At 40.8% G+C, this 72,089-nt stretch overlaps 1 protein-coding gene across 1 annotated transcript; it reads left to right on the top strand.

Annotated features, from left to right (window-relative positions):
• The first annotated feature begins 22,750 nt into the window (after positions 1-22,750).
• Positions 22,751-26,138, top strand: LOC142470829 (uncharacterized). The gene is made up of 3 exons (XM_075577601.1): positions 22,751-23,068; positions 24,460-24,537; positions 24,901-26,138. Exons 1-3 carry the CDS (start codon positions 22,792-22,794, stop codon positions 25,938-25,940), a joined length of 1,395 nt encoding a protein of 464 aa, XP_075433716.1. The 5' UTR covers positions 22,751-22,791; the 3' UTR covers positions 25,941-26,138.
• The last annotated feature ends 45,951 nt before the right edge of the window (positions 26,139-72,089 follow it).

Genomic DNA, 72,089 nt, shown 5'->3' with positions numbered 1-72,089 from the left:
AAGCTGAAGTCCATACTTCGGTGACAGGGACCTGAGAGACTACAAAAACAGCAGCGAGTAAAGGAATTGACTCCGGAGCTGGAGGCTCGAAATCCATAACAGAAACATCCAGCAATGCAGGGGTACCGATAGGAGAACCAGCGTCAGGAGCTGGTGCTTGAGAGCCAATGACCGATAATGGGGGAGTAATGATGGGAGTTAGAGAGACAACAAGCGGCAAGTTGGAACCATGGAAACTCTCAATAGCAGAAACCTTAGAAGAAAAAGGAGTCTTATCCACAGCTGCAAGGGACCTAACAACAGGGGTGCTTGTCATGACAAAAACATAAATAGGCGTGTTTACTAGTGAAAAAATTCTGATAACGGGACTCCTAGCCAGTGGTGAGGATGTCAGGGTTTGACTAGTGAGAAAATCAGATATAGTGATAAGTGACTTAGAATCAATCACTGAGGTTCTAGGTTTGCTGGACATGTGTGAGAAAGTACCCTTTAAGACAGGAGTTTTAATTTTTACCCCGAGTAACCCAACGGTTGCTGGGGCATATTTAGATGCAGTGCTGAGGGACTGAGGTTTAGCAAGGGCAGAGAAATCAGGGGAACCAACAGCAAGGGCGGCCTCTATAGGAAGAGATTCTGAATCTGAAGGGAGGTCTTTACCTCTTAGAGTATCAGGACCGACAAGGCAAATTTCACAGAGAGGGGAAACTGTGTGCAGGCTTCTAGCTAGCACATATGAAAAAGCGTCACTTCTGAGTGAAAACAGTGTGTCAGCGAACCTTCCTGGGAACCCCACATAAACCCCAGGAGGGGCATAATGACCACTGTACGCTTTTAACCCCAAGCTTTGAGAAAAGGAGAACACGGGCAACCACAACTGTGCTGGTCTCTGAAGTGGGTATTTGGGAAAGTGTGTCTGGGACATCAGAAACGACTACAGATTCCATGAAAAGGGGTCTATGCTCAGAAGCAGGGGTCTCAGCTCTCTGAGTGACAGACGGGGTCAGCGACATACCTAGGAGTGGGGATTCTGCGAACAGGCTTAGGGAAACAAACGGTTCCAGAATTCTTTTAACTGGAGCCAGTATTATTGCTGAAAGGTCAGGAGGCGTAGCCCCGAGAATTTTAGCTGAGTCAGGGGACATAAGGGGTTCATCCTCTGAAGCTAAGGAGGTGTCATTGACTGGCAGACTACAGGGATTTACCAAGGGAGGTTCATAGGGCTGACCTGCATAGGTTAACATAGAAAAAACCTCAAGGGTTAAGTTAGGCTGTACCTGAGAATTAGGAAAAGATACGCTAGTCTCCGAGAGCGGGGTCATAGGGGGTTCAGCTTCTTGCCCTAGAGACCTAACATTAGTCTGCGGAATACAAGGGTTAACAATGAGGACCACACAGAGCAGACTAGCAGGAGTTAAAACAGAAAAAACCTCGAGAACAGAGCTTAGAATTTTTGGGTTAGAAAAAGAGGGCAACCAGGATTCATTCTCTGGTGCTAGGGAGGACACACTGACCTGGGGGATGCAGGGATTTACAGTGGGGGACTCATAGGCCTGACTAGCAGGGGTTAAGACCGGAATAACCTCAGGGACAGAACTTAGGGAGGTTAACTCAGGATTAAGGAGCGTGGCAGCTTCTTCCTTAGCGGGCAGCGACAGAGAGATGGTTTGGCCATTCTTAGGAGAGGGAGGTACCCCCACAGGTTTAGCAACAGGACAGGCAGCATAGGGGATCTGCCGAGCAGCAGCGTAACTGGCAAGGAGGGGGTCCTGTTCTTTTATGCGAATGTCTAGTGTTACGGAAAGTACATGGAGTATATCTTGAGACTGAGCCAACATGAGGAGGGCGCCCTGTTGTACTAGATGAATGTCCAGTGATGAGGCCAGGGCATAGAGTGCCACTTGGGCGTCGGCCAGTTCCATAGGGTACACGTTATCCCAGGTTAAAGGGGAATCAGGGGAGCGTATACAATCGGCTAGAGACTGTTTTAAGTTCTGGATGCTGCAAGCCTTAATAAAGAGATCACAACGGCATTGTCTTTGCAAAGGGGTTAAACCTTCATACATAAACAGGTCTTCAGTCAGGGCTATTATTTCACACAGATACTGGCCTTCATAGTGGGACTGGTACGCAGCCTGGGACATAGGTTCAGTTACACATATACCAACCTCCGCCAAAGCACGGTCCGGTTTTGTGGGGCCGAGCATACTGTCACGCTTGTGCTCGCCACAAACCGGGACCGGACCGCGTGGCTGAGGTAGGGTTGTATAAGCACCAACCTTAGGCCGCGCAGGCAGATCCGGATTGCGCAGTTCGTAGTCGTACGTAGCAGGGTCGGGACTGGAGAAGGTAGCATCATCAGTGGACAAGCCAGGGTCAGGACAGGAGAGATCAGGGTGACCATTATTCAAGCAGGAGTTCGGCAACAGGTGATCAGAAGTTCCCCGCTTCAGCTTAGGAGCGTGAGCGCGGGCGTGGGTTCTGCGCGTGCGGCGACCATGGCCCATGGTACTGCTTCCAGGAAGGGATAGGCAGACCGGAGTGGGCACACCGCCAGGCAGCACTGGTAAACCAGTGCTTCAGCACAAGAGTCCAGAGCGGGCCTGTGCAAGGAGAGCTACAGACCTCAGGACTCGTAGACCGGCCTCTACAGGGAAGGAGAGCCGACCTCAGAAAACTGGAAGCTGAAGTACGCACTGGAGAATCCTCCGCTTCAGCACAGGAAACCCGGACACGGCCTCTGCAATGGAGAATGTGCAGCAGGCCCCAGGAACCAGTAGATAGGCTCTGCAGTAGAAGGATAGCAGGCCTCAGGAAACAGGGGGCTGAAGTCAACACTGGAGAGACCTCCGCTTCAGCACAGAAGACAGGAACAGGCCGCTGCGTGCGACTAGCAGCCGGCCTCAGGAAACAGGGATGAGTGAATCCAGGCTGCAGTAAATATCAGGGGAAGTGCTCCAGGATTGCACAGTCTGCAAGGTAAGGCAACCAGCAAACCGAGGAGCGGATTCCTTACAGACACTTCCTAGTGCTTCTGGCATACTAACAGGAAACCATCAAGCCCAGGAGCATGTTTTCTGGGAAAGGAGTGGCTATTCGGGAGGACCTCCTGACTGAGCCCCTGCTGCACACTCCGGCAGTGTATGATCAGATGTTGGAGTTCCACAGTATCTGTTGCCACCTGTTCCAAGCACGGACGGCCCAATTATGGGGTCTGCTGCACTAGGAAAGGTTGAACAGGGTGGAGGCATAGGTGTGCCCCAAAAGGGCCTCCCTATCACTAGTTTCATGCTATTTGCTCCAGGAGATCAAAGATGCCATTGCCCCTGACTTGTTAACCTTCTTTGAGGAGGTCTTGCATGCTGGAGAGCCATGTCCACTTTCAGACCCTCCAGGTGTATGCCTTGGTCCCATACTGCACCAAACCCCTCATGCTCCTCCTTCTCCAGCATCAACAGGTAGGGGGAAATATGCTGCATGCCATCATCACATGCCCTGATAACTTCTGAAGGTGGGTACTCCAAACTAACGAGGGCAAGAGGCGTGGGTCCATGGAACTATATTTAGTGTAAGTTTCTCACCCATGGTGTACTGAGCACAGGAGCCAGGAACCTTCTCATCAACCTGCTCCTGGCATTAGCCAAGCTGCCTACTGTATCTATAAGTCGAGAAAGCAGTGTTTGTCTCTGAAGGCTCTCCTTGCTGTCAAGCTCTGGTTCGCTCCCATATCTGGGAGGAGTTCACCCATGCTGTAGCCACTGGACAGGTAGCAGACTTCACCTCCCATTGGATCTTAAGCAGGGGGCTCTTCTTTACCAGCCAATCAGATAAATTATTTAAAAGAAGGCTTCTCCAACTGACAAAAAAAGCAACTGATACTGCTGTTTTTGCCACTCTACCTGCACTGCTACCCGAGCCTCTTGAAAAATCACTCCTCAGTCTCACAGGAGGGGCACCAGCATATTCTCTCCTGCCTCTGTCATTACTCTTCATAACAAAAATAAAAATGAAACAAAACACAATCTCTCTCTCTCTGTATGACTATTGTCCCGCTCCATGCCTGTCGCCTCCTGTGCCTGTCTGTCCTTTCACTTTTAAGGTTCCCACCTATACTACCACCAGTATTCCAGCTGAAAGAAAAAGCACTGCTCTGTAGACTCACAAACATAGAAGCCAAGAGAGAGAATAAAAAAGAGAAAAAAGAAAGTATACGTTCCAAAAGTATTATATTGGTCACACATAAAAACACACTTACAAGCTGTGAATTATTTTCTGCTTATCTCTTTGGTACTTCCGCATTCTGCGGTTGCATCTCCCAGATGGGACAGCTGATTCCAGACCTCAGCTGTTACTCCTCTCACCTGATCTCTCATTGTGTTGCTGCTCACCGCCCCGACACTGAACTTGCCAATTCTCTAATATCTGTATTTCTTCTCTAGTGCAAATAATCTTTCGCTACCAGTCCTCAGTGTGAAAAAGCCTCATGTGATTTAGTATAATCGAAAATATTTCACCAGTCCTATTTTTTTTCCTTCCTCTGGGAATGTTACAGCTTATAAGTATATTTTTATGTGTGGCCAATAAAATACTTTTGGAACGTACACTATTACACTATGTTTCTTTTTTCTCTTTTTTTTTGTTCTCTCTCTTGTATTCTATGTTTGAGACTCTCCAGAGCAGCACTTTTTCATTCACCTGGAACAATTAAAACCTTGTTGCCCAAGTGGAGGGCAATTTGAGAACAAGCATTTCATGAGGATCACGCTTATATCCTTTTAGATATTCACCTAATGGACTATAGATTCATATAAAACTATGATTGTTACTTAGAAATGTATGATTGATATACACCCTTACTACTTCCTTAGGAATTAAGATGCTAAGTAGCAGACAGGTGCTGCTAATCAAATGCCCTTGATTAATTGATCATCAGCAAGTGTGACCACCTCTATAAAAGCTGAAGTTTTAGCAGTTTGCTGGTCTGGAGCATTCAGGTGTTAAAACAATGCCAAGGAGGAAAGACATCAGCAATGATCTTAGAGAAGCAATTGTTGCTGCCCATCAATCTGGGAAAGGCTATAAGGCCATTTCGAAACAATTTAATGTTCATCATTCTACAGTGAGAAAGATTATTCAAAAGTGGAAAACATTCAAAACAGTTGCCAATCATCCCAGGAGTGAACGTCCCAGCAAATTCACCCCAAGGTCAGGCCATGCAATGCTCAGAGAAATTGCAAAAAAACCAAGAGTTACATCTCAGACTCTACAGGCCTCAGTTAGCATGTTAAATGTTAAAGTTCATGACAGTACAATTAGAAAAAGACTGAACAACTATGGTTTTTTTGGAAGGGTTGCCAGGAGAAGCCTCTTCTCTCTAGAAAGAACATGGCAGCACGGCTTAGGTTTGCAAAGTTGCATCTGAACAAACTACAAGACTTCTGGAACAATGTCCTTTGGACAGACAAGACCAAAGTGGAGATGTTTGGCCATAATGCACAGCGCCACGTTTTGTGAAAACCAAATACAGCTTATCAGCACAAACACCTCATACCAACTGTCAAGCACGGTGGTGGAGGGGTGATGATTTGGGCTTGTTTTGCAGCCACAGGACCAGGGAACCTTGCAGTAATTGAGTCGACCATGAACTCCTCTGTATACCAAAGTATTCTAGAGTCAAATGTGAGGCCATCTGTCCGACAGCTAAAGCTTGGCGCAATTGGGTCATGCAATAGGACAATGATCCCAAGCACACCAGCAAATCTACAACAGAATGGCTGAAAAAGAAAAGAATCAAGGTGTTGCAATGGCCCAGTCAAAGTCCAAACCTCAACCCGATTGAAATCATGTGGCTGGACCTTAAGAGAGCTGTGCATAAACAAATGCCCACAAACCTTAATGAACTGAAGCAACATTGTAAAGACGAGTGGGCCAGAATTCCTCAACAACGATGTTAGAGACTGATTAAATCATACAGAAAACGATGACTTCAAGTTATTGCTGCTAAAGGTGGTTCTACAAGCTATTGAATCATAAGGTTGTAATGGTGTTTCCCCCCCCCCCCCCCCATCTCATATTGGCCCTTACGTGAGGAAACTGCCCCATGTTACATGTACTATAGTGTGGTGCACCTGCTGGCTTACAGGACTCCTGAGTCTTCCGCGGTGATATGGGGAAATACATCAAGACTGGCTCGTGAGGTAATGCTGAGAACTACTCACTTCTGGTACAGCGCCTCCATCTCTTCCAGGTCCCCACGACAGCAGGGAGGAGTCTCTAAAAGAAAACCTCTGTGTGCAGCTTCTCCCTGAATGACTCTACTCTCAGGCAAGAAGGTTCTTTCAATTTGGAGATTCTTTATTGTCATCTTTAGTGGCAGACTGCCCATCATTGCGGCCGGTCTCTAGCCGCACATCATAAAGGTTGCCCACCTCAAGGAAGTCCCTGGACACCACTCCTAGTCAGGGCCCTAGAAGCTGTCCTTGCTCTTCCCTTACTCTCTAATAGGGTAAGAGGAATAGTCTGCCCACCTCTCCCCTAAGGGAGGGCCACAATTCTTGCCAGAGCCCTGGCACTGTGTTGGGTCAGACAGTCTCATTCAAGTGGGATGAGACACGCACACACACTAAATTCAGGCAGTGTTGCATACTATATAGCTCCAGTAGGCACCACCCCTGTGTCACTGTAATTGGACACAGAGCATGATGTCACTTCCTTCACTACACAATACACATCACAGGGGATGAGGGCAAAGCTCATGATTACTCCTGGCAATCCTGCCCATTTAACAGGGATTATTGCACAGGAGGAGAGAGGCATGTAACCCAAAATTACACAGGGCTACAATCTCCCTCGGGTGGATCCAATGGTCCTCACTTGGTCCTAAATTTGCGGAGCCTTCTTTCAAACAGGCAACTGCAAAACATACAAGAAACAACAATATCATCAATACAAAAATATATTGACACACACCATACATAATTCAACATAATACCTAATCACCATAACTGCATTACTGTATTCAGAACCTCATATTACTACAGATAGGGTACTACTAAGATTACTCCCTAGGAGAATCCAAACCTCAATAGTAATGTCTGGGGTCAGGCTTCTTTACCTCTCTTGATAGTTGTGATCAATTATTGTAATACTGTATGATATAGGCGGCCCATTTTCTGGTCTATACTCCATTTTATGCATGTAAATGTTGCGCCCAATACTCCAAATCCTCATCAAATAACATATCCTAGCCTCTTTTCGGTGTTCAGAGTAACTAGACTTTGACTTGAGGTAGTCCTCCCCTGCTTCCCTTAGCCAGGTACCCCGATTGTCCTCTATCTCCTGCATTAGAGGCTCGGGAACATAAGGATACTCCAATCCATGAGATTGCTTAAATCTCGCTACTATGGCCCTCTCAGCCTTGCTTATCCTCACTAGCTTCTTATTCCCTGCTTTGCCTGGCAGGACCCATGACAGTTGTTCTTCATATAATATAGAGGACCCCTTTGGGATGACTATTCCCTTCTGGATTTCATCCCACCTCCTCACTAACTCCTCATGGCTTTCCTCAGCCGCGCATTCCCACCAGTGATCAACTACATCTTCCCGCATTAATATAAAACTGGTGCGGTCTAACCACTCAGAAAACCCCTCATACAACGGAGCCCACCACTTGGTACTATGCTCCGAGGACTGCTTCTTTACTGCTAACGCAGTCTCAGACCCCATCAGAAGAGACACCAGATGTAGTATTTGAACGGGTGGCAGTCCCATAACGTTTTGGCCATCCCCTTACAATATGGGTATAATTAGTGGGATACATTTTCGGGGGTGTCACAGCAGGTATTACTTCCCTCCCCGACCCCTCATCAGATGTAAAACAGTCCCCCCAGTCCGTGGCCGACCCAGGCCGTTCCTCCGACGTGTCCCGTGACTCCCCAGGCCACCCTTGGCTCGATCGGGACCCCGAGGGAGACGTGACAGGGGCAGGGATAGGGGCAGTGGCCTTGGACAAAGGGAATGGGGAAGTGTTCTTACGTTGCGGTATCATAATTAACAGCTTGGCTATGCCGCGACCCGTTGTGACGTTGGGCAGAGCAGGCTCACCACTCTTCTTGCTACCCCAATTCTTCACCGCTTGCCGATACCTGTCCATTTCTTCCTGGGACAGACTGGTACTGATCAGCTGTGATGACGGATGCTCCCGGTCGGCTCCGCTGTGGCCACCGGAAGTGATGTCAACATTCCCTCGTGAGGGTGCGCCATCTTGGGTGGGGTCCCCCAACTGAACTTCCTCCTCCATCTCGACGTCCAGCGCCGGATATTCGATGTCGCCCCTCAGCTCCACTTGGGCCTTGGTCGGGCCTTTCTCTTCGTCCGCCTCCATCGGTGCCTGTGGGAGGTTAGAGGGTATCTCACCACTCCACTGGCTTGTGATGGGATCCTCTTCTTCTGACACGCTGGGAGTCGCCATGGCCGTGGGACTCTTCCGCTGCTCCGGTCGCACCAGCGCATGCTGTCGGGGAATTTCTATACTCAACTCCTCGAGATCACTGGTAAGTAGCTTTCCCTTCTTTTCAGCACTGCTGTAGTGGTCCGCCGGTAGGCGCATCACCACTGATACACGGCTTCCGTTCTCATCGTCCGACAAGGCGGATGCCAAGGATGGAAAGGGTACCTCCGCAGGGGACCGAAAGCGAGGTTCCAGGTTCTCGCTGCGGTTGCAGGCCTCAGCACCATCCTTCTTGGGCACCATCATTAATAGCGATCCCCATTCTCCGGGATCAACTTCCTCTTTCTTGATATTTGGCAAGGCCCCAGCCGTCAGCATGGCTGTTTCTACTCCCGCCTCCGCGTGCCCAGGCACGAACGGCTCCACGGGCCACAAGTAATGGATGCCGCATTGAGGGCATCTCGCGGTGGTGCTGGTTTCTCCGCCTGGTAGCCTACACTGCATACATAGGCACCGCAGAATCTCTCTATCACCCGTCTTCACTACCAGGAAGCCTCCTGGAAGTTGGTAAGGGTGTATGTCAAAGTCCGTCATGACACATTTAGGAGTTGCACTGGTTAAGGGAGACACACGGCACAACAGTCTCTCTTGCTCACCAGCTCTTCGCAACTGAGGGACAGGAAGCACACATCCAGCTCCTCCCTCAGTCAGTTCAGTCTTCTGTTGGCAGATGCAGGGACCCCTCCCTGTGGTGGAGATTAGAGGAGGGTCCCACAGCTTTACGTCATGTCCCAGAATCGGCTCTGAGCCTGTTACATCCCAGGAGGGTGCGGCCACGGCTTTCGCGCCACTTCTCCGATCAGGGTGGGGTTCTCTTTTTTGCACCACTTCCGGACAGGTTCTTGCAAAATCCTTTTCTGCACAAAGCCCACGCGGTCTCCCAGGGAAGCGGGAGCCACCATTTTGAATCGCTCTGCAATCCCTACTAACAGCAGTTGTGACTTGAGTAGTAATCACCGTCTGGCAATCAGATTCTCCATCCGCCTTCTCACACATAATTGCAATGTCTTCACAGCTATCCTCCAGGGTTGCACCTCGGGAATTCAGGCAGGACAATAAAGGTGCGGCTACAGCTTTAGCGCCACTCCACAGCCTACTGAGTATAGGCGTCTCCACACACGGTTCCTCCACTGTCCAAACAGCACGTGCGCTTCCCATCTCTGGCGCGAACCGCCATTTCGGGCTCTCTGCACCACATGGGACCTCATCACTTGTCGCCATCTTTACTTTTTCTCTGCAATCGCACATGGTGATCCTCTGCTGGGCAGTCGCCATTTCGATGCAATAAAGTATGCCAGTGCACATCTACATGTATCGCAAGTGTGTCTTACTCAGTTGTGTTGCACTACCTCAGGCTAGGCTAAACTCTTTCTGTGTATGCTGTACACGGTATCAGTCCAGTATACGTGCTCTGTGGATAGTAGTCTGGTTACTGGCAAGAAGTACTCTGGGCTTCTACATGCAGTACTTAGGGCGTCACCTACTGTTGGCTACACCTAGCGCAGTCCCTCCCAGGAGTTCCTGACCCATGTTAACCAGGCTACCCCCCTAAGGCATCCTACGACTAGCTGCCTCAAGGTGACTAGATCTACTTTACACCATACAGGCCCTAGGGTGTGCTTTGCGAGCAGCCATACTACCCCTGACTATCCCTAGGCTCCCTTCCATTCCGCAGTACTTTCCTGGTAGCATAAATGTTCCTTTCCTCAGTTCACCTAGCTAAAGCCTGTCCTGATGCTCTCAGAAGCGCCTCCAAAAATGTAACGGTGTTCCCCCCCCCCCCAATCTCATATTGGCCCCTTACATGAAGAAACTGCCCCATGTTACATGTACTATAGTGTGGTGCACCTGCTGGCTTACAGGACTCCTGAGTCTTCCGCGGTGATATGGGGAAATACCTCAGGACTGGCTCGTGAGGTAATGCTGAGAACTACTCACTTCTGGTACAGCGCCTCCATCTCTTCCAGGTCCCCACGACAGCAGGGAGGAGTCTCTGAAAGACAACCTCTGTGTGCAGCTTCTCCCTGAATGACTCCACTTTCAGGCAAGACGGTTCTTTCAATTTGGACATTCTTTATTGTCATCTTTAGTGGCAGACTGCCCATCATTGCGGCCGGTCTCTAGCCGCACATCATAAAAGTTGCCCACCTCAAGGAAGTCCATGGACACCACTCCTAGTCAGGGCCCTAGAAGCTGTCCTTGCTCTTCCCTTACTCTCTAATAGAGTAAGACGAGTAGTCTGCCCACCTCTCCCCTAAGGGAGGGCCACAATTCTTGCTAGAGCCCTGGCACTGTGTTGGGTCAGACAGTCTCATTCAAGTGGGATGAGACACGCACACACACTAAATTCAGACAGTGTTGCATACTATATAGCTTCAGTAGGCACCACCCCTGAGTCACTCTAATTGGACACAGAGCATGATGTCACTTCCTTCACTACACAATACACATCACAGGGGATGAGGGCAAACCTCATGATTACTCCTGGCAATCCTGCCCATTTAACAGGGATTATTGCACACGAGGAGAGATGCAAGGCATGTAACCCCAAAATTACACAGGGCTACAAGGTATTCTTAGTTTTTCACACATGGCTTCTCCATTTGGCTTTATTTTTGTTAAATAAATCATTACACGGTGTAATATGTCATGTGTTGTTGTACATCTGAGTTTGTATGTACCTAATTTTAAGACCTGCTAAGGAACAGATAATAACAATCATGTCCTGATTTGTAAAACCATAGAATTCAAAGAGGGTGTACTTTCTTTTTCAGACCACTGTATATGATTGGTACACATTTATGATTGTCACAAATGTATGGAATTATTGTTATAGAGAGAACTGATACACACGTTTATTTACATTTATTCTACACTATTTAGTAATAGTGACTTTTGAGTAGCACTATAAGTTAGCAAATTTTGTTTTTTTACACTACCACAAGCACAGCAGCCCACCCCAGCTGCACTTCAAATTTTTGTCTAAAGACTGCGGATATTTCGCTCCTTAAATTATGACACATTCTTCCATCTCTAATCCTGTGTTGAAACAGGTTACAAACATTCTGGTGCAAACTTCCATTGAAGTCAATAGGAGTTAATGCTGGAATGGGTGTGATATTCAGTATCAGCTATTGATAAATGTGCCAAAAAGAAAAAAAGAGGTGCAGCGCAAATAGTAGCACTACTTATCTGTGTTTTTAAGTTTACCAAGAAATTCACAGTGAAAATCAAGGTAACAGTGTGATGATAATTAATAAATAAATTAATAATAAATTACTATGCTTGGAGAAAATGCTCTCCCAAACAGGGCTCAGACCCAGTCCAGAGATATCAGAAAAGTTCAGGGTGCAAATTTCATCTAGGAACACAGAAAGAAAATAATTACAATAGTGCAATACAGTATACACAATTTAAATACAAATAGGAGTCTCTGTGAATGTTCCACTCACATGTTCCACGTATAAATCTGTGTTACATGGACTTATCACTGTTTGAGAGAAACTGGCTCTAAATCCAGCAGTGTGCTGGTTAATTGCACACAGGCAATCAATCAGGCTCCACTTGACTGATTCGGACTTTTAGAAAAGCCTGATGTGAGAAACAGGAGAGAGATTCCTTATCTCATATTTGGGCTGACATATGGAGAAAGAGGACTGCAGAGATTTCCTTAGCCCACAACTTGGCTGACCTGAGGAAAAAATGATGTCTTGATGGACACAAAAGGACTGTCTGCTGACAGCAAGCCAAGGGGAGAAGACCTTTATACCTGGACATGGAGAGTGCCATAGCACACAAGGATGCTGACCCAGGAGAACAGAGAGGCCTTCCCCTACAGCTACAACAACAGACACAGATAAGAGACTTTCTTGTTGGACTTTTGTGTGTGTATATATATATATATATATATATCTATATATATATAGATATATATATATATATATATATACGGTATGTTTAGTGTGGTAACCAGCTCAGCTACCCACCCAGTTAGAAAGGGCTGGAGAAAAGGTTTAGTTATTCTCCAAAGTGGAGTAGGCCTTTATTTTGTTTGTTTTTGTATGTCTTTCCTTGTTAAAGGAACAGGCAAAATAAAGCCAAGATATAATTTCACCCTAAACGGTCTCCATTAAATGTACCTCTGCACACATCTCTAACAATCAGGCAGTGGGGTTATATAGAGTAACCAACTCAGAAGGACATCTGGATAGCCTCTTCAAACATCCAAGGCAAATTAAATGACTGATAAAAGAGAAGTGGGAGGGGAATCCCGCATACTGTTGCGGCCGAGCTTATTCTAAAGCTTGCCGGGATAAATGTGGGGCTTTTTTTTTGTTTGAACGCGGTTTCCCACGCAGTGGCCGCTTCAACAGTTAAGCGCAAATGACACTTATCATTGAAAGCGCCCGTGGCACGGGAAAACTAAAAAAAAAAGCCGCGCGCCGTCGCGTTTAAAAAACGGTGAGAAAGCCGCATTAGAGTAAAGGCGGCCGCGACTGTAGAAAAGACAAAGCAAATATAGTGAAGATTGCTATTTACAGGAGAGCCCCCGCTCATACGGCGGGTTCTGTTCAAGGCCGCCGCCGTAAAGCGGAAATCGCTGTAAAGCGGGGCCCTACTGTACTGTATTGTACCTTTGAAAACAGAGATGCAGAGCTGTAAACCGACTGTTTCGCTGACAAATGGCATCTAACAAGGAGTTGCGCACGCGCTTATACTGTTGTTTAGTGACAGCCGGATACATTGCTGCTGTGCACATCATGCCGAAAATCGCTGAAAAACGGAACAAGCGCCGAACCTAATGAATATGGGTATACATTGGGAAATGCTGTATGAGCGGAACACTGTAAAGCGGAGCGCCGTAAAGCGGGGCCCTACTGTATATCAAAAACACAAAGTAATGCACTTACATAGACAACTTTGAGACACACATTTTGACCACCCTGGGTAAAAGCACTGGATCTGGATAGCAGCATCTCCAATCAGCCCTTGATCATGCTTAAAGGGCCACTTCAGCAGCAGATGAAATCACACGGTGGAAAATTCAGGAACCAAATCTCAGCTGCAGTCCTCCAGCAGCAAAAAAATGTCCTCCCAAAGTTCATATGTCTTTTGTTGTATACATTTGCCATGCCCAGTAGCACTCTTTATTGACATAAATATATATTCATGATGTGGTGGGTGTAGGGGTTTGAGCTAGTTGGGAATGTGTGTTAATCAATTTCTGACTGGTATCAGTTGTATGGAGGTAGGTGGCACCTCCCCCCAGAGCTCACTCCTTCTCATCTTTTTAACTTGGGAGGTCTTTTCACTTTGCTGCAAGAGCAGGACCTACTATGGCTCTTTCCCCTCATACAGAGGTAAAGTGAGGGGTTCACAGTGTAGTGTACTGTAGGATCTGCATTTTTGGTTATACCTTGACGTTTTGTATGCAGGCTTACGACGCTTTGGCCAAAGGGTTTAACTAAATAACCAAGTAATTATTATTATTATTGAAGTATTTAAACTTTATATTTATTACCATATATGTTTTGTCAATTGGATGTAGCATTGGGCACCCCTGTCTTTTGTTGTATACATTTGCCACGCCCAATAGCACTCTTTTTTGACATAAATATATATTCATGATGTGGTGGGTGTAGGGGTTTGAGCTAGCTGGGAATGTGTGTTAATTAATTTAGTTCCTGACTGGCAATGGTTGTTTGGAGGTAAGTGGCTCCTCCTCCCAGAGCTCACCCCTCCCCACCTTTTTAACTTGGGAGGTTCTAGCATCTTGCTGAATGGACAGGACTCACTGTGGTTGTTTCCCCTCATACAGAGGTAAAAGGAAGGGTTCACAGTTTAGTGTTAGGACCTGCATTAATTTGGTTATACATTGACGTGGTATGCAGGCTTATGACACTTTGGCCAAAGGGTTTAACTAAATAACCAATTAAATATTATTATTATTGAATTATTTAAATGTTAAACTTATTACTTTATATGTTTTGTCAATTGGATGTAGCATTGGGCACCCCTGTCTTTTTGTTTGAGGAGTTACCATATCCCAAAAGTTGTATATTGGTTTTTTTTTTTAACAAATCTGGTCAAATATAGAACTATTTTTTAATAAGAATAAAATGGAGAGTAGTTGTGCATGAATCACCATTACATTTAAAAAAAAAAATTTTAAATTAAAAATTATCCCCATTAAATTAAAAAATGTATCTGTTTTAGTTAGGAAAGCTGAAAAGGTATTTTGTCTTAATCAAGCACAGCTAATAGCCACATTCGCCTCTGAATGAGCGATGTTTCATTTTAAATATCGCTAGTATTTAATGGAAGGTACAAAATTAATTACCACAATAAAGAGGTGATTAAATATATTCTCTGGGGATTAAATGCCTATCTAGTAACATAAAATTAAAGTTGTAGTAGACAAATTAGAGTTTTCAAGTTTCTCCTCTTGTTGTATTTTCTCATTTAAACATTCTTCGGCTCCACCTTCTGGACTCTTCCCTGTTTCTTGTTGTTCTGGTGTGATCCCTCTCATGGAAAATTCACTAACACACACACCTACAGTAGCAACATCCCATTTAACAAATGTACTGTACTGTATGAATGATATACAACTATAACTGTTCTGTTTGACTGACTGAAGTATATGAAAGGGAGCCCTCTGCTGATCAGAAATAACAAATTGTTGCAGCTTGGTATGAAATGATGTAATACAAAATCATGTGCTATTTTAATTTAAATGACTAAAAATTATCTCAGTTCTTGTGAAGGGATTTTAATCTGCACCATATGCAAACAGCACAACATGCCCTTTTGACTTCTATTTTTTTCATGTGCAGGAAGCAGTTTTCGCAGTAGAATGGGAAAAAAACATTTATACAGTACATTGAAATTAGATTATTGTAAAATGTCAAAATGAGCTAGTTCTTTCAAAACCAAAGCTGTCTCAGATTTTAATCTGGTCTGTAACTGTTACATACGCCCATAATATATATTATCTTTAAGTATGCATGCAATGTCTTGTATATAATGTATACCCTGTTCACTTATGTAACTGTATTTGTAACCATGTACAGTATTATTTGTCATTTTAACTCTACTGTATGCCCAGGACATACTTGAAAACGAGAGGTAACTCTCAATGTATTACTTCCTGGTAAAATATTTTATAAATAAATAATAAGTATGAATTGCTTCCAAATAGAAATAATTGCACACGACCAAAAGTTTCTTTTTAAACTATAGAATTTACTTATAATTAATATTAACACAGATTTCTGCTTTGATGATTACAGCATTATCCCAAAATAGTTGGAGGAAGAATAAAAATAGATGCAGCTACAATACGTTAAACTTGGAAAACAACAACATATTTACAGTTGGTAAAGAACATTGCTATTTAAAACATAAATATGTATTTCCTAAATATCGTTTTTTCAGTACTGTGTGTGTTCTGTGTTGAAGTTGCTCTTTGTAATCTTTCCTGTTTTTTAATCCTCTGCTATCAAAACTGATAGATTGTGCTGCGTCGTGCAGTCTTCATACAGTATTTACTTGCATTTAACTTGTTAGATGTATAGATGTCATATTCTTTTGATTCCAAATGCACTGAAAAGTTTGTGAAACTTCGGAACTTGGAAGTACCTTTTAAGATCTAAGGGTAAGATACACTAAGGTCTGTAAAAAGAATAAAAGGAAGCGCTAGTGCAAATTATCAAATGTAGTGCCAAATAAAATAAAATGGTGCTTTAGTGATTATTAGGAAAATCGTCTTTCTGCAGCCAGAATATAGGGGTTCTCAAATCCCCTATGAACAGAATGCAAACAGGAGAGATCTGGCGCATTAAATTAGATCTAAATTTAAAGCTGTAGTAGCGAGGTGCCTGAAGATGAAATACATAAATGATTTATATTCAGTATAAAATATACATTTACAAACATACATAAATTAAATAAAATATACGAATATACCTAAACCTTGATAGAGTTAAATCAATATACAGCAATATCTATTTCAAGGAAGTCCTGATTTATAAATATCCAAGTGTGCAATCCCTTATGTATGGAAAAAATGGGAGAGATTGGATATAACCAATCTCAGTAAATTGTATCTCCAAAAAATATTTTTCAAAAAAGACTAATCATTCCCTCCAAAGAATGAACCTGGTTGCAGCAGGTCAATTACCTTTTAATACATGCATCTAATGAAGCATAATGAATTCACTTTAACCTTGTCACTGCCAGAGACATTGTACCTTGAACGCGTAGATCAGCAATATGACTGGAAAATATACCACATGTAACATCCCAGCAATGAGTTTCCACATGGATGAAATCCAAGAACTTAATTGAGAGTTAAGAGAGATGTAACTATGAGTTGGGTTCAGTGACACCCTTTAAAAAAAATATTTTATACTACTATGAATTAGTTCCATTTTACTTTTAATATTCAATACAATTGTACTGTATATGTTTTAAATATTCTGTATAAAGATATAACATTATTAAAGTGAATGGTGCCTGTGAGTTGATTAATTTATAGTTGATTAATGCATATTAAGGAATGGGGTTGTCACCATTACATCAAGAGATGTAATGCTGCACACCACATAGAAAATAAACAATATTATACTTGCAGTTACCTGTGCTCCTGGTTCAGGGGATACCTGTCTAAGAAAAATCCAAAAACTATATGAAAAAATAGATGATCCAGGGCACAATGGAATTTTCAAAAAGAATTTATTATATCAGTAAACACAACGTTTCAACAAACTATGTGGTCTTTCTCAAGTGACTAGAATACCCATACTGTGAAAAGTCCAACATAAGTAGTCCCAAACACAGGTGAAATTACTTTAAAATCATAACCGGTTCTCCCACGTGGGTCTCCGTTGTTCTCCGTTGTTCTCCGTTGTTCTCCGTTGTTCTCTTCCGCACTCAGCTGAATGCGCAGGGTCCTCGTTCCATTCTGGATGATGCCATCACGTCGTTGCATCTTCTGTCCTGGATCCTGATTGGTACGCACTTTTCGCGATCTATTTATCGGGGACGTCATCTGTGGCAGAGGTGGGAGATCCTGACTTCTCATCATTGGTAGATCTGCAATCCTTCTTTGCGCAGGCGCAGTAGTATCTGCATAGTCGCGCATCTTCCAGCTTCAAAAATAAGATCAACGAGGAGGGATTGGTACGATGGTCATATGAAGAGAAAGATGGAGAGGGTCAGGTTGAGAGTCCGATTGGTGACATGTTTGCTATATATACAACACCATAAGTGAAAGGCATATACCAAGAAAAAAAATGATCCAGTGACACGGGGCAAAGGTAGGGATAATCCCCTACTGCTAATGATGTGTGATGGAGGCTTATAAACCCTGACTATCCTATGTTAGCTGTCGGGGTGGATGTACTAGTGGCCCTCCATAATGTAAGTATGTAGAACTGTGTGGACCTTAGATGACCGCCTCTAAAAGTCAAAACGGTCATGGGGAGATTTTACCCTCCCTAAAGTCTATTGAGTCTCTCACAAATTTTTTCTGCTTCCTTGCTTTGATGTCTGCTTTAAGTTTATCAATATTTGTTTGCAGTTTTTTCTCCAGACCATTAAATTGTATACCCGGATCCCATAGCAACATATTAAACAAGAGAGCTCTTATTCGTCTAGCTGGGTGAACCACAAAGAGATATCTCATGGTTGGTGGGGTGGGGCTATCAAAGAAAGGGGGTGTATATATACCCCTCATTAAGTCCTTTGGGGAAAAGTGTCTGAAGTGTAAATATCCACCTGCACTCACTTTGCACCAGACGTTTATCCCAATCTCCCTTTCTTTGCCCCCATGGTAGGTGTTCAATACCAAAAAATGAAAGGTACTGGGGATCACCATTGTGTTCGGCGTGGATGTGGCGTGCGACTGGGGTATCTGCGGTGTTCCTAATGGATCCAAGGTGTTCAAGAACCCTCACCTTCAGAGCTCTGTGTGTCTTACCCACATATCGCACGCCACATCTACAGGTGATAAGGTATATCACTCTGGCTGTAAGACAGTTGATATAGTCTTTGATGGTAAATACCATTGTACCTGTTGAATCTGTAAAATTCTTGGTAGTTTTCATATAGGGGCAGGCCTTGCAACGGTCGTTGTCAGCTGTTTTACTACAGCCTGGCTTATGTGAGTAAGCCTTTGGCTGTTTTTATTTTATTGTTATTAAATTTTATCAATCTGCACCATCATTTTTTATGTCATCTCCTTTCTGGGGACACATGGGGACCATTTCTGAGTGTTAATGCTGTGAGCAGATAGAAAAACTGGATGAATGACAGACAACACGGGGGATTCGGGATATCTGAAAAAGAAGAGGTTTAAAGCACAGATTGTCTCAAAGGAATAACGACACAGTATGTTTGTAAGTTCACTACTTTAATTCTGTTGTGGGGTCATTTAATGGTTTTTGTGGCTGCGCAATGGTCTTTTCTCTTTTGTCTATTAGGAGGAGTTTGGAACCAACAGCCAGAAATTGGATCATCATTCCTTCATCGACTGGAACATTGTAAAATAACTTTCCTTATCCACATGGACTGACCATTGGACTGGGGTATTGTTGTCACCTGGAGCGCCGGGCCACTGCATTTTGTGTACTACATTCATCCCCTTATGTCTGCTGGCTTGTCTTGCCTCTTTGCCAGCCTTATCTCACTTATGTCATTTTGTAGCTTTGGTGCTGTTTACATATGGCTACATACTAGCAATATGCCATTTTGTCTCTGAATGTTATTGTATCGGAGATTATGTCCCTCCCCTATACATCTTACTGTGAAACCATTGGTTGCAGCTGGACCAATGGGCTTCGCTCTTAGAGCATTTTATTCCCACACACCAACTAGGCAGGACAACTCCTCCCCCTGTGAAGAAGCGCGTGGATCGTGCGAAACGATCGTCGGGTCTAGTGACGTCACTACGTTGATGGTCACGTGGGTTGCGACGGAGCGTGCATGCAGCTTCTACTGCTGACACTAAGGAACGCTGTACATACAGGGCATCTATCACACTGCTGTCCTTGCAGCATCAGTTATCAGGTCGTATATTTCCTGTTTTACTGCAGGCTATTTAGACCTTATACACCTGCTTACATTACCTGTTTACTAACAATATCTGGTGTTTATTGAATTCATTATATACCTTATCCACTGTACCCATCTCTAATCACGATAACAGTGTTTACCATTTAAGTTGTGACATAGTAATGTCTTTTCTTGGTATGCTCTGTCTCTAGCAGTGTGGGATTTCCCCTTGTTTAGATGCTGCTATTTTGCACGAGGTTTTGGTCAGGCTATCTAGCGGTGTTAATATATTTTGGACCCTACCTCCATACATATACTCTATGGGGTTATCAATATAGGTTCATATTAACCCCTATATTCACCATATTTCTCCTGTCTCGACCACTAGGGGATCTTTTTAGTCTTTGTAATTTAGTTGTTATTTTATGCATTTTATTGTGTAATAAAACTTTATATATTTGTTTGTCGTGCTATAGTTTAGTTTGTGTGGATAATTCCCAGTTGGTCTGTGTATATATTTTCATACTATTGGTACTAGTTATTAAACTGGTACTTTATGTACATTGTATTATATTATGTAATGTGTGCAATTTTTAGGGACTTTTAGTGACCTCCTCTGGTCACTTATTTGTGTTTTGTACATATATATTCTCACTTGAAAATTATCACTTTAAAATGCGTCACTCTTAAAATGCCAATGCTAATGCCATCCCTGTTGGAGAGTGAATGGAGAGAAAGAAGGACAGCCAGGATTCAAAGTCAAATATGCGTGGAGAGAAGGTAGAGCACTGCTGAAAAAAGTAGGGCTGGAGGCTGAATAGTGAAAATTAAAAATGCTTTAATAGAGATGCATGGTAGCAAAAGCTACATAAAAAGGGTCCTCTAATGCATTTCGCGCTAAATAGCGCTTTATCAAAGAGTAACCTATGTCCCTGCTAATCCACTTTATATGCCAGTCAATGCGGAAGTAATTTCGCGCCAAAATCAGTCAGAAAGAATCTGACTGAAACTGAGTCCCTGTAAGAACTACGGTGGCCTCATAGGGTAGAAATACCTCCGTTTTAAAAAGGCAAAGGCGGAAGTACAATACAAATACACAACTCAATAGTAAATCAATATAAAAAGCAAAAACGAAGCAAGATAACAAAAGATTAGAATATAATAATCAAAGCAATAGATGAAGAAGAAAACAATATACTATACAAAAAAAGAAATCAAGAATAAAAACATAATCTAACTATATTAAACTCTTAATTGATAGATGGGGACATATATAGTTATACCCAACCATGAACCCATAAATCATTCCATTATTTTTATATCTTATAGCAATATCTTAATATATAATGATGCAGACAAATCTTAAACTAGATAGAAAAAGAAATAAACAATCTTATACTAGAACTAAAAATAATAATAACCATAATATTTAAAGAAATACATATGTATATATATGAAATAGTACAAAGAATAAGAATACTGTATATATGTAAGATTTACTAAAAAATAATAAACCATATAATAAGTATAAAAAATATATCAAAGCTGGTGAATTTTCTAAACACATCTAGAATCAAAATATGTGAATGTATAGAATAGATTAAAAAATGGTATATAATAAGAATGTGTAAAATATAATACTTTAATACTAATAATATAACAAACTAAATAACCCCTAAAGGGTGGAAGAATAGAAAAATCACATATTAATTTACATTTAGCATGAATATAAATATAAATGTTAGGACATTATGGGCCTCATGCAGTAAGCGACGATTATGTGAAATCGGCAAGCTTATCGATTAGTCATGTTATTGGCGTTTTTCCCTCTCCGTATGCAGTAAGTGCCGAATACATTCAAAATCAACCAGAAAACAAATCCGCCCACTCTCACGATGATGAGCCGATCACACACAGGTGTATCGGCGTGCGTGGCGGGGTGCTGTTAGGTTGCACAATCACAAATCTTGCTGAATCAGGCGAAACAAGCATGTTTTTGATTGCGCGCCATATTTAAAGGCAACGTGTACTGCTAATCATTCTCTGTGTTGTTGGGAGTGAGAGAGAGAGAGAGACGCACAGAGCTGGACGATTGAACATTTGCATATTGACTGAGAGACTTGTTGTGTATTGGGTGAGCTTTGTCCTTTGTTGTTTTGTTTACATCTTTGTCTTGTTTTATATGTGGAAGTGGGTCGTGTGATTGCCTGTACATTTATTGTCTGTTTTTTGTGAGTGCTGGAAGTATGCCCGCAAAGCGTGGGAAGAGTGATGCTGGTGGGAGTGGGAGTGCTACTCGTGGGAGTACGCGTCGGAGTGAACGTACTGTTCAGGGGAGTGATGTTGCTGGTGCACCGAGTGGTGTTGCTGGGAGTGGGAGTGCTGTTGCTGGGAGTGGGAGTGCTGTTGCTGGGAGTGGGAGTGCTGTTGCTGGGAGTGGGAGTGCTGTTGCTGGGAGTGGGAGTGCTGTTGCTGGGAGTGGGAGTGCTGTTGCTGGGAGTGGGAGTGCTGTTGCTGGGAGTGGGAGTGCTGGTGCTAGGAGTGTGAGTGCTGGTGCTAGGAGTGTGAGTGCTGGTGCTAGGAGTGGGAGTGCTGGTGCTGGGAGTGCTGCTGGTGGCGCAGTTGCTGATGGGGTGGATGGTGGTGGCGTGCTTGCTGGTGGCCAGCTTTTGGAGGCTCTTCCATTGGAAGAAGGAGAGTCCAGTCAGCACCAGCCAAGCTCTGACCCTAAACCTGCTCGGAAAAAACGTGTGGAGAAGCCACGTAATCCTCGCTTCAATGACCAGGAAAATAGGGCTCTTGTCACTGGCATTCTGGAGCACTATGACAGTATATATGGACATTTAGTAGGTAAGTGTAACTTTACATTTATTATTCAAATACATGTGATCCTAGGTCATCTGAGTTTTGTTCATATGCAAATATGGGTACACAATATCTTTCTATGTTCATTAGTGTGGAAACACAGCTTTTTATCATGCCTTACAAGGACAAATAAACACAGGCGGTCAATTTGCCAGAACTGCATACAATATGAATGCAACCTTGCTTACATGTATAGGTTTAGTAGTGAATGCTCATGTGCTGCACATATTACACATAAAACAGCATGTTTGCTATCACTTGGAACAGCTAGCAGTGTAGGAAACTGGTGCTTATATTATTATTCATTTACCTCATATCTTTTATATGTTTTTCAAGGGCGGACAAGTGCAGCAAGCAAAAAAGAAATGTGGGACACAATAGTCATTGGTGTCAATGCCTGTGGGAATAGTGTCAGGGACAAGTATCATTGTCGGAAAAGATTTGATGATATTAGGTCCAAATTGAAAAAGAAAATACAAGACCAACGCGTGCATGCTACTGGCACTGGAGGTGGGCCCACACCACAACGTCTCATATTGACTCCATTGGAGGAGCTGCTTCGGCCAAAATTACTTACCGTCGTCGTGGAAGGCTTGGCTGGTGACCGTGACATTGGAATTTATCCGTCACAATTTCCAGCAGGTGATAAATATTACTGTACTAGGCGTGTCGTTGCTTACAGTTATTTTGCATAGTTACACTGCTTTTTATACTGTCTTCACAATATAAGCATACCTGCATCTATATATGTATATGTCTGATTCTGTATATATATATCTCAAAATAGACATATATGTAGTAGTCCTACTAAAAGCAGTAACTAATATAGCACGTGCCATTGCGTGCTCATTTACATGTGAATTCCCAAAATGCATAGCTGCAGTGGAAGCAATTGATGGTGGGCGAAGATGGGGAACAACAGGGTAGTACACATGTGTAACACATGTTCATGAGAAATTATTAGTAGCTACAGGTACAGAACAGAAATATGTATCATGTTATTGTGTATTTTATTGATTTTACTCCGACAAACATGACATTACTGCCTATTTTAAGCATGCATCAAAGAAATTGCATGTAACGGCCTACAAACATCACTGGCACTAACACATCTATAGTTGCTTATGAAAAGGTCCATTTTTGCTTTATGTCATATACAGACAGCATAATGAGGCACACGTAGCATATGTTATGTCATTGTTTTCATAACTTAAACACTGCAGATGACTACTTAGCTCATCTACCATTGTGTTAAAGCAGCTGCAATTAATATCTCATCACAGCATACACTTCAACAGAGGGGGTGGGGTTCAGCACACACACTAATTACAGCCTCATTTCACGGTCAACTTAGTTCACACCATTTGCACCTGTTTCAAGTCATTGAAAGGTGTGGCTGATTAGGCTTTTTGGGGAAGGGAATACCTTTCTTACAACCTGAATAGCACAACTGAAGTTAATCACACTCATTTGAAAGCTTAACTCTAGCTACTAAATGCCCCAACAACTCATTACTTATCAAAGCGTACGTCACACATTAGTTCACTCATATCTATAGTTGAACTACTATGAAAGACACATTATCACACACTGCATGTGTTGTCTTGTTGAGTCACAGCCACATTCAGGTGTGCCACATCTTCGATTAATGTACCACACATATCCTCTACCAAAAACAACACTTTTTGCAATATGACCACCTTCATGATAACCATTGTGAATGGTCATCTCATGATAGTTATGTACATTATGATACTGATATCACTACACAACATATGATTTTTATGTACTCATTTAATCTATTTATCCTCACGCATTACTGCAGAAACATAGTATGTTGTATGTTAGGGAACTCAAAAATTCTAAGTACACAGGCATGTACAGTGTTATTACAACTATTTATGTTCACTTTCACACACATTTTCGGTTAAGGAACTGATGTTGTTAGTTAATCATAAATACAGAACATACAATAAGTGTTTGTTCAATATTTACACATGTAAATGTAAAACTTATGTTATTGTTATATATAGTTGCCCCTGGAGGACATGTGTCACCTGAGATGGAACAAGTGTCTTCACCTGGGTCAGCCAGCTCAACACTACTAGAAGGTGAGTGTATCATTTGCTGGCCATATAATATGTGCTCTTCTATATGTTATGTTGTCATGTGCATTATTTGTTTTGCACATCTTCTTTAAATAGGATTACTTAGTGTCAGTGAAAATTAAGTGTAAGGCAACATGTATTGTGTTAGTGATGTTAATTATCATGTAGGACTTCTGAGTTTAGAGCAACTTTTCATTCATTCATATTTCATACTGAGTCCAAACATTATTCGTAAGTCAAGGTAGTTTTTAATGAGGTTATAAAACGTATGCTAACATGTTAGGTGTTACTTAGGACACAGTACAATTACATAGTAACACAGCATACATTAACATGCCATTTAATAATGTGTACATTTCTTTTTAGAACATCATGGTGATGAGGATGATGAGTATGATGAGGATGACGCCACAGAAGAGACTGAAATACAATCATGTGACCATGAAGAGGTGCCAATAGAAACTGTTGTACCGCCAAATCGTCCATCAACTTCCACATACGATGCAATTGTAGCTTCAGAGGGAAAAATAGTGGACGCAGAAAATCGTCGCCATTCAGACATGATGACAGTGCTGGAAAGGATGATTGGACTGCAGGAAGAAACAGTATCACAATTGGCACATCTCCACAGAGTCTTCATTGAAGTGCCTAAACAGTTGCAAAAAATCAACACCTCATTCGAAGCATTAGTTGTTCAGCAAACACAAGCTAATTACTGGAGAATGACTAATGTACCACAATTCAACACCTCCCAGCCAGGATCTGTTCATGCAGGTCAGTTTTCACCACATTCATCTGATATTCATTCACCAGGCCCAAATGTTACCGGTCAAGTAGCAGAGATTGCTGTGCAGGTTCCTGACGACATACTACCACTGCCATCTGTACAAAATCAGCAGCTGACACCTACAAAGGAGCCCACAAAAACAAAATACAAGCAGTTACTACTGACCAGTTTTTGGTCAAAAACAACAAAAGACACACATGAAACAGACCAACCATCACTTGTGCAGTGTCTACCAACTTGCTCACATGTGTCACTGGGCACAAGCCCTGTCCGTGAACAGTCACTACCCAAAAGCCCTGTAGGTGAATCGCTGCCCAAAAGCCCTGTAGGTGAGTCGCTGCCCAAAAGCCCTGTAGGTGAATCGCTGCCCAAAAGCCCTGTAGGTGAATCACTGCCCAAAAGCCCTGTAGGTGAGTCACTGGCCACAAGCCCTGTAGGTGAGTCACTGGCCACAAGCCCCGTAGGTGAACAGTCACTGGCCACAAGCCCTGCCCGTGAAGTGCCAGAGGCCACTCAAAGTGGCTCTGTTGTGCCTAAAGTTGGTGGCAAAAGAAAAAGGAAAATTCAAGAGACAACAAGCAGGCCTGTTACTCGCTCGCAAAAGGAACAAAAAAAATAAATGTTATAATTCAGAAAATATGTCTTTGGCCTTGTTTTGTTGACTTCAGATTATCTAATTACTATTGTATGTATGCTGAAGACTGTGTTGTTTCCAAACTTTCAACTATGTTCTTGTACACGTGAAGTTTTGGAAATGTTAACACTCATAATTAATTGTGTTATAAATATTTATGTTGTAATCGTCTGTTCAGTAATGGTCCACCAGGAGCCAGTTGCTAAGTTTAGAGAAGCTGCCATTGACTTTGCAGCAAAACATTGCATTTGGGTGTGTTAATTGATGTAAGAATTGCATATGCATATTAGTCACATGCAATTATTAAAACACCTAAGTAAGTGCAAACATCTTTCTTGTACGTGTACAGCAGGATTATGTGTAAATTATTACTTACCTTTGCCTTGCTTGGCCATTGTAATTTTGTCCTTTAATCAGTTGTGTGTTCGTTTCTATAACATCTCAGAATGTATAATAATATATATACACACACACACACACACACACACACACACTGAGTGAGTGTGAGTGTGAGTGTTTGAGTGTGTATATATATATATATATATGTATATATGTGTATATATATATATGTATATATGTGTATATATATATGTATATATGTCTATATGTATATGTATATATGTGTATATGTGTATATATATATGTATATATGTGTATATATATATGTATATATGTGTGTGTGTATATATATATATATATATATATATATATATATATATATATATATATATATATATATATATAGTACTATATAAACTGGTATACACAAACTAATACACTTCATGCTTCCTTGTGAAAGCACACTATTTTAATAATACAGGCCTAATGTTTGAGAAATATCCTAAGTATGAGACTCTAACAGTATTGTGCTTAAACAAATGTTTATTACTTAATTCAATCATGTTTCTCACCATTTAAATAGGTTTCATACAAGGTATACTTAATGCCATCAATGTTGTGTGTACTCCTGCAATATAAAAAAAAATAAAATATTATATATAAATATATATATATTTTTATAAGAGATATATTTATATATATATATATATATATATATATATATATATATATATATATATATATATATATATATATATATATATATATATATATATACACACGTATTTAAACTCATGCAGACAGGGAGTTAACCAGACTTTCACATACACACAGAAATGTAAGCGGGGAAAAAACATTTCTTTTTGCAGGTGTGTTTTTACTGATATGCCTGGCTAAGAAATATTTTCACACACTGGTCTTTGTTAGTTTTCAAAAAAACACTATGTGAACGCATTCACAGTCTAGGGATGTTTTTCACAAACGAGATAAAAGAAGGAGAAATGTTTCTCCCACAGTCCCATATCACGAACCACAACTGTTAACCCAATTAGACAAACAAATCCAATTGGCGTTTGAAATAAGGAGTCAAAGTAGTTACTTTTGTTGACCTTGACAAGGAAAAACAGGAGTTTGTTAGCCATTCAGCACATTCATTTTGATGAGCAAATAACACAGACCTGCACACAGCTTTTGTGCTACTCAGACATGGCTGATGAATTCGTTAACAATATTAATCCCCTTTTAGGGTATAAGTACATGATCTGTGAAGCCATCTTGAACAGTCGCGGACAGAAAGCAAGCACACGCCAAATCGATGATTTCATTCGAGCAAAATATCCTTATTACCAAGACCGTAAGCATGCACGGAATTTTAATTCCTCAATAAGATTCACTTTATCAAGTAATGACTTTTTTGAACGTGACCAGGATAAGCTACAACACACCTATGGTTTCTGGAAGATTGCCCCGGAAAAACAATTTATCCTGAAAGACGGCACTTATATTGTCGTGAAAGGCATATTTATTCCTAATGGCAATAGCAATGTATCCGCTACTACTGATCCCTTTGAATCGATACGTGCTGCAATATCTGCAGCCTCCATTCCTGAAACCCACATTGTACAAGAACAAAAGTACTATGATTATGTACCAAGCCTTTCAGCTGAAATTGCATTGGAATGGGAACCGGAAGAAATGAACCTACCTCCCGACCAATTATTTGAAGAAAGCAGTGGCGATTCCTATGAGCGCATCCTGGAGGAGATATGTGCCATACTGGATTCAGCGGTTGGGTTAAGCGTGGATGAAAATGGCTTGCATTTCTGGAGCGACCAGTTGCAGCCAGGCGAAGAGTTAATTCTAGAAGAATGGTAAATATAACAATCGTTATGCGTTGACTCTGCGTTTAAATTTTTTTTTTTTTGTAACCACCATTTTCACTTTCAATGCGTGGATACAGCGTAACATTGCAGACTGCATAACATGTAGCGATCACAAACAAATTGTTTCCTAATACAATATAGTAGGACCTGAAAGAGTAGTACACATTGCTGACGGAATAAATATACGTACTTTCCTATCCCTTTAAACATATTAGCAACATTTTACCATTACTCTAACACATACCTGTTTTGTTATCATGCAACATCTACAACATTGAAAACCGGGTCCACCACGTATGACGTGGGACCCTTGTCATGGGCCAAGGCGTCCTTAAAAAGGATTAGTGATGTAAGTCCCGCCCCCAAGCGACGTGCGCGCCTCAAAGCCTATTGGCTGTCATGTTTTGTTATAGTAACGGTAACTGCAGTGTGTGATGCGTGCGGCTCAGTGTTTGTAGGCGTACCCTGGGCGTTAGCCGAATGTTAATTGAGTGGGAGGAGTGTTAGCGTGCGTTTCACGCTGGCTTAACATGACGTCACACGTATTGCATTTGCGCATTGTGTTATCGGCCGTGCTTTCTGTTCAAACACGTCTGTTTAAAAAGAATACAGATGTACTCGTTTAGAACGAATGTAGTTTCGTCTTCATTGTATTTGAAATAAAGATGTTATGTTTACTGGTATTTTCAACATGTATTGAACGCACAACGTACGCTTTGTTTTGCGCATGCGCTAACAGTTAGTGGAGCCAAGCGTGAAGTGCGTGCGCACACAAAGATGTGCGCGCACATCTTTCAGTATACAGGCAACGTTCACTTCTTATACATAGTTATGCCTGCTACAAATTTAAAGAAACATTACATACTGATGAACAGTTTTACTTCTAACATATAAGTGACTGACGTGTGTATCTACACAATCATATAGAGCTGCGTAACGCGTTGTCACGGATGCATATCTAGTAAGGTGCCATCTTTGACCATCATGTGTTTGCTGTATTTCAGAGATGTCGGGGAAGATACAATCGGATCAATGTATGATTTCAGAAGAGTCTACCTTTATATGAGATGATTGTGAGGAGGAGCCACCGACTACTATACTACATATGGAACTAATTTTATATTGCTTGCAGCGCTTATTAACAAACAATTAAAAATGTGATACCCTTATGCCTATATTGCATAAGCACTTAATTAACATAATGATGTTGCAAAAGAGTGCCTCATGAATTTTTATTGAGTGTTCTTTAATGACTACTAACATTTTATGACATGGTGTGTTTTATATATAACAACCATTCCCACTCTGCTAACACATTTGTGTATTCTAATATGTAATGGAACGTATGACTGTCGAAACTATGTAACAATAATAATAATAATATGAGCATGTTCATGTATAGGGCTGCTAGTTGTACGCAGCGATTTACAGACACATGTTTCAGCCTGAGGTCCCTGGCCCGTGGAACGTACAAATGTTTTTTTGCCGCATGAGGCACAGGGAGATAAAGTGACTTGGCCAAGGTCACAAGGAGCCCACACCGGGAATTGAACCAGACTCCCCTGCTTCAAACTATCAGTGCCAGTGTGTGTCTTTACTCAGTGAGCCACTCCTTCTCCCAATATAAAGGACACTTACAACCAAGTAGCCATTTATTTTTAAAATCTCTTGTTACATGGGTATGTAGATAAAATGGTTTGGGACTGTAGCAAATAATGTTACTGGCCAGATGTTATGGTCCCCTCCAATGCATGATGTTCTGAATATGACATCACCATCATGTTATGAAGTACGTTTCTGTGTATATTTCATTAACCTAACTAACTATAGTTTACTGTGTTTATTAATCGTTTAGAAATACATAGTATAGTCAATATGATGATATAAGCTACCATAATAAAGCTGGTGTTATCATTTGTCGGTGTTATACATGGATCCTACACCAATTGATACACACACAAACAGTTGTCTTAAAAAGTGTGTCTATGCTAGTGATGAATGTGCTCCCGTAAGTAAACAAATAAGTACAGTTATCCCCTTGTCTCCAAACACCTCTATATTACATTAATGGAAATTATAAGGAAACATACATAAAATGTGATGAAATGTGAGTAATCATTTTGTAATACAATGCACATGAAACCTCAAGAGTAGCTAAATGCATATACATGATACAGAAAGTACATATATGTAACATTTGTGTTTAAACCAATATGTTGGGTTTTTAGTTCCAATAATTATAGGAAGATTGAGGTAGCCACATCTTATTACAGATGTCAGCAAATATACATACCATGATCAGTCATACTGCAAATATACCTATAATGCAAAGGAACAATATATAAATTGCAAACATTGACATGCCATCTTCAGTACCGTAAAGAACACATCAAAGTGTGTATTTGGTGTTAAATGTGCAACACCATGTATATTTAATGACATTCAAAATGTAAATCAGCCTGGTGTACACATCATATGGATGTACATGTTACACTGCACCAATAACATTGTATGTAAGCATACTAGAAGCATGAATGATTATGGGCATAATATGTGTTTTGTCTTAGCATAAGGAATAACACAATGCTAAAATATTATTGCTTTGTTACCCAAGTTGTATTCACATACACACAACTAAAGTACAATTGAAGAGGGATTATATAACCTGTGCAACAATAACATACCGGTGCCACATCCCTTTGTGCACACAGCAGAGAAAAGAAAGGTGTGCAACCCATATTCATCTGTGTCCTAACAGAAGGTTATATAAAGAAACATTATTGTTAATATAACATAATTAAACTATAAAAGTAGTACTAGGAACATATGAGTTTGTACTTACAAGAAAAAAATGAATTGATGAGATTCTGTCGTGTCTGGCCACCACTGGCTGTTTGTTCATTTTCAGCAGCTACATGGGTGGGATGCTCGTCTACCAAAGCCTCAGCTAGGTCTGACTGTACATTGTGCCTGAGTGCAACATTGTGCAAAATGCAACAGGCAAGGATAATATCAGACACTTTTTGAGGCTTGTATAGAAGAGCCCCACCAGTTCTGTCCAGACACCTAAACCTGGTCTTGAGTAGGCCAAATGTCCTCTCTATAACAGATCTTGTAGATATATGGGCTGCATTGTACCTGTCCTCTGCTTCAGTTTGAGGGTTTAGCACCGGAGTCAAGAGCCACGGCCTAATTCCGTATCCTGAGTCACCTATAATGAATGGAGCACACATAAGCTGACATTAGTGATCAAATTGTACAATGCCAACATTCCTAAATCAACATGTGTTTTGTGTTAGAACATGTAAATATGTACTCACCCAGCAGCCAACCAGGTTCAAAATGTCCCTCTTCGAACGCATGGAAGACTGAAGAGTTCCTCAGGATAGAGGAATCGTGACTGGAACCAGGGAACTTGGGTACCACATGCATTATCCTCATCGTCGCATCACATACCACCTGTACATTGAGTGAATGGTAGTGCTTCCGATTGCGGTACACATGCTCACTCTGACTAGGTGCAATCAAAGCAACATGTGTGCAATCGATTGCACCCAGCACAGATGGTATCCCTGCTATATTATAAAAGCCAGTCCTGACTTCCAGCCACTCTGTCGCCTCTGTAGGAAAATGAATATAATTCCTAGCGCGTCTATTGAGTGCATAGAGAAACTGGGTCAAGGCCCGCGAGAATGTAGATTGCGAGACCCCGCCCACTATGCCCACAGTTGTCTGGTATGACGCGGAAGCAAGATAATGTAATGAGCACAGCATTTTAACAAGCCCAGGGACTGCACGACCTCTGGCTGTGAAAAAATCTAAATCCCCCCTTATCTCCTCATAAAGAGCTAAGATTGCTGCTGAACTCAAACGATAGCGACTTACAATCTCCTCCTCACTCATCCCATCTAACAGGGTTCTCTCCCTGTACAGACGCGGACGAGGCACAAGTTGTCTCCTCTGTCTTCTCCTCTGATCTCCTGTCCCTCTACCTGTCCCTCGGCCTGTCCCTCTCCCTGTCCCTGTCGTATCCGCGTCACTGTCACTGTCCCTCGGTGTGTCCCTACCTTGCCCTATATGATTCTCTTGATCATCAAGCATGTCATAGAAAAGAATGTTCCTGCGTCTCCTAAACATTCGCAACATTTTGAAATGAGTAGCTGTGAATGAGCAGGTAATGTGCGTCCTTTAAATAGGTATGTGATGATGTCAGGTGACATAGTAAAATGCAAGGTGTTACATTAACATAATAAAGTACTTCTGTGGCAAGCTGTGTGCACTTGTTGTTCTAAGTATTTGTTGTGTGTATTCTGCAGGGAATGATGATATTTGGCAATGATGTGACGTGAAGCTTTGTACAAAGATTGCTTGCAAATAAATAGTTGCATGTGCAATGCATGTAACACTTGTGAACGCAAGAGTCAGTCATGTAATGAGACAAAAAGGCTGAGATTGACGTGGGAAAAGTTTTGTGTAACATGTGTAATTATCCATGTTATTGTGACATGTTGGCAACAATGAATAGTCGTGTGCATATGCATGCATTTGTGTAAGGAGGATAGTTGGTATAGAATGAGTTTACAAGGTGTCCCAATGATGAATTACTGTACATGTGTGTATAAGTTAGGTTGAAGTGCTTGTAATGCAACGGTTACAATGTAAACATGCAATGTGATTGAGCGTCCAATAAGTGACGTCATGAAAATAGGGAGGACCCAAAAGTATATGTAAACATGAGAATACAGATGTACATGAACGTTTAAAGATGCGTGTCACATTACAAGCATTGTGTAATGTAAAGGAAGATGAATATACTGTGTATGTGTGACATGTGTGACATGTGTGACATCATGTAAATAATTGTCGCTGAGTTGAGTAAAATGTGTGATATGATGTGAGGTTCTCCTTTAAGAGTGTAGTATAGTATTTTCCCTTGCCACATCATCACATGATGAGTAATGTGACCCGCAAATGCTGAAAACATGTAAAAGTCGAATGTTATGCAAATAAGACACGTCAGCTGTGACACAATGCAGGGAATGCCCCCACACTGTAATGCAAATCCCCCTTGTATTGTGAGCAATGAAACGTAAACAGTACTATACTGTTATACGTCCCCGCTCCATTGACTTCCATTGATGTACAGAAGATTTTTTTTTTCTAAGTGCCGTTCCGGCAGCCTTAGCGATCGTTCTCCCGTCCAAAATGCCAACTTTAGTTGGCGGGAGAAATCGGCCATAACATCTCAATTTCGTAGTGCCGATCAGCCCCGATAAGCTGTTTTTTTTTGTTGAATCCAGCCGATTTAAAAAAGTGGCGATCAGTGTCGAAAACAGGCTTATCGGCAGGCGACTGGCCATAACCAAATTATCGGCTCCGAAACCTGGCGATATGAAGCACTTATCGGCGCTTACTGAATCTCAAACCCAATTTTGGCTATAACATGGCCATATTTCCCTTATCAACGCTTACTGCATGAGGCCCTATATCTTAAATTAAGACTGATCTTAGAAATGAAATAATTTTATAAAAAGTGGATTAATTCCCAATCTTGATTAATCCCGTTCGGGTATAGGGAATCCATGCTGAAGATCCAGAACATCTCTCGTCTATTGAGCATGTTCAGTCTGTCACCACCCCGAATGGGTGGAGGAACATGCTCAATAGCCGAAAAGGAGAAGTTCTGGATACCCCCTGAGAACAATGGGCAAAATGACGTGACACTGGATGTGTAATAGTACGATTTTTTATGGCTCTAACATTATCCTAACTTTCAAGGGTCTAATGGTGCGTCCAATGTAGTGCCTGCCACAACCACAATTCAATATGTACACAATGAAATTCGAATTACAATTGATAAATGTGGACACTTTTATATTCCTTTTAGGTTTAGATGTTTGGATACTTTTCAATGGAATGGCATACTGTATTGGCAGACAACACAATGAGCACATCTATAGAAGCCTTTTGGTATATTAGAAATATGTTGTGGATGGTTTGAACGAAACAGACTTGGTGACAGAAAACCTGCCAGTGATTTGGCTTTTTTAAAAACAAATTTTGGTCCATCTTTAACCACATTATGTAAATCTGTATCCAATTTAAGGGTGTGCCAGTGTTTGTGAATGATACCTCTAATAGAATCTGCCTGCTTACACTGTTGTGTAATGAAAAAGGGTGCCCTATTCTCCATTTTTTTGGGCATGATGGTTCTATTCCCTTTATATTTGTAATTCTTTTTACCAATGAAGAGATCAGCACGTTCAAGAGTTTTAACTGCATCAAGAGATTCCACAATATGAACCTTATTATAGCCTCTTTTTAGAAATCTATGGACCAAATCCTCAGCCTGAATATCAAAGGATTCCTCTGTGGAGCAGAGTCTTCTAAGTCTTAAAAATTGCCCCTTCAAAATCTCCTTTTTGAGGGGCCTGGAATGATTACTGCTAGCCATCAAGAACGCATTACGCGAATTAGGTTTCCTATGGACGTCCGTTTGAATGATTTTGTTGACATCTATATACAACATTATGTCCAAATAAGCAATGTGTTGAATATCAAAATCATAAGTAAATGTGAGATTATACTGATTAATATTAAGAGTGTTAAAGAAAGTTTCAAAAGAAAGAAAATCACCATCCCAAATGAAAAAAAGGTCATCAATATAACGCCTGTAGAAAATAATGTGCTCTCTAAAAGGGTTATGATCACTAAAAATAAAAATAGATTCCCAGAAGCCCATAAACAAATTAGCATAAGATGGTGCAAATGAAGTCCCCATAGCAGTGCCCTTTAGTTGTAAATAAAATTGTGAGTCAAAAGTGAAATAATTGTGTGTTAATAAAAATGTTATACTTTCAATCAAAAATGTGCAAAGTGAAACCGGTAATTTGGATAGATGAAGATAATGTTGAATAGCAGAAATCCCTTGATTGTGTTGTATGATACTATAGAGCGACATGACGTCCATAGTGGCCCAACTATAGGAGGTTTTCCATTGGACCTCCTGTAGATCCATCAAAAGTTGATTTGAGTCCCTCAAAAAGGAAGGCAATGAGTGAACCAGAGGTTGAAGGAAACCATCAATATTGCGCGATACACCATCTCCCAAAGATCCAATGCTAGCCACTATGGGCCTACCAGGAGGGCAGGTTAGTGACTTATGGATCTTTGGGAGATGGTGGAACACTGGGACGATGGGATGTGGACACAACAAGAAATCAAACTCTTTCTTGTTGAGAACACACAGCATCACCCCCAGATCTAATAAATCTCTTAACTCTTTCAAATAGCTCACCGTGGGGTCGTACCCTAACTTTTTATAAGAACTAGCATCATTTAGTTGTCTGAGTGCTTCTAATTGATAGCTGGATGATGATTGCACCACCACCGCTCCCCCCTTATCCGCATTTTTAATAACTATAGAATGATCGTTCTGCAGAATGGTTAGTTCAGCTCTTTCTTCATAAGTCAAGTTATCGTGGGGGAAGCGGATGGAGGAGCAACTCTCAGACAGCTGTTTTAGATCCTGTTCAACTAGTCTCTCAAAAGTGGAGATGAAGGGGCCCTTAGATGAGTAGGGAATGAACGTTGATTTTTTCCTAAAGTCTGTATGTTGATGGATAAAAAAGTTAGACATAGTTATATCATTACATTGTGCATCATCATGTTGTTCAAGTAGCAATCCCTCCATATCAGATATCACACTTTGTTCCCTAAAGGTAGAAATAGAATGCGAGGGATCAAGGGGCAAGCTCTCATCGGTTAGAGAGGAGGATAATGTCATCTCTTGGGACGGCTCTGCACCTGACCTAGAGGAAAATAATTTTTTGAGGCATAATTTCCGTATAACTGGCAGGTTTTCTGTCACCAAGTCTGTTTCGTTCAAACCATCCACAACATATTTCTAATATACCAAAAGGCTTCTATAGATGTGCTCATTGTGTTGTCTGCCAATATGCCATTCCATTGAAAAGTATCCAAACATCTAAACCTAAAAGGAATATAAAAGTGTCCACATTTATCAATTGTAATTCGAATTTCATTGTGTACATATTGAATTGTGGTTGTGGCAGGCACTACATTGGACGCACCATTAGACCCTTGAAAGTTAGGATAATGGAGCATGTTAGAGCCATAAAAAATCGTACTATTACACATCCAGTGTCACGTCATTTTGCCCATTGTTCTCAGGGGGGTATCCAGAACTTCTCCTTTTCGGCTATTGAGCATGTTCCTCCACCCATTCGGGGTGGTGACAGACTGAACATGCTCAATAGACGAGAGATGTTCTGGATCTTCAGCATGGATTCCCTATACCAGAACGGGATTAATCAAGATTGGGAATTAATCCACTTTTTATAAAATTATTTCACTTCTAAGATCAGTCTTAATTTAAGATATAGGGCCTCATGCAGAGAGCAGCGCTAACAGGGAAAGCGGCATGTATTGGCGAAATCTGCCTTTAGAAAGGCAGATAATGGGGAGTTTTAAAAAAAGCGCCATTTTTTTTTCTCAGAAACTCGCCGCGCGGCTGGAGAGAACAGAAATCTCTCCAGTGTTGAAAACGGCCTTATGCAGAGAGCAGCGAACGCCATCTAGTGGCTGTTCGCGGCAAAAAAATGGCGCGATTTTCAACATTTTTCCTCTCCACCAAGCAGCTGGCGCTCCGCGGCCGGTGGAGGAGAAAAATAAATAAATCGATTTCTTTCCCACTAGTTTCAACAGCGCTCATAGCGCTGGTTGAAACTCTCCATATGCAGAAAGGATTGTAAATGCAGTTTTATGCCCTTTCTGCATATGGAGAAAAAAACTCTCCAATAAAGCTACATTTTATTCCCCTCTCCAATTTTAAATAGCGCTGCTCTCTGCATGAGGCCCATAATGTCCTAACATTTATATTTATATTCATGCTAAATGTGAATTAATATGTGATTTTTCTATTCTTCCACCCTTTAGGGGTTATTTAGTTTGTTATATTATTAGTATTAAAGTATTATATTTTACACATTCTTATTATATACCATTTTTTAATCTATTCTATACATTCACATCTTTTGATTCTAGATGTGTTTAGAAAATTCACCAGCTTTGATATATTTTTTATACTTATTATATGGTTTATTATTTTTTTAGTAAATCTTACATATATACAGTATTATTATTCTTTGTACTATTTCATATATATACATATGCATTTCTTTAAATATTATGGTTATTATTATTTTTAGTTCTAGTATAAGATTGTTTATTTCTTTTTCTATCTAGTTTAAGATTTGTCTGCATCATTATATATTAAAATATTGCTATAAGATATAAAAATAATGGAATGAGTTATGGGTTCATGGTTGGGTATAACTATATATGTCCCCATCTATCAATTAAGAGTTTAATATAGTTAGATTATGTTTTTATTCTTGATTTCTTTTTTTGTATAGTATATTGTTTTCTTCTTCATCTATTGCTTTGATTATTATATTCTAATCTTTTGTTATCTTGCTTCGTTTTTGCTTTTTATATTGATTTACTATTGAGTTGTGTATTTGTATTGTACTTCCGCCTTTGCCTTTTCAAAACGGAGGTATTTCTACCCTATGAGGCCACCGTAGTTCTTACAGGGACTCAGTTTCAGTCAGATTCTTTCTGACTGATTTTTGGCGCGAAATTACTTCCGCATTGACTGGCATATAAAGTTGATTAGCAGGGACATAGGTTACTCTTTGATAAAGCGCTATTTAGCGCGAAATGCATTAGAGGACCCTTTTTATGTAGCTTTTGCTACCATGCATCTCTATTAAAGCATTTTTAATTTTCACTATTCAGCCTCCAGCCCTACTTTTTTCAGCAGTGCTCTACCTTCTCTCCACGCATATTTGATCTACACAACGGACGGATGCACGCGTATATGGAGCATAAGGGGTCTATCATGTGAGTCATTTATCTGTATTTCTTACATTGTGACTGTGACTATAGGGTATTTGCATGGCTCCAGCCTTTGGTTCAGGACACCATCCCTCTCTATAGTGAATGCACTGGGAGTCCTTTTATATAGGGGCTGTTTTGTGATTTCATTTTGAGGGTGGTTATATGCTTTCTGTCCATATCAGGCTTTATTTGGTGAGCTATATACCCTGTCACATATATACATTTTTTCATTGATTTGACTCAACCCTTGACTCCTGGGCTATATTGCCTTCATTGCACTTTTCTGGGAATTAGAAGCACCATACAGAGATTCATTTCTCATCCTTTGCTGCAGGATTCAAAGTCAGAGAGAAACGTGGATGTAGAGGAATTCTGTCCACGTATTCTTTCCCCTGTTATCTCTCTCAGTCTCACAACATAGTACTTAGATTGTAAACTCTACAATAAGAAATAATGTGCTACTATATGTTTGTGCTCTTATTGTATATTTGTAAAGCTCTGTAAACACTAATGTTGCTATCTAAATACATACATGTACAGTACATGCATTCAAAATGTCTTATCTCTCGAGCTCCCATTCAATATGCTATAAAGCCATTATCTCTTACTCAGCAAGGTATCATTGCCTTTAAAATGATTGGATTTAAAATTTTGCCAAACAAGGGGAAGATATTTCACCGCATATTAAATAGAGACCTCAGAACCTATCACAGGGATTCCCTACCAGGGTTCCTTGAAGCAGTCTCAGGGGTTCCTCATACCGAAAATTCCCCCACCCCCACTAGAGCCTGCTTGTTCTCAGGACTGAAGGGTAGGAGCACGCTCTAGCTGTGTGAGCCGGCACTGCTGGTGTCTGCTGCTAGCTAGAGCGAGCATGTGCAGTCCTGCCAGCTCTGCCATTCTGCTGTCCACCGCTGCCTCTTCCGCAGCAACCGAAGGATACCAGCCCCTCCTCCCGCCTGAAATAAGCATATGGGGGTGGAGGGGAGATTATGTGAGATCCAGGGTGGTGGAGGGTGATGTGAAATGCAGAGGGGGTGGGCGATGTGAGATACAGGGGGGAGTGATGTGAGATGCAGGGGGGTGATGTGAGATGCAGCGGGTAGGTATATGAGGATGATGATGATGAGAGGTGCTGGGGGAGATATGAGGATGATAATGATTTTGCCCGTGCGGCCCGAATCTGTTTTCCTTGGAGAAGCTCGGCCCTTCTCACTTTACAAATTTAATATGTATTGGTGAGGGCATTTTTAATATGTATATGCGGGGGCGGGGTATTTTTATTATGTATTGCGAGGTGGAGTTATATGTATTTAGGGGGTGGGTTTTTTTGATATGTATTTTATAGGGGGGGTTGAGTGAGAGTGGGGTAATTGATGGAAGTTAGGGGCGAGTGAGAGGATAGAGGGGGTGGGGAGGTAGTGAGTGAGGAAAAGAGGGAGTAAGAGTGAGACACAAGGGATAAATACATGCGAGGCAGATGGGGGGAGAGAGAGACTGAGGGGAGAGAAATACATGGGAGCAGGGTGGGAAATAGAGGGGACTCGTGAGGTGTGAAATGCTGTGATTTACCCCTGTTGAACCTAATATGTGTCAGCAAGATAGGGTTCCCTGAGATTTTTCAAAATACTTCAAGGGTTCCTCCAAACAAAAAAGGTTGTGAATCGCTGATCTATCATTACAAAAAATAGTTCCAAGTTTGTGGTACTGTAGGGTTAGATTATGTACTGCTGCGGCCGAGTTTATTCGAGCATTTGCCCGTTCTCGGCCGCAGCAGTAACCTGGCGCGCGCCGGAGGGTGCCGGGCGCGCGCCGAAGCAGCGGAAGAGCGCCCTCCGATCGGGGTGCTCTCCCTCCCGCTGCCGGGTCCGCCGGGTCCCCCGGAACCCCCTGCCACCGTCCCCCACATCGCGGGACACCAGGGCTCCCTCGGGGAGCCCTGGACGTGCGTGCAGGGGGCGCTGACACCCGATGACGCGTGACCGCGCATCGGTGATGCGCGGCACGCTGAGGGAGTGCGGCTCGCAAGCCGGGACATTTCCCGGCTTGCGGAATGAGCCGCACTAGGATAAAGTGTGTCGGTAGTGTATGCATTATTTTATTAAGTATAGAATTGAGAGAATTGTACAGTAAGCATTCCATACAATTTTATACATTTTTGTTAAAAACGCCAAATAATTTAATATCCACATGAACCAAAAATCTAATCTTGTATTGAAATTGCCTTATAAATATCATATTTATGAGGACACATGAAAGAAAATAAATATATGATGTAGTATATTGATTACAGAATGCAGCTTCTTAAAAATCGATTCGCTATGCACTTTTGTTTCTAGAATAATAGTCTGATATCATATCATCACTCCAAGGCCAGGAATCTGCTTGTTAATCTTTATCTTCTCTTTGCCTCAAAAGGGTAACAGAGAAAAAGTCCAAATAGTGCAATATTTTAAAAATATATGCAAGTTATTGTTAATAAAAAAAAAACGCTCATATTTATTCTCTCTTTAGGAGTTACAAGGTGCCTGAGCATCCCCACATTCTCTCTGCGGGTTCCCGGTCTCTCCGTGTTGCTCACATGACTTCCGTTTACTCAGGATACATCATGTTTGGTTTCGCTAGGTGCTCTCTGCTCTCCTTCTGTCTCAACCCTACTTTTCACAGCGTCCCCTAGCGGCTTCCTCATGGACAATGAAGCAGACAGTCTTTCTGGGTTTCTATAGTCTATTAGGTATTAACACTTTACTGTCCCATATTTTCTCCATTACTACTTTTTCAATATATGAAATACAAAAAATATAGAACTTGCACTAACCCTTTCTTGATGTATATATCTAGTGCTCTGATCCAGTACTTCCACCAACAGGTACAATCGATATATGCAAAAAATAAATTTAGACTGGCACTCAAAAAACATATATTTGCTAACTCAATGAGTAATTTACAAAAATAAATGTAATCAAATTTTAGAAAAAATATTTTTAAATAAAAACTGTTTAATCAAATCCCAAATTGATACTAAATTGAGAGTGTAAATAGCAAGTGAAAAGTATTTTTAGAGATACATATTTACCACGCAGATTTCCCAAACAAGCAACACTAGCATTTCTGGGCACCTTGCCCTTTCCTCTGACTTAACTAAATGTATTGTGATGTGGTTTTAGGCTTAACAAAACAATGGTCTGTGCTGGAGTTATAGATGCTATCTGATCTGTAATGAATCTGAATATTCTCCCTCATTCAGAACTGGTGATGGAAAACGTCATTTATAGTTTCTCTCCTTCTCTTTTTCACATCTGTGAAACATCTCTTCTGGTATCTGGAACACATACCAATTTTGCATAAGTTCCATAGTAACCAAGGCTACCTGGTGTCATATGCTGTGTATGGAATGCCAGTATGGATTATATTTTAGAACAATAGCATAACCATATTTTGGTTTATTTAATCTAGTTCTATCTAATTTAGGGCCTCATGCAGTAAGGCCCGATAAAATCTTTTCACCAAGTGTGGCGGATAGGTGGGGGATCTGCATTTTTTTGGCGATTTGCCCTCGCAGTATTCAGTAAGGGCCAAATCCTTCCTATCCCTGCCGAAGCACTGCGAAAGCAAAGCTGCCGATGAGCCTGTGCCTTTACAGCCTGGCTCCCGATAAGCCTTCCGATAGGCCTTTGGTGGCGATAGATGTTTGCAGCAGAGAGAGACAAGCCGCTCTCTCAGCGCAAATATCGGCAACAAATAAAGTATTTTTAAACAACTTTTACTCCTAGTGTACATGTGCAGGGGGTCTCCGGAGTTGAACCGCGTTGGTTTCAGGTCGGGGGACCCCCTGCTTCCCGAGATACAGGCCCCTTTATGAGGTGCCGGTATCCCTCTGCGTTTAAAGGTCCCGATCACGTGACCGCAGCATGTAAACAAAGCAGAGGGATACCGGCACCCCCTAAAGGGGCCTGTATCTCGGGAAGCAGGGGGTCCCCGGACCTAAAACAAAGTGCTTCAGCTCCGGAGACCCTCTGCACATCTACACTATGAGTAAAACACACACATCAATAAAGACTCGTTCCTTACCTTACAGGGTATCTGCTATAGTAGCGAAGCAGCATTAATATTTATTTAATTATACTGTACTGTGAGCAGGGGGTCCCCCGAGCTGAACCGCATCACTTTGTGGACCAGGGACCCCCTGCTTCCCGAGTTACAGGCCCCGGAATGTGTCATCGGCTGGCAGTGTCGCCGCCATCTTTATAGCGTCCCATTCGCGACGTGCCCGCTATAAATATGGCGGCGACACTGTAACCGATGCCCCAAACTGGGGCCTGTAATTCAGGAAGCAGGGGGTCTCTGAGACACAAATTAATGCGGTTCAGCTCAGGGGGCCCCCTGCTCCCGCACAATAGTATTAAAAATACATAAATGCAGCTTCATTACTATAGCAGATAGCCACTAAGGCAATGAAGGGCTTAAGGCAGAATAGCATGTTTATTGGGGACATTTGCCCCCAATAAACATTGCAATAAACAACATACAACCCCTGTGTATGTAAAATACATAAAAACAATAAATACATTAAATACATATAGTACTCACCACCCATGTTCGTCTGCCACGATGAAGGCCATCCTCATCTTCATCCTGCCCATGCCCCATCCGCTTCTGCAAAACAGACACAAGAATTAAAACATCCAAAGTAATGTCCCCTAACCCCTTAATCACCATAGCGGTTATTAACCGCTACAGTCATTAAGGGGTTAACCCACCATCACCCACATACCGTCCCCCACTAACCTCCCCAACCAACCTCACCCACTACCCACAGGGGAGTCCTACCAAACACCCTTGGGCCCAATACCCCCTCCCCAAGCACATACTGTACAATAATGTGCCAAATAAATATTATCCACATAGGGATAATACATTATTTGGCCATTATTAAACACATTCAATACCATAATCAAATAAAGAAATTTGTACTAACCTCATCAATAAGAAGGCTCCATCGCCAGCTTCATCCTTGATGTCCATTGCCAAAATAATAAATAGGCAATACATCTGAATTACATTAACATACAAATGAACCCCTTAATCACCTTATCGGGTACTAACCTCAAAGGTAATTAAGGGGTGAAGCCATCCTGCAATGGCAACACCACTTATGCATAACATCCTCAATGAATTAAAAACCAATTTCCTACACAAATCTCAATTAATCATTCAATCTGAAGGCTCAAATGCCACTTAAAACATTGCCTTTACAGTGTATACATGTAGCATAACATGTAAACTACATGTACACGCTGCAAATCAATGTTAACAATACAGTAATCCAACTCAAATAGCCTGACATCACAAGAACTATATTATGTAAGCAAATAAAGTCACCATCAATGAATAAACACACATGAATTACATCCCTAAACAATTAAAATACCATCCCTACCAATTACACAATTAACTATAGCTATCGTAACAGAGAACAAGTTCAAAAGATACAAAAAAGGACACCAACAATTACTATATACTAAAGCAACCCTCTCCATAACCTACAGTACGGCATAAAGCCCCAAACTTACATCTCTCTAAAATAAAATACATTTAACACACATCTATGCATAGCAGCATAGCCACAATCATTTACAATACATAAAATGAAGCTTTAACAACACTATCATTTCTTACCCTGTATGTATATATCTCTCTAAACATACATACATACACACATGCTTTAGTATATAGTAATTGTTGGTGTCCTTTTTTGTATCTTTTGAACTTGTTCTCTGTTACGATAGCTATAGTTAATTGTGTAATTGGTAGGGATGGTATTTTAATTGTTTAGGGATGTAATTCATGTGTGTTTATTCATTGATGGTGACTTTATTTGCTTACATAATATAGTTCTTGTGATGTCAGGCTATTTGAGTTGGATTACTGTATTGTTAACATTGATTTGCAGCGTGTACATGTAGTTTACATGTTATGCTACATGTATACACTGTAAATGCAATGTTTTAAGTGGCATTTGAGCCTTCAGATTGAATGATTAATTGAGATTTGTGTAGGAAATTGGTTTTTAATTCATTGAGGATGTTATGCATAAGTGGTGTTGCCATTGCAGGATGGCTTCACCCCTTAATTACCTTTGAGGTTAGTACCCAATAAGGTGAGTAAGGGGTTCATTGGTATGTTAATGTAATTCAGATGTATTGCCTATTTATTATTTTGGCAACGGACACCAAGGATGAAGCTGGCGACGGAGCCTTCTTATTGATGAGGTTAGTACAAATTTCATTATTTGATTACGGTATTGAATGTGTTTAATAATGGCCAAATAATGTATTATTCCTATGTGGATAATATTTATTTGGCACATTATTGTACAGTATGTGCTGGGGGAGGGGGTATTGGGCCCAAGGGTATTTGGTAGGACTCCCCTGTGGGTAGTGGGTGAGGGTGGTGGGGGGGTTAGTGGGGGAGGGTATGTTGGTGATGGTGGGTTAACCCCTTAATGACTGTAGCGGTTAATAACCGCTATGGTGATTAAGGGTTTAGGGGACATTACATTGGATGTTTTAATTATTGTGTCTGTTTTGCAGAAGCGGATGGGGCATGGGCAGGATGAAGATGAGGATGGCCTTCATCGTGGCAGCCGGACATGGGTGGTGAGTACTATATGTATTTAATGTATTTATTGTTGTGTATGTATTTTAAATGGACAACTGCACTATTATCCATTTGTGGATAATAGTCATTGTGCCCATTACTATACTGTATGTTAGGGGGTATAGGTGTTGTTGGGGTCATATATATATATATAAAAACAGAAGAAAAAGAAACCTCTAAAGTAGCACTCAGACAATAATTTGCAAAAATATAAAGGGTACTTTAATTAAATCCAAAAGATAACAGAAATACAAACAACTGACTGATGAGACTGCCTGTCTAAAAAATAAATTGGTTGACACAAAAAAATGATCAAAAACACAGTGTAATAAACCCAGAAAAAATAAAACTAAAAAATCGATGCCCTAAGAGAAACCTTGCTCACTGAGGGAAAGAGTAGTTTCCCGCAGTGCAGCAGTACAGACCGGCCGGTCACAAAAGATGTTAATGACTAATAGACATCATAAATCAAAAAAATGCAAAACTGAGAGAATATACACAGAAAAAAAAAATTATATACATGTGTTGTACTGATAGCAGTGAGAGTGTCAGATACACAGGGGTAAGCCTAATACAATTGTATAATGCTATAACAGGGAATATATGAAAAATAGTTCATTTAGTGACCCAAATACACAAATATAAACAGATGGGAAAAACAAAGGGAGAGATGAATAAACAGAAATACTCAGCTCCTTGAGAATGAAACACTGCAATCATCAATCAGCACAGCACAGTCACAAATAAAGTCCAAGATATTGGACAGTGTTGATAGTCCCAAATAAGACTGAAGGCAGGCAGGGTCAGCAACAGCAAAAATTAAAATTAGCCCACTAACGCGTTTCGCCCACAAAGGCTTCCTCACGAGGAAGCCTTTGTGGGCGAAACGCGTTAGTGGGCTAATTTTAATTTCTCAAGGAGCTGAGTATTTCTGTTTATTCATCTCTCCCTTTGTTTTTCCCATCTGTTTATATTTGTGTATTTGGGTCACTAAATGAACTATTTTTCATATATTCCCTGTTATAGCATTATACAATTGTATTAGGCTTACCCCTGTGTATCTGACACTCTCACTGCTATCAGTACAGCACATGTATATAATTTTTTTTTTCTGTGTATATTCTCTCAGTTTTGCATTTTTTTGATTTATGATGTCTATTAGTCATTAACATCTTTTGTGACCGGCCGGTCTGTACTGCTGCACTGCGGGAAACTACTCTTTCCCTCAGTGAGCAAGGTTTCTCTTAGGGCATCGATTTTTTAGTTTTATTTTTTCTGGGTTTATTACACTGTGTTTTTGATCATTTTTTTTGTGTCCACCAATTTATTTTTTAGACAGGCAGTCTCATCAGTCAGTTGTTTGTATTTCTGTTATCTTTTGGATTTAATTAAAGTACCCTTTATATTTTTGCAAATTATTGTCTGAGTGCTACTTTAGAGGTTTCTTTTTCTTCTGTGTTTATATATCTATACTTTTCCTCTAGCACCGCCTACAACTTATACTTTATTTCTGTTACAACTATATCAGTTATATTTTTCTGATTTAGGTAGGTTTATTTGACATTGCATTTATTTTTTTTGGAAGTGATGCGGTATTCATTCACCTGTGTGTTAATATTATATATATATATATATATATATATATATATATATATATATATATATATATATATATATATATATATATATATATATTTATTTATTTAGTTAGTGTGGGGCTGGTGTGTGTATTTTTTTTATTGTGGGTAGTGGGGGTGGGTGAAGGGGGTATTAGCCCCAACGGTGGTTGTTTAGGGCTTGCGGGTGGGTAGCGGGAGGCCTTAACCCCTTCATGACCTTAGCGGTATTAACCGCTACGCTCGTGAAGGGGTTAAGTGCCCCCGCAACCCCCCCGCAAGTCCTAAAATCACACCCAGGGCCAAATACCCCCTTCACCCACCCCCGCTACCCACAATAAAGATGGCACGGTGGGTTAACCCCTTCATTGCCTTAGCGGTTAGCCGCTAAGGTAATGAAGTGGCCTTTAAATGCCTTTTTCCTGCCTCGGATGCATGCCGGGGGGCTCCTGTGCGGGTATCAGCTCCGGAGACCCCCGGCATCAATAACAGGCAGGAAAAAGGGCTGTTTTTTTCTAAGTGTCGCCCTTGCCGATGCTTCTCCTCCAGCAAGTTGCCAACTTTAGTTGGCGGGACAGATTGGCCATAAAATCTCCAATCTGGGGTGCCGATCAGCAGCGAAACGAAAAGCTGATCGGGGCTTCCTGAATTCAGCCGGGTTTAAAAAGTGCCGATAAGTGGCTTATCGGCAGCCGTCTCCCGATAAGTTCTTATCGGGAGGAAAAGTTGCCGATAATTCCCACTTATCGGCACTTACTGAATCAGGAAGGAAAAAATGGCTATAAAATGCCGAAAAAGCCTTATCGGGGCTAACTGCATGAGGCCCTTAGTCTCAGTTATATCTAACGTACAGTAGTCTTGATATTTAATTCCATTCCTACTTAGGTCAGTCAAAGGCTTTCATGTTGTGATTGACAATTTTCTAATCTAGTCTGCAACAGATATTATTTTAATGTAATCACATAGTATGTGACAATCAGATAATGTCATTCTAAAACTATTTTATCATAGTGGATACAACAGTCTTATCCATGTAAGGTATCTCCATCAGGATGTATATATACAGATCAGGGTGGTACAAAGATACAATTAAAAATGATGTACCCAGAAAAGGAGTCACAGTACACGAGGACTTAAAAATAGAACAAATAAAAAATAAAAAGGATTCTTAGGAAAAATATTTTAAAAACATACGTACTATTATGCTGAAAATCAGAGAAAGAGAGAAAAAGGGCAAAAAATATACTCAATGTTTTATTATTTTACATAATGATCACAAATACATTATATAAGTTCTTGTATTCAAAAGTTTCTCTGATCAAACCCAGTATAGTGGTAATCAGAGTACGCATATATCAACCACTCAACTAAGTACATATAGTAGGATACAGGACCAGACACAGAAGGAAAGGCAGATTCTACACAGCTGGAGTCTGACTTTTCAGTGGGAATAAGCATAACAGGAATTTTCGCAGGCATCTTTTTTTTTTTAATCTTCCATGGATGAGAGTTTGGCCGTATTTCTGGATTGTTAGCACACTTCTTTTCTTTCTTTCAGAGTGCTCTCATCTGAGAGAGTTCCAATTGCAGACACAGGGATTTTCTCTTTACCTGGGGAAGAGTGCCCTTTGCCGCCAATCATATTCGCCATCACAGAGACCTATCTTTTCTGTACGTACAGTGTTTAGGCAGCTCCACCATCCTAGGGGTGCTTTGTTGGTGTGCTGTGTTACTGGGCCCACAAAACAGACATCCTCATCAGTATCATCGTAAGACCGGAAAGGACACTCTTTTTCTGTGACCAAGTTGATTACAAAAATACCACATTTTGGCCACCATTTTGATGGTATCAGGTGTATTCTACCCCTGACATCTAGCACGTGATTCTGTTTTTCTTGCTTTTGGTTATTCAAGCTGTTGCGGGTACTCTAAGCAGGGACTGTAGCAAACAAATGTGCAAACATTTTCTCAGATGGTCTCCAGGGCTACATTGAAATTTAAGGGCCACCTTTCATCCCACTTCAACCACCATATATAGTAGACATGTGCTAAGGCATAACCAGGAAGACGTTAAAGGAAAATAATTGTTGGCTTTTATTTACTACAGCTTTGTGTCAGCATGCAAAAATAAATTAAACAGACCTATCCCTTTGTAAGGGCAAACTCACAATTCCCAGTCCATATCTGCAGGGCTCGGAGGCTATGATCCAACCTATGATCCTAAAGTTCAAAGAGTTACCTTTAAGCAGGGGCTCTTAATATCAGTCTCCAGGTCTGGGTTGGGGTCCGTAGGGAGTTACCCTATGGCAGATTTCAGAGTCTGCTGCTCCCTGGAATAGAGGGTCTGGTTCCCTGGGATCTCTCTCTGGAAGCCGAGTCCTTCTAGAGAGCCCTGCAGTGCAAGAGATCCCCATGCAATTTGTGCATCACACCTTTTAACCTGCTTGATGAGCCAGGTGGAGACTGGTTTATTGATTCTAGCTGCAATTAACCTGCTCCCTGCTGGACTCATCAGCTACAGACAGGCTTTAAGTGTGCTGCCTTTTTAAACCGGGGAATGGCCCTGTCACATTCAGCATTACAGAATGGGCCATACTGTCGATAGAGGGGCACTGCTTTCTGCTTCCATTTTTGGTTACCTACAAAATAAAAGTATCCACCTTTAAATACATTATTTTGTAGTTATCTGTGTATGTGCGGCAGAGTATCGCTTTTTTTATGCTGGACTACACAGAAGCGGTTAAGGAGCTGATTCCTTCTCTGATTCAAGCACGATGAATCTCAACAAGAATCATCTTCTAAACAATGTGAGTACATACTAGCAGGAAGTGTCACAGGAGTTAGGATCACAGCAGATGGGACCATAGATTTTGGGGTCATACAGTAGCTGCTGGCGACATATAGGGCTGAAGATGTCACAAAAGGAGGTTCCATTGGAGTCGAATGAAAAAAGAATTATCCTCAACCTCTGCTTGAGAAGTCTCAATCTAAGGCTGGTGGTTTGGGTTGGTGTGTGTGTGTGCGTGTGCGCACGCGCGCATCTGTTCCGTGTTAGCCAAGCTTAATAATCAAAAATTAATAGATACCTCGTCCTCGTCCTCCCCCTCCACCTCTCCTCCCCTTGTGAGTTTTATGTTGCGAGTAATATGTTTTTAATGCAAAAAAATTGGAATAACCACAAAATGGAGGAAGTTAAATGCAAAAGAATTTATTGTAATACCATGTACTGCAAACAAAAAACAATAAACTTCAAGTTATATAAAAAAAAAATGAATAGATAATACCGTTCTGTGGCTAACGAAATTCTTTTATTTGTGCGGGCTTTCGAGATACACTGATCTCTTTTTCCGGCATTGTTACAATGAATAAAGCAAGAAAGGTTTAACTTAAAAACAGTGCATCTTGGAATGTTATCTGTGACTGAAACCTATCCCTCCCCCCCTGTGCTGTATGCGATTTATGACTTGAGGTGTTAAATAGTCCCCCCAACAAGCTCAATTCACCCCCCCCCCACACTCAATAACCCCCTGCCCTCCTCACATATAAATAAGTAAATAAATAAATGAAGGGAAAAAAGTCTATTATAGGAATCGAACCCGGCAGAGACTCAATTATCTGTGTGGGGTGATTCAAACACTGACAGCTATTTATATGTGAGAGGGCAGCATGGTTACACTTTTTGTAAATAATCACTACATTTGGGATATGTCTCCACCCCCCAATACATACATACACTAATCTCCCCAACACATACATATACTACCCCCCAAATACATACACTAATCCCCCAAAAACATACATGCTCTACCCCCAAATATATGCATACACTACCCCCCAAATACATATATATACTACCCCCCAAATACACACATTACCCGCCAAATATAAACACACACACTACCCCCCAATACAAACACACACACTACCCCACCAAATACACACACACAACCCCTTCCAATTAACGCACATATGTTCCAACTGTCTAACAAATGTACATTACCTAAACGTATTACCTAAACGCAGATTAAAATGTTGAAAACAGACATGCGTCCATCAAGTTCAACCTATGCTAAATTTATACAACAGATACTTTATCCTATATCCGAACTTACAGTATATTCATCCAGAGGACGGCAAACAAAAAAACCCAGTAAAATATCATCCAATTATGTCATAAGGGGAAAAAATACCTTTACTTTCTAAAAAGATGTCCAACCTTTTTTTAACATATCTATTGTTTCTGCCACCACTGTCTCCATGGGTGATTGCAACTGGGATTTATCCCTACCTGCCTTACAGCTCTGAATCCAACATGGAGCTGGTTAATTGCAGTCACTCAATTAGCCAGTCTCTCCCTAGACTAATGAGAGCTCTATAAAAAGCTTCATGTGAGATACATGACAGAGATTTTTACTCAGAACACAACAGTGCTGACATGAGGAGAGGGTCTTGAATATACGGGAGGACTATATATTGACAGCAAGACACAAGGGCGCTAGGCCTCTTTTCCTGGATGCAGAGGACCCAGGAACCTGCTAGAGCCTTGAACGTCAAGCACACCTGGATACCACTGACCTGAAGGGCCACCTGCTTCAAGGGACCACTGAGACTTTGGGGTTGTAGGCTGGAAAGGGGCTTTTCCTCCCAGTCTTGTAAGAGAGGGACTGGGGGAAGTAAGTTAGCCATTACAAAGGATAGGTGTTTGTTGTTTTTGTATATTTTTGTTTGCTGTGCTGTTTAAAGGGACAGGCTTAATAAAGCCATACATTAATTTCACCCTAAACAGTCTCCATTTGCATAACTCTGCACACATCTCTTACAGTAATGAATTCCACATTTTAACTGCCCTTGCTATAAAGAACCCTTTCCTTTGTTGCTGGTGAAATCTCCGTTCCTCCAACCTTAAGGGATGACATGGAGTCCTTTGTACTACCCTTGAGATTAATAATTCCTTTGAAAGCTACTTGTACTATCCGTGAATATATTTGTATTATCATGGGAGAGACCCCTGGAGCGGGTAAGACCTTGAGAAAAACGTAAATAAGAAACACAGTCTGAGGTTATTTTGAAAACAGAATAACACGTGAATTTATTCAAGTCAAGTGCACAACGGAGACAGCTTCAAAACAAAAGCTCTCTAAACAATAAACATGGTATGCCATATATTTATACCCTAAATCCAAAACTCCACCCCTTTATGGGGGGGCTTGCACGTCACTAAACATTACCTCATTATGTAATACATAACAATACTAAAGCTGATGTCATTATGTAATACATAATAATATTGTATAACTGCCTGTCAGCTAGAAACCATTCTGGGGTTAAATGGGATGTGCCTATCCTACCACCTGGCATTTGTGTGAGAACTAGTTTCACTGCGAGAATCTAAGTTTATCTCATGGGTTCTCATAACTTTTAGCCTGTTTACTCTTTTAGTTTGAAGCTGATTGGATGAGGAAGAGTCAATAAATTTAGCTAGGAGCGAAAAAATTCCATTCTCTGCTTCACACATTTGTTTATACAGAAATGAAACACAGAAATTAGACTCACAAAGACAAGACAAGATGGCGGATTGAAATATTCACACAAAATGGCTTCATCCTAAATGCTGTTATGTTGTTATGCCAGACCCCCTAATATCTCATCTTTGTCAACCTCGTGGCTGGAACAGCAGGGAGCGTGGATTGTTGGGGTCATGGGCTTAGGTTGGTGGCAGATGGCAAGCGGGGTCACAGGTAGGGTTTGGTGATAGGCAGTAAACAGGATCGTCGAGGTCCAGGCAGGGGTCGGTGGAAGGTGGCAAGCAAGGATCGTCGGGGTCAAGGCAGGGGTCGGTAACAGGAAGGCAGAAGCAGGTGAGGGGTGCAGGAACTGAGACAACGGAGCAACAAGCATTACAGAAATGGGGACAAGCCAAAACACTAGCAAGGGCCTTTAATATGAATCAGGACTCCACAAGGAACAGGAGTAGAAGCAGAAGCACTGGGCATGGGCATAAGGAATCAGGACACAAAACAATGGCAAGGGAGAACAGGAAACCGTAAACTATAAGGAAAGAGGACAGGAGCAATAAGAGGAGACAGACAGAGGAACCCCAGAGCAGACAGAACACAGCAGCACACCTGATTGACAGAGAAATGAACCGGGAGAGAGTGACGACCCTCCCGGATCAACAGGATGTCCTTCATGGAAGGCTGATTTAAGGTGGCTGACAGTGAATTATCCCAAGCATTGTTGTGATAGCTTAAAGGTCGCTGCCACAAACACTTTCAGTTCTTGTGCTACAGCATCCCCATTTCTTCTTGTAGTTTAGCCATTCACAGGTTCCCGTGAGCTCTCCTCCATGTGAATGCCATTGACCATCCCATTTTTCATACTGTCACAGGTAGATGTATCCATAGTTTCCTCATCACTCATAGACTCCTGCGTGAACTTCCACATAACAAAGTCTCTGCCACGTCATAGCACCTCGGCTGATACCCCGCTGTGGGGACTGGTTGACTCTTTTGGGTAAATCACACCACTCTTGACAACCCAGTTCCCCTGGACCAGCACTGCACTTCTCTGTCATAATCTGCCTCTTTCTAGCATCCTGTGGGAAGAAGACTGCAGCACTGAGACAGCACAGCGAACGCGCCCACAGGAACCCACAGCTTGCATGGTTAGGACACAGGATCTCTATCTGGACTGGATCACACAAGCAGCATTCTTTATATTCCTGTAGCGTTTTTGTTGCTGAACCCTTCTAACATATAACTGCAGCACAATCTCACATTGTTTCAGATATTCATATTTCCTCCTTTGTTGTTGCATTCTCCAGGTTGACTGAAGAATGCAGGCTGCTTTATTCTGACGACAAAGCTGACAATTTTTCATCCCTCTATAGGCGGCCTGTATGAAGACAGCTGCAGAGCGTTTGTGCCGTTTACTCTGTCTCTCCAGCCTTCCTTGGATGAGGGCTCTGTAGTGTCTCTGAAAAGACAGAATGCTTCTAGTATTTCTTTCAGAGTCTGCTCTGATTTTAGAAAGTTCCTGCTGGAAACATAAGGAGTTATCTTATTCCTTTTCAAAGGCACCCTCTGCTTCTTCCAGTGCCAATTGCATCCTTGACTTTTCTTGTATCAATTGCCTCTTCTCCTCTTCTAATTCATGGAGTCTATTCCTCCTTCACTGACTCGGGCATAGAGATTCTCTTGATTTACAGTTCCAAAACTACTATTTAACCCTTTGATGATCTCTTTCATTGAACGTAGCTCTCTGTTGAAGTGGCAACTCCTCTCCTTAGAGGATTCCAGCTCTGTACTAAGCCAATGAACTTCCTCCAGAGAGATTTCCAGCGCTGTGTTCATTTTAGCAACGAAGCTCTGGTCCTGGCAGCCTTAGTGTATGCCTTCTCCAGCTTACTTGACATGATAACCATGTCACTCTCCAACTGATCCTTTTTTTTCTCCTGGAGTACGCACTTAGCAATTGTGTGGACAGACACTTTTGTAATGCAGTCATGGCCTCTTGCTCTTTATCAAGTTGTCCATAGAGGCAATCAATCTCATTCTATGCTGATTGAAGTACCTGAGTTAAGGCATCTTTACCTTGGTTAAAGGCGTCCACATTCTTTTCCACTACTCCTGGAATGATTCTGCTAGTTGACTTAGGCTGCAGCATATCTCTGTTCTCTTGTAATGCAGGCTTTCCTGATGTTGAAGGGTCATCCTTAATTCCTTCTGCAACTTCCACTGTAACATCTCCTCTCTTCTTTTCCTTTCTCTTTGCTTTGAGAAGCTCTGAAGAATCAGTGGTACTGTGTTCACATTTATTGCTCATGATTTTTTTCAAAGTGGGAGCCATTGTTTTCGGACATAGGGTAAACCAACTTCCCCAAGAAAAGCAGTAAAGAGGAAATGTGTCTTTAAAATAGAAGCATTGGAATGAACAACAGAAATAGTCATAAACAGGGAGACAAAAATATAGCAGAGCTGACTTTTAGATTTGATACCTTAGCATAAGTGATAGAAATATCATAATTGCAGGGAAAACCATAGACAGAAAAAAACAAACAAATGGAAATACTTTTGTCTTTTTGAAATGGACCCTGAGAAAAAGCAGTGGTATACAAAAGCAAAGAAATCAAAAGCAAGTCTGTTTTTAGAAACGCAATCTGAAAATCTGCAGTGCCCCACCCAGTACTACAGAGAGAGACAAGCCTTGTCCAGGGAATGAAAATCTGAGAGTCTAAAATTGTGACACCAGGTACTGCAGAAAAGTGCATGTTTTTTTTTTAATTTTATTATTATAAGGGAATTCTTCCCAGGGAGAAAATGCACAACAAATCCTGCAGAACACTTTGAAGCAAAAAAAACACTTTTAAGATCCCAAAAAGGGTTTCCAAAAGCCTAAACAAAAGTGCTTATCTTCCTCCAATACAAGCGGATGGGGTCTGCTGAAGCAGGAATGCAGAGTATCTGTTCTGGCGAGGTCCAGAGATGGCCTTTGTTTTCTGTCATGGAGGAGACTCCTGGAGCAGGTAGGACCTTGGTGGCTGGAACAGCAGGCAGCGTGAATTGTTGTGGTCATGGGCTGAGGTCGGTGGCAGGTGGCAAGCAGGGTCATCGGGGTCACAGGCAGGGTACGGTTGCAGACAGCAAGCAGGATCATCGGGGTCCAGGCAGGGGTCGGTGGCAGGTGGCTAGCAAGGATCATCGGGGCAGAATTAGGGAAGGCAGAATTAGGGCAAGGGAGCAGGAACTGAGACTAGGGAGCCACAAGAAGGATACAAACGGGGACAAGCCAAAATACTAGCAAGGGCCTTTAATATGAATCAGGACTCCACAAGGAACAGAAGCAGGAGCATTGGGCATGGGAATAAGGAGTCGGGGCACAAAATAAAGGCAAGGGAGGAACAGGAAACTATATGGACAGAGGATAGGAGCAACAAGAGAAGACAGACAGGCAGAGGAACCCAAGAGCAGACAGAACACAGCAGCACACCCGGACAGAGAAAGGAACTGGGAGAGAGGAAGATTTAGGAAAATATGTCAGGGCTATTCCTGACATGTATATAGTTATCATATCCCCTCTCAGATGCCTCTTTTCTAATGTAAACAAATGTAATTTCGCTCGCCTTTCCTCATACATCAGATTATCCACCCCCTTTATTAATTTGGTAGCTCTTCTCTGCACTTTTTCTAGTTTTATAATGTCTTTTCTAAGGTGTGGTGCCTACAATTCTACTCCATATTCAAGGTGTGTCTTACTAATGCTTTATAAGGGGCATCATTATGTTTACCTCCCTTCCATCTATTGCCATTTAATGCCAGATGAGATCTTATTTGCCTTTGCAACTACTGCATGACTGTGCGTGCTATTGCTAAGCCTGCTGTCTACAAGCACTCCTGCATGTGAGGAAGAGCTGCAAGAGGAGGACACAGTTATCTTAAACCTCCCTGTAGTTCCCACCAGAGAAATATGCTGTTCCAGCTCCTGCAATTTCTGCAGCACCACTTCCAGCTCCTTCAACTGCTGTACAGTATTTCCAGATAATTTGCCTGCTCCAGTTCCAGCATCTTCATCTGTTCCTGTTTTGCTATTTCACCTGTTCCTGCTCTTTCACCTGCTCTAGTTCCATCTCCTTCAGTAGTTGAATGTTGTGCTGCCATGCGTGCTAGGGTTGTGCTGTCATAGAGTCTTATCAGACAAATATTGTGCCGTTGAATAAAGGAAATGAAGTGTGGAGTTAGCACCTGGCACATAGGTGGGTACTCAAGGTAAGGAAAAATCTGTTTTACTTCCTATGTAGCTTCCCCCAATCCATGTAGTGCTCTGTAAGGTGATTCTAGCTGTAGCTGCTGTGCCGGCCTGGTTTTTCCTGACAGCTGTGTGTAAACAGCCTGAAGCAGCAGCTGTGTGAACTCCTGAACTCCCTCCATGGCGTGTCTCCTGGATCTCAGCAAAATTGAAGTGGAGAAGGGCGGGGAATGGGAATTCATCTTATGATATGCAGAATAATGCATTCATAATAGCTGATATTGGTACTGCAGAATAGCCTGATTATACTGCTCTATAGAGCGTCAGCTTAGAAGGCTCAACTACTGAAGGGGAGAAGAGGGGGGGGAGGTATCCGGAGCAGCAGCAAAATGGCAATAATCAATAATGAAAAATACCCAGTAGGTCAAATGAAAAAAATGCTTTTATTGGTAAAAAAACAGAACTGACAGTAATGTTAAAATAGCCACTCCTATGCATTTCACGCCGCTAGGGTGATTTGTCAAAGTTCAGTGCCTGTCCAGGAGATAGAAAAGTGAATGTCTTTGCCTATGGGGGGGACGTTGAGTACAGTACAGTACATACAATATGTCTGCAACAGGTGTCTGTCGGATACTGCTATGCCTTTCAAAAAAGCATTGTGATATGGCCTTGATCACTCAAAGCGTTATTAAATGTGTTTTTTTTTCATTTTTTTTTAACAAAATATAAATGTACATTAGTACAGTATATTACATAGTAATATGTATAGTACTAGTATAGTACATAGTAATATTATAGTACATACAGTACATTGTCTTCACTGCCAACATTGGCTTCGGGCACACAGAACAGAGTATTGGATGATGTCAACTACTTATAAGCGACCCGAATGCAGCTTCGCATACTGTATATGATTTTTTTTCAGCAATTAATGATAGAGCATATAAGAAAGCCACTGTTCTCCAAACACTTAGGGGAGAGGTGGCTGTATAAATGACAAAGAAATAAAAACTACATAGGGTAGTAACATTAAGGCAGTATTGAAAGATGAATGGTCTTCAATAGTCATACTCACACTTTTGACAATAACAGTGATCGTCTCCAAAACTGTGGCAAATGTTTTGGTTTGTATTGATGATGTGGTTGTACCTTGTCCCTTGGATGATGTGGGAGCCTTATCCCTTACAAAAATGCAAGAACTTGTCAATGTGTGTGATGGTAATGGGTGGCGGAACTCTCTTGCAGCTACATTCTTGTCGTGAATCCTGGTTACTGAAAACAGTAATAATATAATCAATTGATTGAGTATACTGTACTTTTTACTGCAAATGTTGAAATAAAACAAAAATGTCGGATGAGAAATTGTATTTAACTTATTGTTTTTCACTGACGTATAGAGAACATACACTGTTTCAAATGCATAGTGTTGAAAATATTTATTTTAGCATTTATTTTCTTGCTAAAAGCTGTTGATTGGGTTTAGAATCTGGCTGGGGATTTTTTGGATCAAACAGAACATTGACCATCTCCATGTAATAAACCCTTCTAATTCCTTAAATATAGTTCTGGCACAATTTAAAGGCACACCTACAGTATGCATGCTGATATACTGTATAATATGGCTATACCTATATGATTGCATTCTTGCATGTAAAACCTATGTTTACCCAAGCATCATGCCCAATGGGCGCTACTTAATAGTGAAGGAATTTTGCACATGACTCTACTTGCTTTTCTTCAGAATAGTTCTGTTCAGACTCAATGGTGGCATTATGTGAGTAAGGGAGGGTTTACCAACCTGCAGACGTAGCCACATTGCAGTACTGTAGGAGATGCTTGAGCAGGTAAAGCCTCTATTCAAAAGAATTATCCGGATATGAAAAAGGAGCATGACTAACTTGATATTGTTGCTGCCACACACACCAGCAAGAGTAAGAACATGTTTTACATCTGTACCCCATACTCGTTTTAGGGTAAAATCACTCCTACTCTGTCCTGTGTATAGCACACTCCATTGATAAAGAGGCTGGAAAGATATGTCAAAATAAAGTGTTGCAGTCCCGTCGAATATGGGCCATGGAGGAAATGTTAACGCGTTTCTTTTTTTTTAGAATGTTGGTAAAAAAACATTTTAATTAGCTGAAGATCTCCAATATCTTATTTGTGAAAGTGAACTTCGACCATCCAGAAATGAATTGGACAATTATGAATGGTCCTGGCTGGTGTGTAATAGCAAATGGGAGAGACAAGCTGTATACATTTTGCTTTTGTTCCTGGAAGATGTTCTGTTAAATTGAAATCCCTAATAATTTAGGGACCATCTGTCAATTCTTGGAACAATTCTTTTTAGCTCATTTATTGGAGACAGTCCATCTAAAGGTTTTTTAAACTTCTCTGGGCTTAAAAGGTTTTCCCAGATATTCAGTCGAAAATTGCTATTCAGGATGTGCAAAATTTGCTTTTCATTTGAGATGGTTATATTATTAATATGAAAAAAAGGAAAACGAAGAAATGATTTCTCTAATATGTGTGCATTCATGTCCTCAACCATCGATTTCTAATTGTGATTTCACAATTCTTGCAGAAATTGTAAGATACTGTAATACTGTACACTTGATGTATATTTAAATAAGAAAAAACTGTTTGCAGATGTACAGTAAAGGTTACTGTGTAACATAAGTAAGATGCAGATTAGAGATGTGCAAAATGTTCACTGAATTATGTGTCTATTGTTACATTTGGCAAATGTCACAAAGCATTAGAAGTCAATCTGCAAGGTCACTTAATCATTTATTGACTAATTTTTGATCAATTCTTGAACAAAAATTGTACAGTTCTGGAAACATTTACAAAACTGGGCAATATGAAGGCAAAATGTAAGAAAGAAAAACGTGAAAAAATTGAACAAAGCAAGTTTGAACATATTTGCACATCTCAAGTGTAGACATATTGAACAGCGAAAGGGGTATATTCATAAATTGTGTGTTGGAAAAGCAATGCAGATAAGAAAGAAAACAAAAACATAGGCATAATTATATAAGATATATTATGACAAATAAGAAAAACAATACTTTCATGTCATGGAAGCTGTACAAATAAGGTTTCTGTCTCTTCTGACTTGTTTCTTATGGAGATTGATTAAACTGATCTTAAATTAACTTGGGTTAGAGCTGTATAGTGAAAGGGAAAATGAACAGTATTAGACATAAAGCAGCAATACAGCTTACAATTTAGTTTAAAAAAAAGAAATATATTTTTTATTACATGATTGAAGCAGGGGTCTCTGGAGCTGAACCCTGTTAATTTCAGCTCCACGGACCCCCTGCTTCCAGAGACACCTCTGTGGGGGGCGCCGGTATCTCTGCAGAGTTCAAAGTCCCTGGTCAGGAGGGCCAATAGGAAGCCACACTGGATGACGTCACGCCTTTCTATTGGCCTGTGTGACGAGGGACATTTAATGTCACCATAAGATTAGATACATCATTTCACTTGATACAGCGAAACTGGCACCACAACAGAGATAACCTGAGACCCTCTGCTTCAAACTTGTTATACAAATAATTTTTTTTTAGTGAAAAAGCTAACCCGTATTGCTGCTTTAAGAGCCCTGGTTATGGAAGGTTTAAAGCAGTAGTACTCCCACAATTCTGTTATTTTCATTTAAGATTGCAGACAGTCCCAGAAAGCTCCAAACCCAAACCCACTTTACTATATACTGTATATTTGTGTCAAAAGGAGTGATACTTGGTTAATGACCTCATGTATACAAAAAAAGTCAAAAAAGCCCTAATCCAATATGACAAATTATATAGTTAACTACGATCTAGTTTTCTTCTGATAAGTAAGGGCCATTTAGTTAAATTATTTGGCCAAACACGTGTTTTACATGTCAATTTGTAACAATTGCTGGAAGGTCCGTAACCCCTCCTCCTTGGTTTTATGTTCACCTAGCAAACTTTTTTAATCAGGTTCTATCGTCCACTTTGAATGAGCAGTCTATTGAGACATTTCTTCCTCCATTAGAGAGGTGAAGAGAATGTTTACAGGTAGTGTAAGACCTGCAGAAAGGGCGTACCTTGACATGGTTGTAGGCTTATAACCCTTTGGACAAAAAAAAATAACTAAAAGATCCATACCTAAGAGAAGAAAAATAGATAGTATTTAACTATATAATTTGGCAGATTGGATCAGCATGGGGGATCTTTTGTTTCTTTTAAGATTACTTGAAATATATTGACCAGATCCTTATTCCCCTGAACTCTAGGGGCCTCATGTAGTAAGCGTTGATAAGGGTTTTTTCGCCATTTTCCCGCCAAAATTGGGTTTGAGATTCAGTAAGCGCCGATAATTGCTTGATTTCGCCAGTTTTCGTTTCCGATAAATTTGTTATGGCCAGTCGCCTGCCGATAAGCCGGTTTTCGGCACTTATCACCACTTTTTTAATTTGGCTGTATTCAAGTTGCAAAATCAGCTTATCGGGGCTGATCGGCACTAAGAAATTGAGACTTCATGGCCAATTTGTCCCGCCAACTAAAGTTGGCAAGTTGGAGGGGAGAACGATCGCTAAGGTTGCCGGAACGGCACTTAGAAAAAAAAACTCTTCTGTACATCAATGGAGTCAATGGAGCGGGGACGTATAACATTATAGTACTGTTTACGTTATATTACTCACAATACAAATGTGTTTAGCATTACAGTGTGGGGGGCATTCACTGCATTGTGTCACACCTGACGTTTATTATTTGCATAACATTGTACTTTTATATGTTTTCGTCATTAGCGTGTCACATTACTCATCATGTGATGATGTGTCAAGGGAAAAACCTATACTCAACTCTTAAAGGAGAACATCACATCATATCATACATGTTACTGACCTGTGCGACAATTTATTATATGATGTTACCCATGTCACACATCTAACACATCCACCGTATATTCATGTTGCTTTACATTAGACAATGCTTGTAATGTGTAACGCATCATCAAACGTTCATGTACATCTTTCTTCTCATGTTTTCATGTAGTTTGTGTCCTCCCTTTTTTGATGACGTCTGCTATTGGACAGTCAATTACATTGCATGTTTACATTGTAAACGTTGCATTACAAGCAATGCATGCTAACTTATACACACATCTACAATAGTTACTCATTGTTACACGTTTCAAACTGATTCAATAGCAACTATCCTGATGCCATAAATGTATGCATATGCACACGAGAATTAATTGTTGTGAACATGTGACACTAACATGGCAAATTAGACATGTTGCAGCAAACTTTTTCTACGTCAATCTCATGGTTTTAGCATAATTACATGACTGAGTGTTCCGTTCAGAAGTGGTACATGCATTACACATTACACTAATCATTTACAATGAATGCTTGTACAAAGCTTCACGTTACATCATTGTGAAATATCAGGATTGGCTGCTGAATACACAGAAATAATACTTCTTAGATCAAATGGATACAGCTTGGGAGCCAAGTACTTTAATATGTTAATGTAACACGTTGCATTTTACAAACTCACCTGACATCATCACATAGCTATTTAAAGGACGCCCATTACCTGCTCATTCACAGCTACAGATTTCAAAATGTTGCGCTTGTTAAGGAGACGTCGTAACATTCTTTTGCACGAGTGGCTTGCTGATGAAGAGAATGACATAGGGCAAGGGAGGGACAGAGCCAGGGACAGTGACAGGGACAGGCACGCGGACACGACAGGGACAGGGAGAGGGACAGGGAGAGGGACAGGAGATCAGAGGAGAAGACAGAGGAGAGAAGTTGTGGCTCGTCCGCGTGTGTACAGGGAGAGAACCCTGTTAGATGGGATGAGTGAGGAGGAGATAGTAAGTCGCTATCGTTTGAGTTCAGCAGCAATCTTATCTCTTTATGAAGAGATAAGGGGAGATTTAGATTTTTTGACAGCCAGAAGTCGTGCAGTCCCTGGGCTTGTTAAAATGCTGTGCTCATTACATTATCTTGCTTCCGCGTCATTACAGACAACTGTGGGCATAGTGGGCGGGGTCTCGCAATCTACATTCTCGCGGGCCTTTACCCAGTTTCTCTATGCACTCAATAGACGCGCTAGGAATTATATTTTTTTTTCCTAAAGAGCAGACAGAGTGGCTGGAAGTCAGGAATGGCTTTTATGCCATAGCCGGGATACCATGTGTGCTGGGTGCAATCGATTGCACCCATGTTGCTTTGATTCCGCCTAGTCAGAGTGAGCATGCTTTCCGCAACCGTAAGCACTACCATTCCCTGAATGTACAGGTGGTATGCGATGCCACGATGAAGATAATGCATGTGGTAGCCAAATTCCCTGGTTCCAGTCACGATTCCTCTATCCTGAGGAACTCATCAGTCTTCCATGTTTTCGAAGAAGGCCATTTTGGACCTGGTTGGCTGCTGGGTGATTACATATTTGGATGTTGTAACACAAACCTCATTTTTGTTTAGGAATGATTTTATTTTATAATGTTATCACTAATGTTACCTTATGTGTGCTCCATTGATTATAGGTGACTCAGGATACGGAATTAGGCCGTGGCTCTTGACCCCGGTGCTAAACCCTCAAACTGAAGCAGAGGAGAGGTACAATGCTGCCCATATATCTACGCGATCCGTTATAGAGAGGACATTTGGCCTTCTCAAAACAAGATTTAGGTGTCTCGACAGAACTGGTGGGGCTCTTCAATATAAGCCACAAAAAGTGTCTGATATTATCATTGCCTGTTGCATTTTGCACAATGTGGCACTCAGACATAATGTACATGCAGACATAGGTGAGGCTTTGGTAGAGGAGCATCCCACCAATGTACCAGCTGAAAATGAACAAACAGCCAGTGGTGCCGAGACACGCCAGAATGTCATAAATATTTTTTTTCTTGTAAGTAAATACATATATGTTCCTAGTACTACTTTTATGTATTAATTATGTTATATTTACACTACATTTTTTAACATAACCTTCTGTTAGGCCACAGATGAATTTGGGTTGCACACCTTTCTCTTCTCTGCTGTGTGGACAAAGGCATGTGGCACCGGTATGTTATTCTTGCACAGGTTATATAATCCTTCTTCGAATGTAAATTAGTTGTGTGTATGTGAATACAACAGGTGTAACAAATGAGTAATTTCATAACATTGTGTTGTTGATTATGCAAACACAATACACATAGTATGGCCATAGTCATTCATTCTTGCAGTATGGTTGCATACAATGTTATTGTTACACTGTAACATGCGCATCAATATGATGTGTACACCAGCCTGCTTTTCATATTTTATGTGACAAAATATACATGGTGTTTCATATGTAACACCAAATAGACACTTTGGTGTGTTGCTTACGTTAATGAAGATGTCATGTCAATGTTTGCAATTTATATATTGTTCCATTTTTTATAGGTATATCTCCTCTATGACTGATCATAGTACAGTACCGACACACTTTATTCGAGTGTGGCCGGTACCGCAAGCCGGGAGATTTCCCGGCTTGCTAGTGGCCGCCCCTCGGCGTGCCGCGCGTCATAGACGCGCGGTTACGCGTCTTCGGGAGCGTGCGCCCCCTGCACGCGCGTCCAGGGGCTCCCCGAGGGAGCCCTGGTGTCCCGCGATCGCGGGACAGCGGCAGGGGATTCCGGGGGACCCGGCGGACCCGGCAGCGGTAGGGAGAGCGCCCCGATTGGAGGGCGCTCTTCCGCTGCTTCGGCGCGCGCCCGTCACTCTCGGGCGCGCGCCAGGCTACTGCTGCGGCCAAGAACGGGCAAATGCTCGAATAAACTTGGCCGCAGCAGTATGTACATGAAATGACATCTGTCATAACATGTGCCTACCTCTATATACGTATAATTATAGGATGTATAAACCCAACATAGTTGTCAACTTCAAATCTTACATACATCTAGTTTCTGTATCATGTACATGCGTTTAGCTACTATTGAGCTTTCATGTGCATTGTATTTGAAAATGATTAGTGACATGACATCACATTTAATGTATGTTCCCTTACAATTTCCATTAATCTAATATAGGGGTGGGTGGAGAGAAGGGGATAAATGCTGCTATTTTTTTCCATAGCGGTGGTGATTAATGACGGATGCACATGAGTGATCATAACACTCCATGCATAAATGCCTGTAATCACACCAATGCATTGTAGATCTTATATGTTGCAATGTATGTGATTAGTAATGGTATCAATTATTTGTAAAGATTAGTTTTACATTGTCACATGTGTACTGTATGTATGTCACACATGTGTGTTGATGTGACCTACATGTAATAAGTGTCAAACTGTTAACACAAACCAAAATATTTCACTAATTTATTAGTAATTTTGCATAATTCATTTCTCACAATGACAATGTTGTTAATATAGTTGGAATGTCATTCACGTCAGTTCATCATTATTATGATGATCATTTACAAGTATTCTCAACATATGAACGTCAATCACGTGCACATTTGCATACGCACACTTTTCAAGACAACTGTTTGTGTCTGTATCAATTTGTGTATGATGCATGTATAACACCGTCAAATGATACCATCAGGTTTATTATGGTAGCTTATATCATCATATTCACATTACTATGTATGTGTTGAAGGTTTAATAAATACAGTAAAATATAGTTAGTTTGGTAAATTAAATATATACAGAAACTTACATGTTTACATGATCTGTACCTAATATTCATAACATCATGCATTATAGTTGAGCACTACATCTTGGCATTAAAATTATTTGCCACACTCCAAAACAATTTTAACAACATCCCCATGTAACATGAGAATTTTTACATGAAATGGCTACTTGGTTTTAAGTCTCCTTTACATAATTTCTACAGTCATATGTTCCATTATACAATATACTACACTAATGTGTTTGCAGAGTGGCAATGGTTGTTATATATTACACAGAGCGTGGCATATAATGTTAGTAGAAAATAAAGAACACACATTAAATTTACAAACTGCACTGTTTAGCAACATCATTATGTTAATTAAGTGGTTATGAAATATAGGCATAACCGGATCACATTTTGTATTGTTTGTTAATATGCGCTGCAAGCATTATAAAAATTGTTGCATATGTAGTATATTAGTCGGTCGCTCCTCCTCACAATCATCTCATATAACATTGGACTCTTCTGAAATCATACATTGATCCCATTGATTCTTCCCCGACATCTCTGAAATACAGCAAACAGATGATGGTCACAGATGGCACCTTTATATATGTGTAGCCGTGACAAGGCGTTACACATCTCTATATGATTGTGTATATCCACGCGTTATTCACTTATATGTTAGAAGTGCAAGGTTACAAGTACACATCATTATGTATCCTTTTGTTAATTGCGTAGCAGGCATAACTATGGATATGATCATTCTGTTGGCAGTATACATAATAATGTGAGCGCACATCTTAATTTGCGCACGCACTTCCCGATTGGGTCGACTTAGTGTTAGCGCATGCACTAAACAATGTGTATGTTGTGCGTTCAATACATGTTGTTACTATCATTAAGCATATTATATTTCTTTCAAATCCAATGAACGTGAAAATACATTCGTTCTAAACACGTACTTCTATAATCTTTTTAAACGGACGTGTGGACGGAAACAACGGGCGGTCACCCAATGAGCGAATACAATACGTGTGACGTCATGTTAAGGCAGCGTGAAGTGCACGCAAACACTCCTCCCACTGAATTAACATTGGGCTTCTGCACTGTGAACGCCCAAAAACACAGACGCGCGCGCATGACACAGTGCAGTGACCGTAACAATAACAAACGGACACAGCCAATAGGCTTTGACGTGCGCACATCGGTTGGGGGCGGGGCTTACACCCGTAATCCTTTTTAAGGACGCCTTGGCACATGACAAGTGTCCCACGTCATATGTGGCCGACCCTCTTTTGTTAGATGTTGCATGAAAAAAAAAATAGGTGTGTGTTAAAGTTATGGTAACATGTTGCAATGATATTTTTTAAGAGATAGGAAACTAGGTATATTTATTACGTTACCAATGTGTAGTAATGTTTCTGGTTGTAGTATATTGTAATAGGAAACAATGTGTTTTGGAACGCTACATGTTATGCTGTCTGCAATGTTATGCTGTATCCACGCATTTAGCGTAAACATGGTGAATAGAATTTTTTTTTAACTTTTAACGGTGAATCATCGCATAACAATTATTATATTTACCATTCTTGTAGAAATAACACTTCGTTAGGCTGCAACTGGTCGCTCCAGAAAGACAATGCATTTTCATCCATGGTTGATGCAACCGTTGAATCCTGTAGGACACACATCTCCATGAGGCGCTCATAGGAATCGCCACTGCCTTCTTCAAACAATACGTCCGGAGGTACGTACAGTTCTAGGTTTTGCCATTCTAATGTGTTTTCACCAAAAAGGTTTGGAAAAACATCATTGTAGTTATGTTCAACTTGCAAATGTGCTTCAGGAATGGAGGGTGCAGCTATTGCAGCAGGTATCGATTCAGACGGAACAGTAGTAGCGGATCCATTGCTATTGGTATTAGGAATAAATATGCTACTTATCAGAAGATATGTGCCATGTTCCATGGTAATTTTAAATTGTGGTGCAATCTGCCAAAATCCATACCTTTCATGTAGGTTATCCTGGACACGTTCAAAACATTCATTTGTTGATAAAGTGAATCGTACAGATGATTTAAAATTTCCAGCGCGGCACGGGTCTTGGTAATATGGATATTTACTTCTGATCAAGTCATAGATCTGCCCCACGTTGGCTTTGTGTTGTTCAGTTGATATGATGGCCTCTGCAATCATTATTTTATAAGATTTATGCGGATGGGTGTTCAATGTTGTGTTCTGTGCCATTGCTGCTTCTCTGTGTGTGAATCTTGAGTTGTAGGGTTTTTTTTCTGAATGTGAAACTATTTAAATGTTATCTTTTTTGGCTTTTTTGTCAAGGTCAGACTTCAAGTTCCATGTTTCACTCCTTTTTTAAACCACCAATTTAAATGTGTAGAAATAATTGGCACACATTTTTTGGTTAAGATTGCCTTTTCACTGTGAAAGTTACATTTTTTTTAACGTAATCTACATTCTCAAAACAAGTTTAGGATTTTAATTAAAAAAACAATGTGGGTGAGAAATGCTACAGTGTTGGCATTATGAAAAAACTGCCTACAGTGACATATAATGAGATAAACACACACACCTGCTAATGTTTTTCTCTGTCTTTTTTTCAACCTTTCACTGTGTATATCTTTATGTCTGGTTAACTCCCTGTCTGTCTCACACAGTTTGACTATGTGTGTATATCTAGATCTAGATCTGTATATCTAGATATCTAGATATATATATATATATATATATATATATATATATATATATATATATATTTATATATATTTATATATATATATACACAGTGGTTGACAAATCACCAAAAAATATATATATATATATACACAGTGGTTGACAAATCACCAAAAAATCTACTCGCAACACACAAAAAAATCTACTTGCCACCTAGTACCAAACGTATGCTGCTTGGGCCAATAGGAGCTCGCCACGATGTTAAATCCACTCGCCCGGGGCGAGCAAATGTATAGGTTTGTCGAACACTATATATATATATATATATATATATATATATATAGAGAGAGAGAGAGAGAGAGAGAGAGAGAGAGAGAGAAGAAATGACCTAGGCGCAAATAAGCCAGGAAAGAAACAAAGAGAAAAATATCATAGGGCAGTATGGGCCTCATGCAGTAAGCGTTGATAAGGGAATTATCGCCATTTTATAGGCAAAATTGGGTTTGAGATTCAGTAAGCGCCGATAAGTGCTTGATTTCGCCAGGTTTCGGAGCCGATTATTTTGTTATGGCCAGTCGGCTGCCGATAAGCCTGTTTTCGCCACTTATCGCCACTTTTTTAAATCGGCTGGATTCAACAAAAAAAAACAGCTTATCGGGCCTGATCGGCACTACGAAATTGAGATGTTATGGCCAATTTCTCCCGCCAACTAAAGTTGGCAGTTTGGAGGGGAGAACGATCGCTAAGGCTGCCGCAACGGCACTTAGAAAAAAAAAACTTCTGTACATCAATGGAGTCAATGGAGCGGGGACGTATAACAGTATAGTACTGTTTACGTTTCATTGCTCACAATACAAACGTCATTTGCATTACAGTGTGGGGGCATTCCCTGCATTGTGTCACAGCTGACGTGTATTATTTGCATAACATTATACTTTTACATGTTTGCAGCATTTGCGGGTCACATTACTCATCATGTGATGATGTGCCAAGGGAAAATACTATACTCAACTCTTAAAGGAGAACCTCACATCATATCACACATTTTACTGAACTGAGCGACAATTATTTACATGATGTTACACATGTCACACATGTCACACATACACAGTATATTCATGTTCCTTTACATTACACAATGCTAGTAATGTGTCACGCATCTTTAAACGTTCATGTACATCTGTATTCTCATGTTTACATATACTTTTGGGTCCTCCCTATTTTCATGACGTCACTTATTGGACGCTCAATCACATTGCATGTTTACATTGTAACCGTAGCATTACAAGCACTTCAACCTAACTTATACACACATGTACAGTAATTCAGCATTGGGACACCTTGTTAACTCATTCTATACCAACTATCCTCCTTACAGAAATGCATGCATATGCACACGACTATTCATTGTTGTCAACATGTCACAATAACATGCCTAATTACACATGTTACACAAAACTTTTCCCACGTCAATCTCAGCCTTTTTGTCTAATTACATGACTGACTGTTGCGTTCACAAGTGTTACATGCATTGCACATGCAACTATTTATTTGCAAGCAATGTTTCTACAAAGGTTCACGTCACATCATTGCCAAATATCATCATTCCCTGCAGAATACACACAACAAATACTTATAACAAGAACTGCACACAGCTTGCCACAGAAGTACTTTATTATGTTAATGTAACACCTTGCATTTTACTATGTCACCTGACATCATCACATACCTATTTAAAGGACGCCCATTACCTGATCATTCACAGCTACTCATTTCAAAATGTTGAGATTGTTTAGGAGACGGAGGAACATTCTTTTCTATGACATGCTTGATGATGAAGACAATCATATAGGGCAAGGGAGGGACACACCGAGGGACAGTGACAGTGACAGGGACAGTCACGCGGATACGACAGAGACAGGGAGAGGGACAGGAGATCAGAGGAGAAGACAGAGGAGACAAGTTGTGCCTCGTCCGCGTCTGTACAGGGAGAGAACCCTGTTAGAAGGGATGAGTGAGGAGGAGATTGTAAGTCGCTATCGTTTGAGTTCAGCAGCAATCTTAGCTCTTTATCAGGAGATAAGGGGAGATTTAGATTTTTTCACAGCCAGAGGTCGTGCAGTCCCTGGGCTTGTTAAAATGCTGTGCTCATTACATTATCTTGCTTCCACGTCATACCAGACAACTGTGGGCATAGTGGGCGGGGTCTCGCAATCTACATTCTCGCGGGCCTTGACCCAGTTTCTCTATGCACTCAATAGACGCGCTAGGAATTATATTCATTTTCCTACAGAGGCGACAGAGTGGCTGGAAGTCAGGACTGGCTTTTATAATATAGCAGGGATACCATGTGTGCTGGGTGCAATCGATTGCACACATGTTGCTTTGATTGCACCTAGTCAGAGTGAGCATGTGTACCGCAATCGTAAGCACTACCATTCACTCAATGTACAGGTGGTATGTGATGCGACGATGAGGATAATGCATGTGGTACCCAAATTCCCTGGTTCCAGTCACGATTCCTCCATCCTGAGGAACTCTTCAGTCTTCCATGCGTTCGAAGAGGGACATTTTGAACATGGTTGGCTGCTGGGTGAGTACACATTTACATGTTATAACACAAAACACATTTTTATTTAGGAATGTTGGCATTGTACAATTTGATCACTAATGTCAGCTTATGTGTGCTACATTCATTATAGGTGACTCAGGATACGGAATTAGGCCGTGGCTCTTGACTCCGGTGCTAAACCCTCAAACTGAAGCAGAGGAGAGGTACAATGCAGCCCATATATCTACAAGATCTGTTATAGAGAGGACATTTGGCCTACTCAAGACCAGATTTAGGTGTCTGGACAGAACTGGTGGGGCTCTTCTATACAAGCCTCAAAAAGTGTCTGATATTATCCTTGCCTGTTGCATTTTGCACAATGTTGCACTCAGGCACAATGTACAGTCAGACCTAGCTGAGCCTGTGGTAGACGAGCATCCCACCCATGTAGCTGCTGAAAATGAACAAACAGCCAGTGGTGGCCAGACACGCCAGAATCTCATCAATTCATTTTTTTCTTGTAAGTAAAAACATATATGTTCCAAGTTATACTTTTATACTTACATTATGTTATCTTAACAATAATGTTTTTTTATATACCCTTCTGGTAGGACACAGATGAATATGGGTTGCACACCTTTCTTCTCTCTGCTGTGTGCACAAAGGGATGTGGCACCGGTATGTTATTGTTGCACAGGTTATATAATCCCTCTTCAATTTTACTTTAGTTGTGTGTATGTGAATACAACTGGGGTAACAAAGCACTAATATTTTAGCATTGTGTTGTTCCTTATGCTAACACAATACACATATTATGCCCATACTCATTCATGCTTCTAGTATGCTTACATACAATGTTATTGGTGCAGTGTAACATGTACATCCATATGATGTGTACACCAGCCTGATTTACATTTTGAATGTCATGAAATATACATGGTGTTGCACATTTAACACCAAATACACACTTTGCTGTGTTGTTTACGGTACTGAAGATGGCATGTCAATGTTTGCAATTTATATATTGTTCCTTTGCATTATAGGTATATCTCCAGTATGACTGATCATGGTATGTATATTTGCTGACATCTCTCATAAGATGTGCCTACATCAATCTTCCTATAATTATTTGTAGTAAAAACCCAACATATTGGTTTAAACACAAATGTTACATATATGTACTTTCTGTATCGTATCATATCATATATGCATTTAGCTACTCTTGAGCTTTCATGTGCATTGTATTAGAAAATGATTACTCCCATTTCATCACATTTTATGTATGTTTCCTTATAAATTCCATTAATGTAATATAGAGGTGTTTGGAGACAAGGGGATAACTGTAGTTATTTCTTTACTTACGGGAGATCATTCATCACGGATGAAATTGACTGATCATAAAACTCCATGCATGAATGCCTGCAATCACAACAATGCGTACTACATCTTATATTTAGCAATGTTGGTGTTTTGTAATGCTAGGAATTAATAGTCAACATTAATTTAAATTTGTGACATGTGTATGTATAAGTCACACGTGTGTGGATGTGTCCTACATGTACCAAGTGTTAAACTGTTAACAGAGAAGACAAATTTGTCGCTAATGTTACTGTCATTTAGCATTTATAATTTACCAATATGACAATGTTGGTAATATTTTTTGAATATAAATCACGTCACTTCATCATTATCATGATGATAATTATCAAGTATTTTCACAATTGTAACGTCAATCACGTGCACATTAGCATAGACACACTTTGTAAGACAACTGTTTGTGTCTGTATCAATTTGTGTAGGATCCATGTATAACACCGACAAATGATAACACCAGTTTTATTATGGTAGCTTATATCATCATATTGACTATACTTTGTATTTTTATAACGTTTAATAAACACAGTAAACTATAGTTAGTTAGGTTAATGAAATATACACAGAAACGTACTTCATTACATGATGTTGATGTCATATTCAGAACTTCATGCATTGTAGGGGACCACAACATCTGGCCAATAACATTATTTGCTACAGTCCCAAACCATTTTATCAACATACCCATGTAACAAGAGATTTTTAACAAT

Source organism: Ascaphus truei, chromosome 1, assembly GCF_040206685.1.
Source record: "Ascaphus truei isolate aAscTru1 chromosome 1, aAscTru1.hap1, whole genome shotgun sequence".
Classification (NCBI taxonomy): domain Eukaryota; kingdom Metazoa; phylum Chordata; class Amphibia; order Anura; family Ascaphidae; genus Ascaphus; species Ascaphus truei.
The sequence above is the reverse complement of the archived record's forward strand: the minus strand, read 5'-3'. Positions and strand labels throughout refer to the sequence as shown.

What these genes read in the sequence shown, in the direction of transcription:
- LOC142470829 (XM_075577601.1), top strand. Translation starts at nt 22,792, where the DNA reads ATGTGGGACACAATAGTCATTGGTGTCAATGCCTGTGGGAATAGTGTC. An exon ending in TCCGTCACAATTTCCAGCAG is followed by an intron (nt 23,069 to 24,459) that starts GTGATAAATATT and finishes TGTTATATATAG; the next exon opens with TTGCCCCTGGAGGACATGTG. An exon ending in CAGCTCAACACTACTAGAAG is followed by an intron (nt 24,538 to 24,900) that starts GTGAGTGTATCA and finishes ATTTCTTTTTAG; the next exon opens with AACATCATGGTGATGAGGAT.